Consider the following 68876-nt stretch of genomic DNA (forward strand, 5'->3'; position numbering starts at 1 on the left):
TCTCTCCGGGTGTAGCTGTGAACATCCCATTTTTGCAGATCCAGCCCAGCTGTTCATACAAGAATAAAAAACCTTAATGATCGGTTAAACGCTTCAGGTTATGGGATTGCCACACAGGTCCTGAGGCGGGGCAGGATCTCCTAATCCAAACTGCTGGTGTTTCTTAATCCCGAGACTAGGATTTTGGTTTTCTTGCCACATTCACTGTAAAACTAATTAACAAATTATAGCCTATCATGCTCGCCGAATGAGATCTCGCAAGACCTTGGGAGAAAGCGACACCACAATTCTGAGAACAAACTAAATCAGAGCAGGCTGCAAATTTGTCTGGAAAGCAGACTGGGCTCCTCAAAGCTGATAAGGAATAAGAGGCAGCCTTGCCTGGAAAGCAGTTTGCGTTGTTCTGAGAAGTGATTGTTGGAAGTTCAGCTAATGAATGTCAAGCAGTGATGCTGCCAGAGGACACGAACTCAACTGTCTACTTTTTCTGCTACCACAGAGACTGGAGACAATGCTCCCTACTGAGTGTACTTGAGAGGGCTGAGGTTTTTATTGCCTTGTAATGTTTAGTTTTAGGTGGGAAATGGTCCTTTGGAGGACAGTTTTCTGCTGTCGATGGGAAGAGGCTGTTACAGATGGGCCTAGTGGGCCCTCTATTCGCCTTCCAGGGCCGCCGCAAGATTTCTTAGTGCTGTCTTTAAACAGTGGCTCATACAAAGGGGAAATGACAGTGTTTGATTAAGAAGTGCGGGGTGCTAGTCCCACCTGCAGAAAAGCAAATCACTATGCACAAGGACCAATATGGAAATGTTCCCTTGCTCTCCCCTAAATTATGTATGCCTATTAAAATATTCCACTTCATTCCCATTTTCAAGTTTCAAACAAAAGACACAGTCCTCATTCCAAGTGATGGAATGTTTCCATGACTGACCTGGCTGGATTTTAACTTTCAGGAATTCTTTAGCATCTGGTGTGTGCTAACAGAACTGCTCTTGGAGTAACTGAAGACCCAGGACGGGACCTCAGCCTACTTCCAGGAACAAACGCACCACCATCCCTGACCCTGTCAGCTTTTTTTTGCATTCTTCTAGGGAAACACCGCTACTCAATGAGTCAGTAATTCAACAAGTACCAAGTATGAAAACCATGCTGTCTTCTGAAGGCTGGTTTTTCTTTAAAATAGCTTAGTTGCTCATAAAAACTTTGGAAACAGGCTGCGAGCTTACCAAAAGTAACTGAGCTGTGATGATGATGAAGGTATTAGAAGCATTCAGGAGCCTGTATGTGCATAAATCTACAAAAAGTATGAAAATGACATCAGAAGCACTGCAGAAAAGCATAGCAAGAGAAAGGAAAAAAAGCCATATGAGCATTTTTGCCAATTTAATTCTGAAGTCTTAAATGCACTAGTCATCTTAATTTTTTTCTTAAAATATTTAAAACCTTAAATACCTCGTTCCAGTGTGACATCCAGCTGTCTTAGCCTCAGCCTGAGGCAATTACTCTTTCTCCTGTTCTCTAGATGCATCCCTGGCTCACTGTAGCTCAAATTCTATTAGTTATGAACTGTAAACCTAAATATAAAACTGTTTATTGTAAGAGTATATATTTCAAATGCATATCCCAGCCCTGTTGGCCTTACAAACATCTTCCTACTACTAGTCAGCATAAACTTACTACATGCTAAAGTGGGACTGTAGCACCCATCAGGGGAAATACATACTATTTTGATTCTCGTGTGCTTTTTGGTGTGTGAAATCTGTCAGGAATTCCCATTTCCTTTGCAAGAGTGTGGAATCCTGCAGGATAAGCTCACATAACCACTGACTCTTAACTGAGTGGCACAGCATAAATCCTGGATGTGCCTGAAGAACCACCGTTAGGGTTGGGGTTTTTTAAAGTGGTGTCTTCAAGATTGGCAATTCATTGATTTCAAAGCAGTAACGATAACTTCGTTATCCCTTAAACTGTTGTCATTTGAGCACAAGTCTATTCTATCCTGTGACCATAAAATGATCAGTGTTACACAATTATATCCACCTCTACAAAATAAATACACAGTATCATATACCTTATTCTGTGTGCTCTCTAAACACTTGGGGTTTTTTTTAAACATCTACTGATGGAGTTGCAGGAGGAGCTCGTAAAAACAAGGAAGATGAAAGGAGAAAGGAGCACAGCTGCTAAGTTTTCCCCCCTGCGGATGCCATGTCTCAGCTACGAAATAAAACTTCACCTTTCTTAGCCGATACATCAACAATTTCCTCCTGGAGGGACAAGAGGCACAAACACCACAGCAATGTAATCTGCTGTTTATTCTCAGTACGTGCGTGACTCTTCTCATCTCCCTGGAACCACCAAGAACTGACAAGGTTCCTAGGAGAATTCTGGCAGAAATGTCTTCAAAAAACAGCGCCTGTGATGCCAGTGGCTGCTGCTGAGCAGGAAGCCAGCTGTTTGTGTTACGTGAGGACAAGAGGACATGCAGGTGTGCACATACTTATTTTTACTGATGCTAGTTGTAATGAAGGCCATTCTGCAGAAGAGGTGGTGATTGTCTTAAAGCTTTAACGACTTAGCTTCAATGTAGTCTCTGCCGATGGTCAAAAAGTATCAAGCAGGATAAAAACAGAGGGAAGATGACCTTGATTTCCACATTATGTTTTTACTGTAAGCACAAAGACTCCAGAAGTACAATGATATCGCTAATTAAAGAGGAACTGCTTTTTTTGTTGTTTTTCATGATTGAAATAAGAGTTCCCCCTGCTGGTAACTGGCCGAGTCATAGATGGACTCGGGGTTGGGACAATGGAGCCAACAAAAAGTAGAAGAGAGGAAGATGGAATCTCTTCCTAACTTCTCCATCTCACTTACATGTTTTGTACTTGCAGGGCTTTGTCTAAGGCACTTAATAAATTAATCTCCTACTCAACCGACTTCCCTTCCTCTTCTACTCAGAGAAAGACGAGTCACATCTGCTAAGGAAGGAGCAAACCACAAGCATTACCTTTAGTAATGCCTCAGCAAGTCAGCCCAGACTCAAAACCTCATGCAGTGGGTGTTCACCCACCATTTGGCTGCAAAGGGTGATGTTTTACACTTTACAAAAACTCTTCATTTTGGAAAACATGCCATTACACAAAACTATTGCTTGCTTACAGCTGGAGAAAGGCAGACAGATCAAGCACACAGGGCTAAAAAGAACAAGGTTGTCTTTTTTTTATTTAACTAGGTTTGCACCCGTTGAATAAACCCGAGAATGTCTAAAAAAAGCAGAGCGCCGAACTGAGTCATAGCAGAACTGGCGAAGCCCAGACTGTTGGTAGAGAACCTGGGCGCTGTGCTTTAATTCCTTGAAAGCTCTAAACTGCTTATAGGTGCACATGCTACCACAGAACGCTTCCTTCTTTGAATAAGGAAAATATAACTTGCCAGCAGTACTTAAAGATCCCTTTGCACAGCCATACCCGAGATGCAGTATCTAGATAAAGGAGAGCAAGTTCTGTCAACACTTTGTACATTACTCATCTCTGACTTGAAGAGAGAAAGCCTTTCCTGACACTTCACCAGAAATTCAAGCGTTGCCTCTGAAGACACTCGTGCTGTTTATAAAAAAACAAAGCCAAAAAACTATTAAACATAATTACCCCTCGGCAAAAGGTACCTCGAAGAGGAGCTACCATGTCTAATAGGAAAAAGCAGCTCAGAGAATGAAAACTTTATTGGATCCCAACCCAGTTCCTTTGGAGTTTACCTGTCTTTAAATATAGCGACAGCTGAACTCCAGCAGGAACATGCACCAACAGCCACCAGGCAGCTTCTCAAAATGCAGTAACCAGTCTGTCACTGGGGAGAGGTGTTACAGCAATCCTCCTGGCAGCTCAAAGCTGGGGACCTGTTTTGCAGCAGTGTTGTTAGAACTGTCCAAGAAGACAAGCCAGTGCCGATTTGAAAATAGCTTCTTGACTTGCTTTTGTAGCCTCCTCTGGGATCTTGCAGCACAGGAGGTCTGGAGAGGAGGCAGCAAGCTGCCCGAGGAAATCCAGAGGATTCAGACTCAAGGTAGGTACAAGAGCTGCCTTTGTTTTAGAGAATTATTCCTAAGAGTCAGAGGTGCAGCAAGAACCATGCTGGAGCAATACCAGGAATAGGCTTTAGAGCTAAAGTGGGTCAAGGGAGCCTGCAGCAATCAGGAGAGAAAATCTCCTTTATTTTCTTTCTTCTTGGCAGACTGATCTTTAAATCTGTGCTCTGAATACAGACAAGTTGAAGATATTGGTAAAGACAGATCTTGGCTTAGAAAATAGACCTTAGGAAGCTCCCAGCTTCATTCTTTCTGCTGGTTGTTGAGGCTGCTGCAGCGTGGGCAAGGGGAGACCTGTGGGTTTGAGCACAATTTCCCTTGAAACTATGGTGGCTTCTTTTCGATGGTTCAGGAAAAAATCAACAATGAAGTCTTTGTTTCGTTTTTAAGACACTATCTCTCCTAGATCTCTAGGCTCGGGGCAAAACGGGGAGAAGAGTTCAGGAAGAGCAGTCTTCCTAGCTTGTACACAGAAGAGGCAATTTGGCTTGAGATGCTGTAAATAAAGAGGAGATGGCTGATAACAGACTGACAGCGCAGCAGGGAAAGGCTGCTATCTCAGTCCCTCAATTTCTGATCACATACTTGCTCAAGAGCTTTAGTCAGTATAGCATTATCGCTAATAAGCAATTCTGCTTCTGTGGAATCAAAATAAGAGTGATTTCCCTTTGATTTGTAGCACACACTCTAGAATAGAGTAGTGGTTTGTAACAGCAATGACTCAGATATAACAGGCGACATGTTTGAACAGAAATTCCAAGATTATCACAAGGAAGTGGATGGTTGAGGGAATAAGTGATTTATAATGCATTTTGCAGGTGTGTGTGTTTGCACAGTGATGGGGGAGCTGGGTCTATTCCCACAGTAGAATGCTAACTTAACAGAAGGGAAAACAAGTCTGCAAAACTAACAGAACGGAGAGCTTGCCTGGAATCTTTTTGCTGCTTTTGGTTGCTGAGCTTGAGAATTGGTTAAAGTTAAGATAGATCTAAGAGACAGAGGAGCACAAGTCCTATAAACACAGAGGAAAGATAGTTTTATGATCAAGACACACAAAAGAGAATGAATTCTTACCTCTGCCACAGTGTGCATGAACAAGTCCTGCAATTTCTCTGCTCCCTTTTATAAAATGGAAATAGTATTCATGGCCGTAGAGATATGGGGAAGGGTAACCGTCTTCAGGGAAGCCAGAATCACGGCGCAGTAGCAGATGCCAGCACACGGTGCTCAGGCAGCGTTCATGGAGTCTCAGAAGTTTTTACTTTGGGATTCTCTACTACTGAGAACACGTTTGTTTGCTACTTACCACTTGACATTTAAGACAACATAAGTTAGCAAAGAGGTGAAGGTGACAGAAAAACCTTTTTAAAGCCTAGGGTTTAATTTTGCAAGAAGTGTGTTGAGTAGAACTATAGGATATTAAGACGGATTAACTGAAAACCAAATTTGAGGCCAAAAAAAGTTGTAAGAAACACTGGAGGGGTGGGGGAAGTAGGGGATGGAGAGAGAGAGACAACAGCCGCTCAGGAAAGAGATCAAGATCCCATCTGGAGGGGCAAAAGGCCAAAGCCACAGAACAGATGGAGACCAAGTGACAGCTGGTAGAAACATGCTTTCATGTGTAAAGTTTGCTCTTTGGAGAATTTTGCACTCCAACTCTGAAGGCATCATTATGATAATAACTCCTCCCCGCACAACACTGGGGAGCTAGGCTGTGCTCAGGAGCGGGTGTTCGAAAGCTCACTGTGATGGTGGTTAATTAACAAGGGCCCTTTCAACATTTAGAAGCCATTGTCACACAACCTTGGCATGGTTTTAGCAGCAGAGGGTCCTGTTCCTTCAGCAGCAGGAGGGATGAAAAGAATTAATTTGGGCCCCACTGGTTAAACAGGTTTCCTGTAAACTTTTACATATGCCAAGAGTTGCTTCTGTTTTAGAAGGGCTCGGATGAAGGATATAATGCCTCTCGCTGTTTACACGTATTACCTTAACGGAAGAGTGTCCGACTGGCTGCGCCACCAACTTGGTTGTGGAAAAACCATGAAGAAAAATCAATGAGAAGAGGGGGTTGTCTTCAACACAGGCCTTTAATCCAGGGATCTTTCCAGGCCACACCAAAGAACTAACATAATTCTAAGACTAGGCCTCTCCTTGGGGAGGTATGCTGCTCCTCCCCAGGATCAGCCGCCGATACTGAAATTAAAGTTCTGGAAAAGCGGCCATTGTTTCTTTTTCTTTAATAAAGATATGAAGTTTTTTTCCTGTTAAGGCAAGAAATTCAGCCTGCTGCCAGAATCTAGTAATGCAGCTTTGATTACAGAAAAAAAAAAAAAAGCTTTGTTACAGTTAAAACTAAAGTATTACACTTTTAAGACAATTTAGAATTAAAAAACTATAACAAAAAAATCCAAACACTCCCCTTCTGATTACCTATCCTGAGTCCAGTTTTATAACAGATTTTGAGGTACAAGACAATAAATTAAAAGTTCATTCCAACTGCAGAGATCAACCATTTCCTCAATGCGACGTCTTCTTTACTCCCTTTCCAAATTTGGCATCAAGTCCAAGGCCTGCAAAGAGAGAAGGTAATCCATGTGCACAGAAACGTGCTTCACGTTCTCCGAAGAAACATTAACACAAGGAACTTTGTGAAAAAGCAGCTTAACAGCACTAACTAACGGTCACTCGGAGGCAGTAACTTACCCGGTGCGGGGGAATTAAAAAAGACCAAATAGATCTGCTAGAAGTCACGTTCCTCTCTTCCTGCACTGGTGAGGCTACTAACACGCTGTTCCATCGAAAGCGTTGTGATATAATTAGGTTTTTTGGACCGTTTTTTCTTAGCTCTCCTCTCGCTATACATCATCTCTACGTTAACAGGGGAAAGAGCTCCGGCGTTTCCTTCCCAGACTTACCCAAGAACACCAGGACCGTCCCCACCCACTGCATTGTGCTGATGGGATTGGCAAATAGAATGACGGACGCTAAAATGGTGAAGAACTTGCGCGTTGTGGTGATGATGGAACAAGTCAGGGGTCCGAAGTACACCACAGTCATGAAAATAAAACTCTGTAAAAGACAAATAGACGCTTTTTGTCAACTCTGACTGGAAAAAGTACAACACAAATCATATTTTCAGATGAAAAGCCATCGAGCCAGAGCTGAAAAAAATCTTATTTCAAATCCCAATTATTTGCATACAAACTTAAAGCAGTTTTACGCTGAAGGTAGCCTGGACAGAAGGCACCACCCAAAGCGACGGCAAGCGAGGCAGCCTTACTTCGCCATCTCCCAGCTGGGCAAACGCACCCCCGTGAAGACAGAGAACAAGGGAGGTGCGTTTACCTGACCCAGCGCGCTCGTCAGGCCAAACAGCAGGATATTGTAAATGATGCTGGGGTAGCGTTCCGTAAAGCTCAGGAACTCCCAGAGCTCTCCAGTGAACAATATCCCTGGAAGAAAGATCAAGATGAAAAGCATGAATTACAAGCCCGGAGGCAGCCCAAGCAGCCACGGCCTACGCAGTATAACTTCAGTTTATGACCGTAACCCAACGGGAGCCACTAAAAAGCAAAGATTAAATTCCACACAGTGGAAAACAAAGAGAACAGGAGAAAAAGCAATCACCTTTCCAGTTAATTAATGGAAGAAGCAATCTTTAACTACAGATCCCATTCTGACAAAACAGTCCCCAGCAATTAATTAGAAGCGCTACTCCCTAATCGGAGCGGGAAGCTACACCGACAGGCTTTGCTTTTCTCTGCCGGCGCAAGAGAGCCCTCGGGCAGAAACCCGCGGTTGCGGCTGGAGCGCAGAGCCAGCCTGCGGCGAGGGCTCCCGGCAAGCCAGCGCGCTTCGTGAAGCGGTGTCCTCTAGCGGGCATGAGGAGAGCTACACTGAGCAACCCCGACTTTTTATACACAAAACAAAAAAAAAAAACCCAGCCCAAAACAAAGTGATTTGCAAAAAGTGCTCCAGGCTCTTGTTTTTGGAGCAGGACAGGATGCCTCTTTCCACGGGGCGTCCCAGGGTGGTCTCTGGGCGCGTTGGCTGTGGTTTTTGCGGGGTGTTTCTTACCAGCCCCCAGGAACAAGGTGGACCATAGATTAACATTGAGCATCATGTGATTGGAACCGGTCTGGTAGTGAGCTCTCATGTGGTCCTGAGATACGCCGGTCAGCCCATCCAAGGTCAGCGAGAGCAGCTAAGAAAAAGAGACAGAGAGAAGAGAAAGCAAAGAAAACCTTCATTTGTTATTTCTTCTGTGAGGAAAACCTCAAGCCTTCTCCCCCTTTTTTTACATCCCAGTCACCTATTGAATAGCAATTACACAGCCTCAAAACACATGCTAAGAGGGACGCACGTGTACTCATCCGCTGACCTCGTACCACAGCTCAAGAGAGCACCCCTCGAACCCAGGTGTGCTCCTGCGGAAGCGTTTCCACACCAGCTTTAGGGTACGCTTGAGGTACAAAGGACACGGCCTTATCTGTGCTGTAACCGCTCGCTCCTCCTCACCCCGCCGGGGTTATTTGTGCGCTGGCAGTACTCACCAGGAGGAGTTCGCCGTAGCCAAAGACGTGGTCATCGCTCCCAGCCCCTTTTTTAGGTTTGTACAGAAACAGGGCCACGCCTGCGACTATCAAGAGGACGCAGAGATACTTGGCCGGGGGATACTTCTTCCGCAGCAAAGTCACTCCTAAGAGCATGACTGTAAAAAGCAACATCACAAACCGCTCCCAAAACCCTCTCATGGGGTGTTAATTTGGCCCAACGGCACAACACACAGATAAAACACCGCCTGCGCTTCCCGTGGTGGGGCGGACGGAAGGGGGGAGGCATGACTTTGGCAGCCGAGGGCCCCAGAAACCCACACAAACATACAAAAAGAAAGAGGAAATTTGCATACCTGGGATGGGCTTACAAGATTTGCCCAGGACCTATAAAAGAAACTCCGTGTTAACTATCTGCGTACCATCACCTGCCTGCCGCGAGAGATCGTGGCAATACAAGGGCGATCGTGGGGGACCAGACCAATAAAACATACCAAATACTTCAAAAAACCCTGATAAAAAACTCCAAGACAGGGCAAGCTGCTAAACCAGCAGCGAAGGCTTCAGAAATTGCCTCAAGCCCTCCATTGCTAGCACCAACTCCCAATTATCGAACTCCCCTAATTTGTAGGGATTGCTATTCCCTTTCTGGAACAGCCTGAGCTCTCTCAACCCCTCCACACACCCAGCGCTGGCGGCAACGCAGCGATACAGCCCCGCAAAAAGCTGTTCCAGAAAAACATATCAAAATCACAATTTCCCTCCGTATCATTTCACCAGCTGCTTCTTCCACAGCATTTGCCTCCTCAGCCCAGCGCCCATTTTTGGGATCCCCCAAGCATTAGGGGCTCACAGAGCCTCAGGATGGATGGTATCGCCGCCCCCCTCGCCCCGCTCCACCTGAGTTGGGTAGCTGACGAACTGCAGAGCCGAGTTGCTGGAAACCATTGCGCCCAGGTAGGAGAGCGAGCAAGCGGCGTAGAGCCAGCTCCGAGTGCGATCCGCTTTGACGGCATCGAAAAAATGGATCACTGGAAGGGAAAGAAGAGGAAAGTCAGGAGAGCCGCCAACAGCCGCCACCACAAAGCGCTGTCAGAACATCACCAGAGAGGCGAGGGATGATTAACAATGATGCTCTGCCGTAAGAGCGGCGGCACCGTCCCCTGCGATGGGTACAAAATCCCCGACTGGTGGGTGCGCTCCCCGAGCGGCGGGAGCCCCCCGAGACCCGACTTACAGAGCTTGGCAAAGGCAGCGTTGATCACGCACTGGATGAACACCAGGGTCAGGGCGTACTTGAACTTCTCCTGCTTCGCACCTTCACCGTACCGGCCCCGTGTGCTGCAAAAGCGGGACAGGGTGAGACAGGGCGGGGCCCGGCTCGGACCAGCCTCCCGGGAGCACGGTAAGACAGCGGGCTCTCCCCAAACACCGGAGGGGAGCAAGGCTCTCCCCCAGAGTCCCGGCAACAGGCGGAGAGCAGCAAGTCTCTCCCCCAAAGCGCCGGCAACAGGCGGGGGGCAGCAAGTCTCTCCCCCAAAGCGCCGGCAACGGGCGGGGGGCAGCAAGTCTCTCCCCCGAAGCGCCGGCAACGGGCGGGGGGCAGCAAGGCTCTCCCCCAGAGCCCCGGCAACAGGCGGCGGGGGGCGGGCAAGGCTCTCCCCCAGAGCCCCGGCAACAGGCGGCGGGGGGCGGGCAAGGCTCTCCCCCAGAGCCCCGGCAACAGGCGGCGGGGGGCGGGCAAGGCTCTCCCCCAGAGCCCCGGCAACAGGCGGCGGGGGAGCGGGCAAAGCTCTCTCCCAAACCGCCAGAGCCAGGCTCCCCCACCCCGGTCCCCCGCCCCGCACGCACATGCTCTCCTGCAGGATGCCGTAGTAGAAGTAGCAGGCAAAGACGCCCAGGAAACAGACGGGCAGACGGAGGCGCTCGGGCAGCGCGGCGCCGTTCCCGCTCGCCCCCATGGCGGCGGCGCGGCCGTTCAGCGCCGGGCCCAGCTCCAGCGCCACATCCCGCAGCGCGGCCGGCGGCGGCGGAACGGGCTGCCTCATACGCCCGGCCTGCGCCCGCCCGCCAGGGCCCCCCGCCCGGCCGGTCCGCTGCCGCCCGCCGCGCTGCCGGACCCACCGCAAGGTGGGGGGCGGGCGGGCGGCACGGGGAAGCGGCCGGAGCCGGGAGGGACAGCCGCGACGAGACCCTCCGAGGCTTCCCCGGGGCTGCGTCAGCTGTGGCTCGGCGGCGCTGGAGGTAAGCCTGTGCCCCTTGGGACAGGCAGCGCCAGGGGCAGCCCCGGACTGAGGCCCTTCGCTGGCAGCGTCCCTCGCAGTGACGTAACCCTATGTGGAGCGCAGGGACTGGCTGCACGACCGGGGGCGGAGATAATGGGCGGTACCCGGTTGGCCTTCCAGCCGTCCCCTGAGCGACTGGGGCGGGCTGTACGCATGCGCAACGCGGCGGGGGGCAGCACAGCTGGCTGGGCATGAGCCACCAGCCCCCGGGCTTGTGTCAGCCCTGGTGTGGCCAGCAGGAGCCGGGCAGGGATGGGGCCCCTGTGCTCGGCCCTGGGGAGGCCCCACCTCGAATGCTGGGCTCAGGTTTGGGCCCCTCGGGACAAGAAGGGCCTTGAGGGGCTGGAGCGTGTCCAGAGAAGGGCAGCGGGGCTGGGGCAGGGTCTGGAGCACAAGTGTGCTGGGGGGCGGCTGAGGGGGCTGGGGGGGTTTAGCCTGGAGAAGGGGGGGCTGAGGGGAGCCCTTCTCGCTCTCTGCAGCTGCCTGAGAGGGGCTGGAGTGGGGGGGGGCTGGTCTCTGCTCCCAAGTCACCAGTGACAGGACAAGGGAAACAGCCCCACTCTGGGCCAGGGGAGGTGATGAGGGAAAATGCCTTCCCTGCCAGAGCGGTCAGGCCCTGGCAAAGGCTGCCCAGAGAGGTGGGGGAGTCACCGTCCCTGGGGGGGTTCAGAAAACCTGTAGATGTGGCACTTGGGGACATGGCTTAGGAGGCCTGGGGGGTTGAGTTGGCAGTTGGACTTGATGATCTTAGAGGCCTTTTCCAACCTTAACCATTCCATGATTCTATGAATATAGGCATTTTCCTTCAGCCAACAGCATTTCCTTTCCACAGCCTAATCTAGAAGCTGTACTCACATGGCTAAAAACAAGCACAACTTTTAACATCTTAAAACATCTCTCAACACTTGCTGCCACTCAGCCTTGCAAGCAGTCCCGGCTTCAGCTGAGGAGCAGCGAGTCCGGTGTGCTCTGCGGAGCCGTCTGAGACCCAGCACCCTCCCCGTGAGCCCCAGCCAGGCAGGGTGAAACCCCGGCAGAGCCAGCGCATAGCCAGGCCATGGAGGACTGCAGAGCATAGCCTTGAGCTGGTGATGCTACCTCAGCTCTGAGCCTGTTCACGGCTTCAACATCTCTCTGCTAAACCCTCCAGCTATGTGAGTTTAGACTCAATATATTAAAATCCCAAAGAAGTACTTTGGATGCCTGAAATATTTATTTTGTTTCCTTTTAACTGGCCATACCAGCATCTGCAAAAAAAAAAACCAACCCTCTAAACACAAGACAAGAGCTCCAAAGCTACCATTCCTCCTTTAAGCTTTGCAAGACATACATAAAATACAGACTTCAAACAGCTGCAAAAATAGTGTCTTTGGAAGAAAATAGAGTTTCTACATCAGATACAAGAAAATATGCTTCTTCAATACAACCCAGAGCCTTTGCAACAGACCACAAAATCAAATACTTTTGTTGTCAAGAGGCTTTTACAATCAATGTTCCCGTGTTATCGCTTCACTTTCTAAGGCATCACGTTGGGACAGCGCTGCTGGATGTGGAAGCGCCTCAGGCGGCCACGGCTCCGTGCACAGAGCTAAGCCCTCGGTGAGGCAGAGGAGCCCTGGATCCCCCCCTCCCTCCATCCAGCCCGCCCCAGGAGCCAGCCCCAGCCAGGTGCTCTGGGCTCACAGCTGGAAAGCAGCAGGTAGTTTCTCTACAGCAGCAAAACACCCCCCTCGAGCAGGGACCTTTGTGCACTGCCAGTTTTCGCTTCCATCCCCTCCTCCTGCAGCACGGCCAAGGCACCTGGAAGACCTTTGCCCACCCACAGGGAGACCAAGCCAGCAGCTCCCATCTCAGATGCTTCCTTCGCCCTCAGCCACGCAAGCTGCCAGAGCACACACCTGTGGAAGCCCGCATTTAGTCACCTGCACTCTCCCTGTTTAGCGCATGGCGTTGTTAAAGCTCCAGGCTTGTTTCGAGGGGTAAAGGTGTCCAGGGGAGGCACAGTCAGGGACCCGCTGCTCCCCAGCCCTCTCTGTGCTCCGAGGGAGATGAGCCGTCTTAGCAGTGCAGATGCACAACGTTTTCTGCTCCGATACATCCAAGGGAGGCCATCCTCAGGCTCCTTCTACCCCCTTCCCGCTCCCCAGGGTTCAGCAGTCCCAGAGAGCTGCAGGGGTGACGGGTGCTCGAAGCCACACCTGAAATCTCCCAGCTCAAACTTGCTCACAGAGCCACGGAGCACGAGTTTGCCTCCGCTCCCCACAGCGGTGCCCGGCTGCTCTTCACCAGCAGAACAATCACACAGGAAACAAAGACAATTCAACACAGGAAAGTGCTTTGAACAGGGGAGGCTCAGAGAAACCATCCTCTTCAGCAGTGAGGAGTCCCATGGCACTCTGTACTTCACAGTGTCTATCATCCTCAGAGGAAGCCTGCTGTGGTTCTCAATACCAGGGCTGCCTCTCGGCTGTCACGTCCCACCTTCAAGGCACTGGTCTCCACAGGCTGGCAGAGACACGCTGAGGAGCCAGAGCTGCTGTTGCTGGCTAGGCTTCCCAACGGCTTCACACCACGAGAGAGCTGTGGAAGACGACGCTCTCCTCCGGCTGGCCGCGCTTCCAGTGTTCGTAATTCAGTGAAGGAGACTTGGACACCTCGCCGAAGCTATCTACCGCAGCGTCCTTCCGCACCCCAAGGAACGGGGCGGGGGCTGTGGGCTGGCAGGATGTAAACGTGCCCGTGCCAGGGCTGGGAGAAGCTGGAAAGCCCCTGAAGAGGAAACCCACATTTGGGAAGAGAGGCTTCACCAGGCTGACAGGGCAGAAGGCAGAACCGGTGGGGTTGAAGTGCACTTTGTTCTTATCCGGGCAGGAAGGCCGAAAAGGCTGGTCAGGGCTGGGGGAGCTGAAGGAGAGACACAGAGTGGACACGATTAGGAACAGATAATCCCCAGGGCACGGAGCAGACGGTGCCTGCAGCCACAGGGAAAACACCTGGAGTTGTGCACTCTTCAAAGGACCCGACTAAAAGCTGAACTGGCTCTGTGCTGGGCCGTTCTCCAGGCACAGAGCGGCATGAAGGGCCTGTTTTGTTTTGAAAGCACACTTCTTAATAGGAGAACCACCTCTTCTCCTCAAGAGGCTCTGCCGGCTGAGAAACCCCCGCCGGCCTGGGAAGGGCAGGGAATCACAACATCCTTCCGAGTGTGTCTGAGGGTCAGCAAATTCAGCTTTCAGCTCTTCCCACCAGGACCCAGCAGCCACATATTTGTTGGGAGTGTTTTCCTACGCTCCCTACGCTCAAGAACAGGGCAGGGGTGGCAACTGCAGCAACAGAAGCCTCAGGTGCCCCCACCCCAGCATCCTCCCACGGGGACCAACCTCACAGGAGTTCTCTTCTGCCAATGACTCCTCATACTTACGAAGCTTCTTCAAAGGCCCGGACCTTCTCACATCCCTCAGGAGGTTCCCGTTTAAACATGTAGCTGTGGTTGGGCCGAGGAGAAGAAGCAAAGGCCAGGACTGGTGAAGGGCTGCCCTCCTCTGGCAGGGAAAGAGAGACAGATTTTGAGAAATTTTTAAAAGAATCCAACAGCGCTCTTTAACTCAACACCAGATGTGCTCTTCTAGACCCTGGGGCTGCAGGCTACAATAACCCCAAAGCTGCAGCGTTTATCTGTGTAGCTCCCAGCTCACATCCTCCATCTAGTACTGGGAACCACCCACCTGGAGGATAATTACTGGAGCTTTAAAAATCCACTACAGTTTAGCCAAGTTGGCCAAGACCCTCTCTCCCACCTCAGCTGCAGCTTCCAACCCACCACGCAGACAGGGAGGAGCCACCGCACCGAGGGTTTCACAGCACTGGCCCCTGTTGTCTCCCCTGACCTCCCAGCCCCTCTGCTTTCAGTATTTACCTTTCTCCTTTAGATCCGGCTGCACCTCATCTGCTGCAGAGGAGGGCTCTTCCGCTGCCAGCCTTGCCGGGCTGTGTGGGGAAAGGCGGAGAGGCACGGAAGGGGAAGGAGAAAGAGAGAGGCTGCTACAGCTGCCACTGCTGGGCTCCAGAGTCAGAGACGCATCTCCAGAGCCTCTCTGGGCCGGCGCTGGTGCCCTGTGGCCGTCTGGGACATCCAGTATCTAGGGAGGAAGCAAAGCCTTAGAGGAGCAATGAACCCCTGTCAGCAGTGAAGGGGTTTAACAGCAGTTGCACCTACAGACAGCAGCTACTTGGGGTGCTGGATCCAGACACAGGCAGAGCCTCCACACTTCAGGGAGCGAGGCAGCCTCCTGCAACCAGCAGGACATCAGCCCTTCGGCATCCTGAAGCGCACTTTGGTCTGTAAGCTATCTGGGGTCGCCGCTCCATCCGCACGGGGCGAAGCAGCCTTTGGATGCCAGTCTAAGACAGCATCTTACAGCTGTCAGTGAGGTGGCATCTGTCCCGAGGTTACTACTAGCTAGTCTCTCATAGCACCAGCAAGCTTTAAGATGGGAAGCCAGCAGCCACTTGACTCAATTTAGACAGTTACATGCCTAAACAAACTAAAACTAGACACAGAGACGGTCCCCATGGCCAAGAAACAGACCCAGGCAGTGTCTTTAGAGGAAAGGATTTCCAAGACCACCCAGAAGATCCAGGGCATCTTGTGACCTTCACTTACCCGCAAAAGCTCTTCATCTCCCTGTTCCTTCACAAACACTTCCTCCAATTCCTGGTTTAGCCCTTCGAGGCTCCTATGCAAGCAGGGGCTGAGCCTCAAAACAGGAGATGGAGAAAGGAAGCCTGAAGAAGAGTCCTGTAACAATCCAGAATCGAAGCAGTTAGTTACATCTGCCCAAACCCAGCGGTAACATCCTGTTCCCACAGCTCTCCAGGGCTCAGCCAAAGCCTTCCAGGAGGCTGACGACAGAAGACTGACAGCAGTCTCAGGTAAGCTCACTGACTGCAGATCGAAGCACAGGGTTGAAGAGGTGGGGGAAGAAGAGGAAAAACACATTCTCCCTTCTCAGATATGAGAGGAGTCTGAGAACAGCTTGGCCACCTGCCCAAAGACGCTTGTTCTCCACCTCACTAGGACACACGGTGAGAGCAGAGCAGGGGGAGACGTGAACGTACCCTGAGCGATCCAAGGACAGCATGGTCCCCCTGGAGCGGGGAGCTCTTCTCCTTTTCTTTGCCACTTCTGCCATTTAGCTTTGTTCGCTGGAGCTGTTGCTTCAGTTTGGCAATCTAGCAAACAAAGTTTCAGCTACAGAACCAGACAGGCCAACACACCTCCACCAAAAAGGATCATGCCTTGTCTCTCTCCTCCCCCGCTTCCAACCCACAAGGAAGTGCCAAAATAGAGACAGTTTCAGTCACACAAGCAGTGGGTCCGGCCACCTCTCCAAGGATGGACCAGACGTACTCGCAAGGCCTTGTCACAAACTGCAATGCGGCCAGTGCCCTTCCTCTAGCGGATCTGGGTTATCTTCCACCGACAGAGCATTAGGAACTAGCCCCCGCTGGGACCCACACACACCACGACACCGACGAGCAATGCACTGCGTTTCAGTGGAGCTACTTTACAATAGCTGCCTGCTAGAGGAAGCCAGCAAGATCAGTCTTTAGTTGAATCAGAGAGCGTTAGGGATGAGAACAAGGGCTAAGATCTCATCTTCAACAGTATCCTGTCCTCCCACTCCCCTCCCATGCAAGCAGGAGCCTCCTATACATTAGCAACTAACACAGATCTTGCTCAAGCATTGGGAGTGGTCTATTTTACCTCTCTGCGGTGATCTGTGCTACCCCAAGAAGCAGAACGCTTGTGAGCACTGGAGCTGGCTTTCCCCACTTCCACGTCATGCCAGGACACTGGAGTCTGAAGTGATGAGAAACACGGCTGAGAATAATCACAACATTTACTGGTTTAGAGACTGGTGGTAGAGTCCTAAAAATAAACGATCAACTACCGCCCATTCACAGTCCTGTTCCAGTCTCCCCCATGAACAGAGTACTCATAACGCGCATTAAGAGATAGCCGTCTATTTATATTTGCCAAAACAAAGCCACTTTTGCCAGATTTGCGCCTATTGAGAAACTGGACCTCACAGACCTACAGGGCGAGACACCTGCCAGGAGTCAGTGGCTTAATCACCGCAAGTACCTGGCGAGATAAAGGGCACCAAGCCATTACCCCAGAGAAACAACCACAACCGCCCCCCGCGCTGCTTGCGCAGGTTCCCGGCTGATGAACGCTGACGTTGGGTTTCAGGCACTCGTTGTACGAAGCATTACCGAGAGGAAAAGCCTCACCCAACTGTGAGAACACACAACTTGCTTCTGAGACCTCAGGCTCCCGTATCGGAGTTCAAAGGCGTAACCAAAACCAGAGCTTGGCCTGCAGACTGGCTGCTGCTCTTGACGGAGCCCTGGAAAAACCCGGCTGCCTCTCCAGCTCACGTCCCTCCATCTGCAGGGCTGGCAGTTCTCAGCTGACTCTCTTCATGCAGGAAAACAGCCTCAGCGCCACATTGCACAGCTGTTTTCCAAGCAACGGCTACATTTTGAATATCAATGGGAATCAGAAAGGGCTGTTAATCTGATCAGCAAAGGGTGTGAACTTCCTTCCACTGAACTCAGCCCTCTCAGCAGAGGCTCCAGGATCAGAACAGTCCCAAGGCACAACATTTTCAAGCCCAGCCATCATTTTTTCCCCAACATCACATTTCAGTGCCTCTCAAAACGCTCACCCTGTGTCACTGCTGCCTGCCATTTCTGTGGGAGGCTTTGGATGATGCTTCCCTCCTCCATCCTCAGCGACAGGCTGCCAGAAGGTGCAAGGGCCTGAGAACAGTTCCTCTCCAAGCAGCTTGACTGATCTCCCCAGAGGCTACTGCAAGAACAGCAGCTGTTTTAAACAACCCTGTTGAGTCATGAGGATGACAGGAGCCTCTTCTCTCAAAACAGGTTTTAAAATCTATTTAAACCAAAGGACCAAGGCAAGTTTCCTAGAGGGGTACCAGGTTTCCCTTCTGTAATGGGGTACAGGTGATTTCTAGGCCGAAATCCAACCCTCACCTACCTTCACAGGCTCTGAAGGCAACCCCTCCTCATACACACCACCAAGCAGAGCACGCTGCGTTCCCTACAGCTAAAACCATTTGCAGCCTAGGTCTCCGTTTTGCAATGCCTGTAAGCAGCAGTCGGCTCCGCACACAAGTTGTTCCACTCAATTTATGGTGTTCGGTTTGAGAGAAGAAACCCGTTCAGCCTGAGCCATCGCTCTGCGGCCCCGCGAAGCTCAGCGCAGTCGGTCGCGGCCATCCCCGCGCTACCCGGGCCGTGCCAGACAGAGCCGATAGGAAACCCCGCGGCAAGGGCCAGCCTCGCGCTTTCAGCACACGGCACATCTGATCTCATTTCCTACCTCAAACATTCTCTCCTAAACAACTCAAACATCATTATTTGGCCGTTATCCCGAAACATTGTGTCATTTTATATCCCAGTAGATCACGCACATAACGAAGCTAAGGAGATGAGGCCAAGGTCTACGAGACAAGACTGCAGCCCTGTCCCACGTTACTGCAAGAGGCAAGTCTGTGGGAAGCTGAACTCCAGCTGCTCAGAACAGCCCTGCTTTGCAGGACGTGACAGAAACTCTCAAGTCACTGGAAGCCTCCTGAGCCCTGTTTGAGAAGTCACTTATTGCAGCCTATTGCCGTGATACCCAGAGAACTGAGCACCACAGCGGTGCTCGCAAAAGCCCTAGGGCCTAAAAAGGAAGAAAAGACGCTGTTTGCAATAGGAAGGCCTGAAAATGAAGAGCGCGTCCGCGTCCCACCTCTCGCAGGCAGACTGTCAAGGCAGAAGGAAGTTACAGAACCTTTTGTACTAACTGTGGCAAAACCGCTTCCTCAGAAAAAGGAGAGAAAGAAATGCTTCGCACAGCAAGATAAAGCCACAAGCTCCAATCGTGTCTAGTGCTGCCATCCTCACCCCCGCACTGAGCACCTGCAGTTCTATCTCTCACTTAACCACCTTACGATAGCAAATCTACAGAGCTCTGCAAAACAGCTGATCAGTAGCTGAATAAGGAAGTAAACATGTACTGGCTAGCAGAGAAAGTCCCAGGTTTGATAACTAGTAAGCCTGAAAACATGGAAGGAGCGGCGAAGTCCTGGAGGTTACGATGAGGACGGTTTGGGGATGCGCAGGGCAGCCTAAACCCGGGACTTTATTCCCAGCTTTCAGCTGACAGACACCTTTGCGTGTGGAACAGGAGATCGCTGCTCGCTTCACAGGCGTGTTGCAAGGTGAAATTAGCACCTGCAGAACACTTGCAGATAACTGATGAAAGACTGCGGCACACCTGGCCTGTTCACTGCATAGAGGAACCATCAGCTCCCTGCTCAGCAGAGCCTCAATTAACACAGTGGCGTCTTCCGTTCCAGGAGGAAGGAGGCACCCCTCTTCTCCAAGCCTTCCCCCAAAAGGGCCACATACACATGAGACTAATTAGCCCCAAAACACTGGGGTTGGTTCAGCGTTCCCACCATTGCTGATGAAGACAGAAAGGAAGAGTGTGCTTCCCTGACTCAGAAATAAAGTTAGACAAATTCTTTCCCTTCCTTTCCAGCACGCCCTCTGCCCTCAGCAGCGCTCTTGGGCACTAGGACTGAAACAAAAGCAGGCAAGAGCACTTTGGAAAATGACAATGGAAGTTGGAATCCAATTAAGAATTTCCTGCAAACAGCCCTGTAATAAATTGTTGAATAGCGAAGATAAAACAGCAAGTTAACAGAGATTGAATGTGCTAAATAAACAACTTGTTAAGCAAGCAGATGCTCTTATCCTTCTAAAGTCTTTCACCTCCGCAGATAGGCAAGCACTATTTGCTGCCATACAGTAATATTTACAGGTTGCTAAGAGTTCCTCGAGGTCTGGAGCTTTTCCATTGTGCAGCGGAGCGCTGTGCGGTTCGTGCTAGCGAGCCCTTCTGTGGGAGCACCCTCGACTTCTCGCAGCCTGTGGCACGCAGCCCGCCAGCGTTATATAAGGACTTGGCCCAGAACTGCGAGCCAGAGGGGGAAAAAAAAGCAGCACTGAGCCAGTACTGGAGCAGAAAGCCAGAGGCCATCTGCCTCCAAACAAGGCCAAGGAAATTCTAACTCTGCACCAAAGCGGAATCAATTGAGGCTGAGAAGCAAAAAGGGAAAAGAAGCCTTCCTAGAAAGTTGCAGCTGGACGGATGGAAACTTAACGCCTTCCCTGTTCGCCCCCAGTTTACAGAGCTTGTTTCAGTTCTGCAACCCTCTCCTGGCCCAGAGACCTCAAGGGCAGCCTGCAGGTGTTTATACCTGGGTAGCTTTGTCATTCATGCACGAAGTGGAAGCTCCTTCAGCGTCCCGCGGCCACTGTCCCAACAGGTACGAGCCCACGATGGTGTCCAGCGAAGACGTGCGCCGCACACGGGGCTGCCGGGGACGGCAGGGCTTCTCAACAGCAGCAGCACACGGAACACTAGCTATACGAGGGGGGGAGAAAAGAAGAATTAGACCTCCAAAGCCAAGATTCAGCAAGAGCTATCACAGTTAACAAGCCCACGTCCCCTGCAAAGATCACAGGAAGGGAACTAGCACATACAGCCCAGAGAAGTCCGTTTACTTTTCGGAAACCAGAGTCCTATTGCTTCTAACGTGCCCAGTGAATGCCCAGTCTCACAACAGCTTTTCCCTGCCGAGGCCATGCTGCTGCCCAGCCTCAGTTTGGCTGCTCAAAGTCAGCTATTGAAAACAAGCAGCAATAGAAACACCACTTCAGTAGAGTGGGCCAGCAAGGGCTGGCCGATTGACTGCTCAATCTGCCCTCCTCCTCGCTCCTCCGCTCCAGGGAGCCGTACTCACGCTTATCACCAAGAGATTGCTTCTCTAGAAGCAAAGATTTTATTGCAGTCCTTAAGTGGCTGCTTGAAGCCATTGATTAGACATTCCAGTCCAAGTCAAGGAAGCTGCTCCACAACCGAGTGAAACACTCACCATGTCCACATTGCTTTTGCATGACCGCTGTATTAAAAAAAAACCCCACTCCGTACACGCTGTTGTAAGGCCGTATTTCTTTACTAGCCAGAGCACAATGCTTAGTCAGAGGACCCAGGCTCTTACCCATGGTCAGAACCAAGAGCAAAAGGGAGCCCGGGTGCCTCGGTTTCCCCCAAGGAAGCCTGCAATGACTCACTTCCAGTTTCAAGGAGGCCAAGAGAAAGCCTGCAAAGTCGTGGATCCTCCAGTGGGACTACACGAGTGCTGGGTGTCATTAGTAGGTGTGGGCATTCGTTCAGCAAAGGCTAGAAAGGGAGGTACGTGACCTGTTCACCATCATAACCCACCGACGGTGGGGCCCGTGCTGAAATGCAGGAGCTCTGGATCTGCCCAGCTTCCATGGAACGGGCACACTGCCTGTTCAGACACTACTTTCATAATGGTAGCTAGAAACACCATCAACAGAAAAGCTTTGAAAGTAAGACTAGTTTAAGTTTGCGTGTCAGCAGTGATGCATGCCAGTGCAATCCCATCGCAAGGACAGAGAGCCAGGTGTCTCTCCTGGCAGGCTCCAGCAAGGGGAGGCACAGAGCACATACTCCGCTTGCCTCCTGCCTCCTCCATCACATCCTGCCCAGCTCCAAACGCGGTGTGATCAACAGGCAGCCCGCAGGCAGGCAGCTCGGCTGCCCTCTTCTGCAGCCCTGCTGTCACCCCTGCAGCTCAAAAAAAGGTGTTATTGCCAAAACCAAAAACGTAGCAAGAAAGAGGCAAGTTCAAGCCAGCAGGAAAGGTCTGTTTGCATTTCATTTTGATTAGACGTGCAAATTACCACACACATTAGAACCAGCCCTGTGGCCTCCCAGCAAGATATTAAGGCCATGCACAGCTCTGCTCCAGCTGCTTTGTGTACAGACATTCCCTCCTTCCTCCCCAAAATGAGGGCATGGCAGGCAGGTAGCAAGTTAATCACTCAAACCGGCGTTAGCGCGTTAAGCACTGTGCTGTATTTGACAAACACCCCTGTGTACAAAGGTGCTGAGGCACCCCCCTGTAGGCTCATGGGCCCAGGCCTGTTAAATACACCTTTTTATCAACTAAAATACCAATTGAGCAGTGGAATTTGAGTTCTAGGTGAGAAAAGGTAGGAACAAAAAGGCACGTGGGAGGGCAAGAGAAGCATTAGTCCTTGCATGACAGCCACACCTCATAAGGTCCACACTGGATTAAAGGCTTATTGTGTTGGGTCCAGCTGGCATTTCAAGGCACACTCCTTGCTCCTAACAGTAAGACAGCTACCACTAACTCTAATTTAGAAACTCGTTAGTATTTGCAGCTTCCTCTTCAGCGCCTCATTGTCCCCACAGGCTATGATACTTGCATCTCCATTACGTATGACTTCAGCTGTCTCTTCCTCTCACGCTGCTCTCCCCAACCAGGCTGCTGACAGAAGAACCGAACGCCGCTGCACCAGGGCAGCCCCTCTCCTGCACTGCTTTGACAGCGCACGCCCCCCACAAAGCTCTCCGAGAGGCCCCCTTTGATACAACCGTCGCTGACGGGTCGCCTTTGTACGGCGAACCTTCAGCGGGGCAACACATCAAAACCAGCCCAAAAGGTCCTTGAGAGCAGACGTGACTGAGAGGCGACGTGGCCTGCTGCGGTGACCGCATCGCTCGTGTACGATGGCCGACAAAACACCTCAGGCTAACAACGTATCAACGGCAAGAACTGCCTTTTCACGAACTACAACCCCGCTGCCGAAGAATTCTGTCTGTTTTTAAGCGGCACCGAGAAGCCCGAATCGCCGGGGGCCGCTGGAAGCGGGCCTGCCCCTCCACGCGGCGCAGAGGCTGCGTGCACAGCGCAGTGTTCCGGGCACAAGGAGGAGGGCGCGTGAGAGGCGCCGAGGCAGGGTGGAGCGTCCTGTTTACAGCTCCGTGCTATTATCATCCCTCCGCACCGAGCCTGCACAGCTGCCACCTGGCCACAGGCTCTGGAGCGGGTCCAAGCCAGCTCCACAGCTGAGAAGCGTCAGGTTGTGGCACTTTTACTTTTCATGTGACAGTAAAGCTGGTGCAGATAACAGAACCGTCGCCGTATCTCCAGGAACCATTTGGCTGCCTCCAGTTGCTGCATGAGGCTTTTATGCAGCCACAAGCTGGAGACTGGTGCAATGCATGCGTTTAGAAGTGGAAAGTTTTCAGTGCTGGAGTCCTAGATTTGCAGCGCCCCTAGTCCTTCCCAACCACACGAACATCAGTGAGCTCAGCGCTTCCTAAGTGGTCTCTCTAGGCCAGCCAATCTCTGCATCTAAAGAGAGAAAATAAAAGCCTTCAGTAAACTTTTTAGAAATTTCTGGGGCCCCTCTTCACTAACAGTACTTACAGCTGAATCAAAAAACCACGGTAAGCAATAAAGCTCGCGTTACTACTTTCTATAGAGTTGTAGGATTTTCTTCCTTCCCTCTCCAGATTTCGTCCTGGGGAAACTGACCCTTTAGTATCAGAAGAATGTTTAGAAATTTAGGGATGTGCTGTTCAGACCCTGACATTTTTGGAATATGACCCTGCAAAAGGTCTGTCTGAAAGTGCTGAAGCATAAAATAACAGTCCATGTTTAAATATAATCAGCTTTCAAGTTAACCGTGGAATGACGGGCTGCCCGAGGCTTGGCTATACAGGGAAGCCTTCCCGGCGTTCCCCGGTATCGAGGCCCGACCTAATGGGTTCGGACGCCGCTTTCGATTTGTTAGCTCAAGCAGGAGTGGTAAGCTTTCAAAAGAGAATTCGTCAGGGAAAGTTTAGCTGAGATGGAACCTAAGCAACTCTGTCAATAACTAACTTATGCAAATATCTTCCGCCCCAGCGTAACAGAAATTACTGCTAATTATCTAAGTTCTCTATCAGCTTCCCCCATCTACACCTTTTAATGCCCTTTACAACACATCATCTTATTCAGATGATGCTCCTGATTTGGGGGATGGGGCAGTAGGATAACATAAATGCCTTAAGTTGAATTTCTCACGGGCCTGTCAAACCGCAGCAGGACCCTGTGATACAGAACTATCTCTTTTAGACAAAATATTCACACCAAGCCAGGCTGCTGGATGTGCATCAGTGTCCCCTAACTGCACCCTCAGCACCACTTCCTTGAGCTTTAACATCTTCCTAGACAATCTAGCTGGGAGATCTCCAGATGAAACATTTGGTTTTCGCACTACAGCTGCTCGGACACAGTTCAGGTGGCACAAGCAGAAGGGACCCAACTGTGGCATTGCTGTGGTGGCTACCAGGGCAGGAGCTCCTCCAGCGGAAAGGAAATAAGCTACCTGCTGTGCCACAGCACTAAGAGCACCTGTGCTCATCTTAAGGACTGTACTGCTTAAGGAGTTCCAGCTCTAACCAATACTTTTGCTGTAGTGCAGGTCTTGGCCATGGCATCGCCCCGAGCTCACTGGCTCCGATCCGGCAGAGCAGGAGGTGAGGCTGGTACAGAGCAAGAAACCCCATGCCTTCTCTTCTCCTCGTCTTGTTTTAAAATGTAACTGGACAAGAGACATGTGCAGGACTTCCAGAGGATGTTAAGGACTGTGATCCACAAACCACGTCAGGGAATCGCGCTTCATCTAACCCCACTCTGCAAGATGGTACTCGATCAGAAAAACCTATCTCCTCTGCAGACCGAAACTGCTTTAACTGGGCATTTCCAGTGCAGCGACAAGCAATGGAAGCGTTAGTGAAAGATTAAAACAGAAGCTTCATCATTACAACCTGCTTAAATCCCCCCTCTCTATTTCTCTGCAGTTTCGTCATGGCAAATCAAGTTACCTGACAGGTTGCTGCCAAATAGGACAAAAAATTCTCAGCAGTAAGCAAGCTGCAGAAATACAGCCTCGGTTTTTATTTAGGTTTTTTCCCCCCAGATGGAGCAGGTAAAGGAAATTGTGCGTCCTGACTGCTGCACTGAGGAAATGCAACGGAATCAGTTATTTTTGAACAGTCCAAATCTTTAACACAGCAATGACTAAAGGTCTTTACAGGGAAAGAATTGCCTTTTCCCAGCATTGAGCCTTTACTGCACTCTCATGCAGAAGAAATGGGAAGATGTAAGAAACCGTGCTTGCAGCCATCGCACTCAGCCCAGGCACTTCCACGTGGTGCACCAAAGCGCTGCTATTGCATGCTGCTTCTGCAAAAGCGCTCCTGGAGAGGACCTTAATCTACCACACAATCTGAAAGCAACGCAGGGTTATGCAAGGAACAAATGCTTTTGCCCCGGGAATCCCAGAAAGCCTAAAAGGAGATGAACAGGCAGTTTTGCTTGTTCTTAATGAAATTTAAAATCCCACGCTTAGCACACTGCAGAAATCTGCAAACATACTAGAAAATAGAAGCGTTTCACAAGAACTCTCGGCATGGTCAGGGCTAGCTACCAAGACAGGAACGAAGGCACGATCAAGAGGGTGCCAGAGCAGGGGCACAGGCTGCCCAGAGAGGCTGTGGGGTCCCTTCCCTGGAGCCATTCACACCCTGCGGGGACGCGGTCCTGTGCCCCTGCTCTGGGGTGCCTGCTCACGCAGGGGTGGGACGGGGTGAGCTCCAGAGGGCCCTTCCAACCCCCACCTTTCTGGAAGTCTGTGAAGAGCTAGATTGGTGCTGGGATGAAAGTTCACAGAAGCTGGAGAGAAAAAGAGTATCCTCTCCACAAAGACAGCTACGGACACGTCTGTGGAAGTGGAAGATCTCAAGCATTCACCAGAAATGGAGCAGGAGGTCCAGAGAAGCCTGCCACAACATGCTTACTCAAGGTACCAAGAGGCAAGCGAGGCTATAGATACACGCCATCTGAGGGCCTCCACAAAACCCCACCAGAAACCAAAGCCAAGCAGGGATGCAGAGATGATCTCCAGCAGAAGACAGGCAGCAGGATGACTAGAAGCAGCCTTTGAAGGCTGGACACAGTCTGTGTTTTCTGGGAAAAGAAAAATCTCACTTTATCCCAGGAGCAAGAAAGGAAAGTTGTGTTCAGTAGTAAGGCAAGGGGGAAGAAGAATGCAGCAAGACAACGAGCTGCAATCGGTACGTATGGGCAGAGGGAAAGAACAACTTGAATGTTACGGGCCTTCAAAGGGGAGAACGAACCCGGAATTTATAGGGGATTAAAAGGTAATGATATACACAACCCTCAGCCACTCCTGCAAAAAGAGTTACCAGAGCCACAGCAGTAACTTCTGGCACCAACTCTTTTCACCTCAAGCCTCTGCAAAGGAAGCATTCTACATCTCTCTCTCCATGTTTTAAAATGATAATCCCTCTGCCTTTAAAGATGATTTACAACTGAAGGGCAATTCATGCCCATGCCAGGATGGGATTTCATAGCTCTTTGCTCATCGCAGTAAACATTAATACAGAAATGCAAAACCCTCAGAGCGCTGAAATCCATTGCACCTTCCGGTGAAGAGGCAGAAGCTGTGGTTAAACCACACTGCCCCCCATGACTCTTGCTCAAACCGTACGCACACACCCCAAGTCACCCAAAAAAGTACCTGCTGTTCCCAAAGCACAGCCCTGAGAAACCCCGCAAGAACCGTTCCCTGCTTCAGCGCTCGACTGACACAGAAAGGAGCAACCCACCGAGGGGGGGGGTATCGCAAAAGCGGGAAAAAAAAAAACCCCAAGGGCAAAGAGGATCCTACACCAGGTTGAGGAGCTGGATTCTCATCTGATAGCACCCAGAGGACGACTTGCCCCGCAGGCTTCTGCTGAACCGGCCCCGAGGGCTTCACAACTGGCCCGGGAGCACAAGGGCAGAAATTCCAGGCTTTGTAATCACTCCCCTGGTTACAAGCAGAGTTAAGAGTACAGCTGGAGAGAGCTGCCCGAAGGACACCGCATCTGCAGATGTCATTGAAGGAAACTAATAGGGGACACCAGCAGTTCAAGCTGCCTTTTTTTTTTTTTTTGGATGCAGATATTGTTAAACAGCAACTCGCTCCAACACAGCTCAAGGCCTGAAGCTGAAGCTGAACACCCAGTTGATGGAGGAACAGAGCTGAACTCTTCACCTCTAACTTAATTCTTACAAAGTTTGTTTTTCAAATGATAAAACGATCTGAAGAATTTCAACGTCCTCAAAGTCTTGGTTGAAGTGCAAGTTTCCTAGATGTAGCCTGATGCAAGGCACCACTTGGGTGGGATCGTCAGGCAAGCCCATCTCTTACCCACTGATCCAGGCTGGGAGCGCTTCTGGACTGCCTTTAATCTCTGAAATTTAAGTAAGAACTAGGGAAAACACAGATGGGCAGGCAGCCTCTCATGAACAACAAGAGTAGTTTAGAAACAAGCAAAAACTTGTTCAAACATAAGACCTTTAGGATTTGTTCACTCTGATCCTGGAGAATACAGATGACTGAGGAGCTACCAGGGTCATCCATGCCACCCGTATCAGGAGAGTGAAACCCAAGCAACACAGACAGAGCTGCAGGTTTGGGGTTTTTTTTTCCCCCTTTTTTGTTAACCCTATGTAAATCAACTTCTGATAAGCATCTAGGAATCAAGATCACTGCAAAAGGCAGGGCTCTCACTCTCAAGATGAGAAACCTTTGATTCTCAAGCCCTTGGAAGTCTTCCAGTAGAGATAAAGTCAAACAAAACAGAGGAAGACATCCTTGACATTTCTACAGTTACAAACAAGGTGGAAAACAAGGAAAAAGAAGGTTTCCTGTCCTTTATATGCATATAACTACATAAATCACGGCAACGCTTTACGACAAGCCCTCCTCCACGCTCCCAGTCACCTTTATGGCTAGCTGCAGTTAAGCCATCTGCCTGGAGGGCCTAACATGAAGCCACCAAAACAACTTTTCAACAAAGAAGAAAAATCACAACATCTGATATACCTTCCCATCGCCTTCCCAGGGCTTTTTCTAACTGGGAACAGGATAGCAAAGCTAATATTAGCTCAGGATCACAGCTAGCCTGAGCAGTGTAAGCACAGCAGCCTTGCGCATACAGCACTTGCACACAGCAGCCTCAGGCTCAAGCATGCCAGGAACTGTACAAACTCTGTAATTCCTGTTCCTGAATGCTTCCAGCCTGAAAGGATGGCACACAAACGATGAGAAACTGAGGCACCGGGAGGAGAAGCAGCTTGCCCAGAGTCCTGCAGCGGGTTCCAGGCGAGCATGGAAACAATTATCTCCCGTTATTTTCAAAGAATGGGCTAACCATACAACCTTCTTTGATATTTTCCTCATTTCCTGTACACTCAACCCTGCATTATCAGGTGGTTTGAATGGCAGCACCACAAGCTTAATTTTTAATGCAACAAGGCCTGTTTAATATAAATTCCAAGAGGGAATATTTTTACAGGCTCACCACTAGTGGTCTTTCTTGGAGATGTTTCTTGTACAACTGTGAATCCCACTAAATCAGTATTGTCATCTAAAACTGCAGGAGCCACGAGGGAAGTGCCAAGATCAGCTCGGAGCAGTCAACGCTGCCCTTTACGCAGTATTTCAACATCCAAGCTTTGCATAAAGAGAACTCATTGCACTTCGGTGCTCACCATTATTTCTCTCACAGGGTTAGGCCAAGTCCTTGCTTTTCCTTTCACACCGTGCAGTCAGACAGTAAAGCGTTTACCGCACCTGGAACTGGACTGCTGCTTCTCTGCACAAAGAGGTGCTCGGATGCCTTCAGTTCTCTACTCACCCAACCAATGCTGAAAACTTTACTGTGGTCCATGCAATTGTGTTAGATAAGCCCCAGCTGAAAGAAAGATTCACCAATAAAAAAAAAAATCCATCCAGGGTAAATGACCTGAGAGCTTCCTAGTTCCTCTGGAGCCTTCCGCTCTCGAAGGGACAGATCACACTGACTGCACACTCCTTCCCCCCTGCAAATTTGTTTTTAAATGTCATCTCCAGCATTTAAAAGCAGGGAAAAACTTGTTTCGCCCACGGAATGTCAACACAAGTCAAGATTAGTTATAGCTGTGTCCTTTGTTTCCCCTTTCCCACACCCGTATCCAGAGGCTAACAAACTGGGAGCAGCAAGTTTAGAGTGAAGGTATGATCTGCATCAGCTGAGGGCTGCAATACCATGAATGGGCTCCAATTACTGTGCCAGAAACTCGTTCTACATTAAACAAAGCCACCTGCAATGCTTTGCCTCCAAACCTGAGCCACGTATTGTACTCGGCTGTGTTTTGCACAAAGACCAATTTGATGCCATTAGGACAGAGGCAGGATTCTTCCCGGCTAGTGCAACAGCAGGACATCTTCAAGGCTTTTCCCATCCCTCAACCAGTCCCTACATGACTGTTTTTCCCCATTACAGCTTCCTACCTGTGCTTAACCCTTTCATTCCATCGGCCTGCTTACCCACGGCAAAACCCTACAGGCAGAATTACTTAATGGTGAATCCCAAACTTTGGAAATGCAAAGCTTGTCGAGGCAGCTGCTTGCACAGTGCAGCAGCACAATCTCCCCATGGCAGTACTCTGCAGCCTCACCTGAGGGTTTCTGTTTCTCTTTTGGAGAGTTAAAACCAACCAAGCGGCTGCTTCTACTGAGATATCCCTTCTCCAAGATGGAATTTTTCATTTTCAAGCCAGGTACAGGATATAAACATTACAAACCTGCGTGACCCTTGGTCATTTGCTTACGCACCCACCGAAAAGCTACAGGTGTTAAACTGCATAAAAGAAAACTGAAGAACAGACACCACAAACATCTGGATCACCGTTTCTGTAACAAAAAGCCTTTATACCCATCCCTCAGGGACACAAAACCCCATCAGATACCAATTGCTAAAGCAAACACGGTAAGGCCTGAAGCACTTAAGATATTCAACTAATAAGACTGAGGGGGGAGGAGACCCCCATACTCTGCGTGATGCCTGCAGCAAAGGAAAGAAGCCGAGAAAGATACCATGAACAGCTCTGCTCCCACAGCACTTTCAAGTGGTAAACAGACAATTTTTATTCCTAAAGAAACATTTCCATTTTACTAAACATACACTCAGACAGTATTGCCTATGAATAGTGTCCCACTCGTCTGCCTCTATAACATACACCAGGCACGGGTTTAATTCAGATACCAAATAAAGATATTTGGCAGTCTGCTCACTTAGCCTCTCTAGCAGGATCCACACAGCAAAAACAACTGGGCATCTCAAAAACAGGCAAGTTCAGCAGGCAAGCAACAAAATCCCATCTAGATGAGTCAGCTCAGCCAACAGTAACTTCCTGAAAAGCTAAAAGGCACCACATAATTCCGGGGTTGTAGGGGTGGTGGTGGGAAAACCAGTGAATTGATCTGAATTCTGGTGAAGGGAGACTTATAGCAAAGCTTTGGTTTCACAGAGGGATAATGTGAAAAAGATGAAGCGCAAGAAATGGGTCTTGCCAAAGCCATCCGTGAAGCCTCCAAATCAACCGTTCAGGTATACAGGTGAGGACTCGCACCTCTGCGCCTCGCCGTTCTTGCCCCCGACGCCGCGCCATCACCGATGAGCGGGCGGCGTTTGGAAGGCCGACAGGCAGTTACCCTTCCTCCTCCCAGGAAATCTACTCCAATGCTCTTCAGCTAAGCAGTTGGTAGGTAACTCCTGGCGCAGCTCTGCATCCCATCTCACCCCCTGCACATCTAATGAGCGCCCTGAAGGAGGCTGCCCCACTGGGACCATCCGACATGGCTTTGCTTCTCCACCCTATTCCATCTTCTCCCCCCCGACCCGTGCATGAGCCAATCTGGATGGCTAAGACCATCTACCCACTTATGCTTGCCAACAGGTCTGCAAATTAAAATTTGAGTTGCAATTTAAATAATCCTCTTTTTTTTCTAGTGTCATACTGAAAAAGAGAGGCGCAAGGACTTCTCGTGCGTCTTGCTTGACAAAACCAGGTTTCAGACCTGCAATGCTTGGTGAGGACTGGGGTCACACCCAGCCAGTGGATTCAAGGGTGTCTCAGGGAGGCTGAAGTCTGGATGCAAGTACGGAAACTCTCTGACCAGCACAGGCTTGTGTGGGCTTTGGAGGAAACAACCGAGGCCACAAACAGCACAAGCATTGCCGTTAACCAATTTAAGCTTCAAAATCTCCGCAGAGCTCATCCCACCCCAGAGAAGGCGTAGCCTTGCCAGTGCTACAGCACCTGCAGAGCTCTGACTAGCCCAGCAGCCGCCTCCGAGCCACCTACCCTGGCATAAACAGATGCAGGAGGGACGGGTCTGGCCTGCACCTGAGAGGATCAAACACCAACACGTTACCTGCTTTGCCACCAAAAGCCACATCACTGAAGAGATAAGGCATTTAAACAACGCTGACCCCAGTGACACACATCAGATTCGTCACTAGAAGTCCTGACATCTTGGATTTCTAAACAGCAAGTCAAGTCCTTTTAAAACATTCTTAGTCCTCCTTCCCAGCATCCCCCAGCTCTAGCTCTTCCTTTTAACAGAAGCCCTTTGAGAAACTCAGCAGCTGCTCCTCATCTCAATGGGATCCTCTATTATCAGAGCAGCTGCAGGATCAGACCCCAGATCACCCCGCACTACTTCATCTAAAACCCCGAGCCAGAACCACCGAGATCCCCGGCAGCCAGCCGCCACGCAGCTCGAGAGCAATTCAGAAAGTCAGCAGAGTCAAACGAGGGAAGATGTGATAAAGCAACGGATTTCCATGCTGAGCTCCCAAAAGGTAGGAACAAAAGCATTAGATTATAAATCGCCAGGATACCGGTTTTCGGTTAAACCCTGCCAGTTTACTGCTACAGCTCCTACGCACGCAGGGAGCAAACTCAGGCTTACAAAGAGCGACGAAGCAGGGAGCAATGGAAATTTAAATGCTTCCAAAACTGTAGATGAAATGACTATGATCAAGAGGAAGAATTTGAGCTCCTAGAGCCCCAACAGTGAGGCACAGAGCCAGGAAGAAATGAAGACCAGCAATTCTGGTTCATGTCAGTGGAGCTCCAGTCATTTTGCCCTCGGAAAGCCGCATGGCATTCACCACGCTTTGGAGTAGGTACAGTACAGGGCTGTAACGTGACCAGGAGATCACAGGCAGCCTGGCTCTCCTTTCTCTGAGGTTTGCTTGATTTTCCTTGTACCATCTGAAGCTACTGAGTAATTGCCCTATTAACAGCAACTTCACCTCGATTTTGGCATACTGCTGAGAGGGAAGCAGAGACTGGCACTCAAAATAATTTATTTCATTAACTTGTTTCAAGTGCAAATTGAGCAAAAAGCTTTTTAATAGCTTCTCCGATCAATACCAACCCCGCCGGTGGCGGGAATGACTAAGTCTCAAGTAAACACACAACACCCCGGGAAGGGCCGTTAATTCTCATCCTAGGGCTGCAGCTCACTCCTTTGCAAAGCAGCCTAAGTAGCTGCTGCGTTAAACCAGAGACCGGCACACTGAACAGACGCCACCAAGATCGGCCGGCCCAAAGCTCGACAAATATTTCTCTCTGTTCCAGAAGTCTGTTTAGACTTACATTTAACCCAAAAAGTGTTTCATTGCTATTTTAATACTTCCTGAGATAACGAACAGCCAAGCAAGAACCCAACATCCAAAAGTGCCCCGCGAACAGCCAAAAGTAACAGGCACATCAAGAAAAGCCAAAGACTATTATTAGGCCACCGAAAAGTTGTATTCCTTAAGCGGTCAGACAAATCTCAGTAATGCAATTAGGGACAAACTGCCATCAGTGAAAATGAAATTATCGCTTCTTTATCGAGCCAGATCAGCTGCATGAAACACAGGGCGCAGGGTTTTGTGTTTTGTTTTTTTTTTTTGTGAAACCACCCGCAAAGAGGCAACTCGTTGTCACAGAAGACCAGCGACAGGTCCAGCCTGCAAGGAGACCAGGGCACCGGGGAGACCCACCGGCAGCGGGTTAAGGGGCTCTGACGGCTCGAGGGGGCCGCGTCCCGCCGGGTGAAGCTTCCCTCCGCTCACGGTCTCGCCCCCAGACACCCCTTCCTCTCCCAGGTTGTTTTCCCCCTGCTTCTCTCGTTTCTCTTTCACTACCACCCACGCACCGTCAATTAGGAGACGCCTCCCGCGCACACGCGAGTTTTTGCCGATCCCGGTACAGCCTCCGCGGCCCCGGGCGGGATGGGGGGTGCCGCCACGCACCGCACCGGGACTTCCTACACACACTGAAAGGGCCGAGCCCGGCTCCGCCCGGGACCCCCTCAACTCCCTCGCGGGTACACGGTGTAGCGGAGCCCTTCGCCCCCAGGAGGTGCCGCCGGTAACCGGTGCCGTTTCGGACCCCCGCCCCGGGCCCGCCCGCCCCCGCCGGTGCCCCACGGGGTGCGGACACCCGGGGTCCCGCCGCCCCCTCCCGCCGTTACCTGCCCAGCTCGGGTCCCCGCGGCGTTGCTGGAGCTGGAAGGGGACGGTGGCGCGCAGCGGCTGAAGCCCCCCCGCCCCGCCGCGGCAGCAGGAGGCGCCGCCAGCCCCCGCCATGCCTGTCCCGTCCCGCCCCGCCCGCCGCACTGACCCCCCACCGCCGCCGCCGCGGCTTATCAGCGCTCCGAGGGCGGGGCCCGCGGGAGGAGCCCGGCCGTTATTGGGTGTCGGCAGCCAACCTCCCCGCCCTCTCTCACGAAAGCCAATGAGCGCTCTCTGCAAACTCCTGCCCCGCACGCGGTCACCCGTAACAGCCGTCATCCCGCGCGCCAGAGCCAATCAAAAAGGGAAAGATGCTCAAACCCCGCCCCTTTCCCGTCCCCACAGCAGCAGCATAACTAATCGCAACACGGCACAGCTGCGTAAAGCCGCCCCCTCCCCACTGCGGGGACCAATCGGAGGCCTCCCGTAACGCCCCGCCCCTTCCCCGCCAAGACTAATCAGCGAGGCCCGGCAGTGTTTGTGTTCTGCGTCCGGCGGTGACGGCCGCGCGTCACGCGGGCGGGCGGGCGGGCGGTTTCTCTTTCACCTTGGGGGAGCCGGGGGCGGGCCCGCCCGCCCCGCAGTCAGTCCCGGTGCCGCCTCGTCCCCGGGGCACGGCGGCAGCGAGAAGCACAAGGCCCGGCCGTCCCGGGCCTTCGCGAGCCCCGGGAGGCGGCGAGCCCGGTTCCCCGCCCCGCGGCTGGCTGCAGAGCGGAAGGGGAAAGGCAGAAGGCAGCAAAAAAGCTTGAAAATAGGCAAGACGCTACCGCCGGTTTCCAGCACTAAGCCCTCGGCTGCCCTGATCTGCACCCACTCCCCCATCTGAAAGAAGCTGGGGCTTTTATATGTTTTTTTGGGGTGGGGGGTGTTTCCCCCCTTTACCAGAGCTCTGCTCTAAGCACAGCCATCACCACACTTGTCGTTTGCCCTTAAACTACAAAAACCTGTTGTGGAAAATTCCAATACAAGCTTTGCAAGTGAGCTCCCAGCTTTGCGCACCCCACCCCCCCCCCCCCGACACCTGAAACTCACCATACCTCACCACAACCCCTCCCAGGCTGAATTAAGAGTTAAGAAAATCATCACTGGAAAAAGGAGAACAGAAATCAAAATGTTGAAGCTTTGGGGTTGTTTTTTTTGCGCTGGTCAGGGCACGAATAGCTCTGCAGGACCAAGGTAGGGGCTGGCGGACCCGGGGCTGTGGGATTTTGCACCACGGACGCGGCTGCTGCTCGTGGGGTCCCACCCTCACAAACACCAGCTTCGACGGCCGCCAGATGAAGACCCTTTGGCTCCTCGTCCTTCCCACCACCACAAGCCCTTCGCTCCAGGGAGCTTTGCTGAGCTCTTGTTTCTAGAAAACTTCTGTTCCTTCCACTGTCGGCCATCTCCCCTCACCCGCAGGAATCAACTGCTGCTTAAAGGAGAGGGATGAAAGCCTGAGAACCTGTTTGCGGGCCTGGAAAGGAGGCTGCGGGGGAAAACGGCCTAGGAAGGGCCAAGTCAAAGCTCTGGCTAGGGCTACAGGGGAAAGGGAATGCTCAGGATTTGGGGTGCCAGGGGTTTGGGGGAGGCAAAGTTGAAGCAAAGGTACTAAAGATATAGGTTTTTTTCCCAGGACTACGCATTTGGGAATGTGGCCGCACAGCGTTTTCTAGGATCAGGCTCCTGCACGGCGCCTCGCCTCCGCTTGTCCCTGCAGCCTCAAACGCAGCAGGTGCGGAGGAAAAGGTCCTTCCACCAGCCCAGGGCTCCCAGCAGCCGGTCATTCACCATCCTCTGACCTTCTGTTCCTCAAGTATCATTTCTGGTCATGGCTTCCATTTAAACCTCATCATTATACCGTGTTGTCTGACTTCTTGAAAAGCCGTCACAACATGCAGGCTTTTATTCCTTGTTCTAGTCCCCCTAAAACCCATTTTTAGACTAACGAGTCCTCAAATAAAGGTCCTTACGTCTCACACTTTCCGCTCACCATGCCTCTACTAAACCTACAGTCAGCCTCTCTACCCGTTACGGGTCCAGGCCAATATTCTGCCTCCAGAGCAACGCAGTTATGTGGGTTTAGGGAACAGAAGCATCTCTCCGAGTGAGAAGGGTGGGGCTGATCTATCTAACCCAGGAGCCTGGGAAGCTGTGGCATGGCTAGATAAGAAGAGGGAGAAAGGCATGAGGTGGCAAAGCAGCCCGGGCTTCATGCCAGCCTCTCTGGAGAGGAGAGGTTATGACAGCAGCAGGCGGTTGGTCTCCCCCAGTGGCTATCGCAGCAGAGCAGCGCTCCCCAGCATCTTCCTGTATCTCTCCGCTCCCAAGGCCGGCTGTTTTTATTTGCATGTAATCAGGCGACTAGACGGTGCCATCTTCTTGCTTCAAGAAAAACCCCGCGGGGGGGAAGAGGGGGCGTGTTGCGGTGCCGCAGTTACCGAAGGAAAAGGCAGGGCACACCTCCCAATGGAAGCAAAGATGAGACGTGCCACAGCTTTGGTTATTAGATCTTAGTAAGCAAACAAAACGCCACCCAAACTCATCACCCCTATCTCAAGGACAAGCAAGGGGCCCTGCGAGATCGCGGATAAGGCGGAGACTCAAGAACCCCGGTCACAGACGGAGGCACAGTGATCTCTGCTCAGGACTGCCCGAAGGAGAGGGGAACATTCCAGAAGAGCAGTGTTAGGGGGCGTTTCCGAGTTAGCAACAGTCACCGGGAGACAGTGCAAGTATTTGTCTGTTCCCTTAATCTTTCAACCTAAAATCAAGTTTTAAACTAAATGGGTCCTCAGGTGTCTGCTCTTCCTAGCCCAGCTCCCACTGCCCAGACAAGGTACAACCGTACCCAGCTGATCTTTGAAACCTTGCTGCAACTCTGTGTACAGACCATTTCTTCAGGTCAAAGACACTCTTCCTAAAAATATTTCCTTCCCAAGGTCCACAGAAGCTATTAGCAAAGAAACAGGAAATTAAATGTAAGAAAGAGAAACAGAGAAGGAACTATCAAAGTACAGGTGTTCAAAAGAACATAAAACTGCAATGAAACAGTTATAAATGCCAAATAGAGGAGTTTTGACCATGCTCTTTTCTCACTGACGGACTGGCTTCTCTAGGAACCCTTCAGAGTCAGTCCTTCCGACCTAGAAATTCAAATGCACCTTTCGGTTTCTCTGCCACACTGTCTTTTTAAGGCACTGCAATTTGAACCCAATACCCACAGCTGGAACAAGCTAAAAATATTCACTCTGTGCTGTTTTGTTTTAGCATAAAGGAGGTCACACAGCTGTGCCTCTGATTGTTCTCACCATGTATCTCAGGCTATAAATACTGCAAGGAATACTGAAAAAAAAAAAGAGGAATGAATTCGGCACAGCTAAGCTAAGCACTGCTCCGTCTCAAGTCAAAGTTTTGCTTTCACCAAACGCTTCCCTCTCGGTTTAAACACCCACATTTTGCTTTAATACATAGGAAGAGGCAAGAAAGCACCGGCTGTTACCTATCAAATGGGCTACCGCCATTCTAGCTCAGATGAGCTGCACATTATCAACCGGCCAAGTTTGTTTCATCTGAAACAAGAACAGGCCTTTCTGTATCCTTCCCAACAGAGACACACACACCACAGAGCAAGCGTTATAAAATTAAAGTTCCTACATTCCTGCAGGCTACTCTCTAGCCTACGCAATGCCGTCATCTCCCCGTAATTAAGGTTCCTAATGGCGCACTGCATAGTAGCAGAAGTAACACAATCTTTTACAATTGCTCAAGGGCTGCAGGTCAAGGATCCAAGTTCCCATCACGCTCTGCCGGCTCGTTTCCACTGCTTCTGCTGCAGCGGTTTCTGCAGCCTTCTCTCCTTGCACAAGGAAAGCTGACCTACCACGCCACCAGTTAACTATTCTGAGTTTTCAGAGCCTCAGAAAGCCAGTCACTTCGTCACGATTAGCGCCACAAAGCTGCAGAACTACCAAATGCATCTCATGGCTACGGACAGACGTGTTCAGTGTGTTCCAGAGAGCCACCTTGTAACCCCACAGCACCCTCCCGTTACAGGCTCACAGGAGAATGTTTTTGAGTAACAGGCCTGGCCTTCCCTTCCCCATCGGAGCCCTCTGAGTACACCCTACTGCGTATCCCCAGACTGCCACCCCCATTCTTTAGCTCTATGTCAGCACCACTTGAGGAAGTGACAGGCAAATAGGAAACATGTAAGGCTGAACATTTGCTGATGAAGTCCTGTCATTCTGGTCCAGCGCTCAAGTCCTAAATGAGATTATATTTCTGGCTGTTTGCTACGGGTAGGAGGGAGACAGAGCTTAGATTTAAAGTCCTGATCAGCTGAGCATGAACGTGGAAGATCAAAGGGTCATTCAGCATACAAGCTAAGCTTTCCCTCATTGTCCTTGAACAAAATTCCTCTCGCTCTAAACTGTGGAGTAAAATGCCTGCCTGTCTGCCTCCCACTCTACCCCCAAGAGAGGTGGCTGCATTTCACTACTGGACAGTTTCTGCACTCAAATGTTTTGAGATGAAAAGCTCTAAAGAACAGCAAGATAAATAAAACAGCAGTTTATTAAAAAAGCCCCAGACCAGCCAAGCTATTTCACAGTCTGGTCATGCTTGCAGTGAAAACAGTGGGAGTTTTGGGAACAGAGGACAAGCCCTGCTAAGAGTAAGGAGACATTATGAAATAGATCATTTTCACTAAGTCATGGAAAGGCAGGAAGCCTCTCCTAATAGTATGAATCATCAATATACCAGAAAGAAAGAGTGCGCTTAAAAGTGATCACTGATGTCCAGAACTGCCAGCATCATAATAGAGCATGGAAATTAGTGCAGGGAGACCAAGGAGAGCAAGTCAGTCAAGCACCAAAAAAATCAGTTCAAAACAGGCAAGGGACTCAAAACTACACCAATAATAAAGTGTGTGTCGTACCTGCTGCTGCAACATCCCCCGCTGTTGCTTGGGTTCCTTCTGCCCACCACAGGAGCCATCTGATCATCCCCCTGCCATGAGTCTGCAGCTTCTCCTGCTGGAAAACAGACACAGCAGGGATCAGGGTTATTGTGTTCTTTGGGATCCTTTCATCATACACTTGCAGAAGTTTGGGTACATGATTTCCAATTTTCTTTGATGTCACTGTTAGTGCTGATGGCATTCAGAGCAATCCCCTGCTTTGTGCCGGGCCACGCATCTGTGCAGGAGCCGGCATCTGAAAGTTCAAAGTGACACAACAAAGGTTGTCTGCAGCGGGACACAGCACATCTAGGGGACACCAGCACTTGTCTTCTCTGCTGGTAGATCCCACTTATCCCAAGAGAGGATCTTGCCTCTCAAACTCCAGCTTGTTGTCATGTTTAGGGTAGGCAAACCCATGGCTTCTCAGTTTGCACAGAAGAGTGTCAGCAATTAGAGCTCTGGTCTACCCACCAGCTACTGTGCGGCAGAGCACGGCAGCTCAGTCACACAGCACTGCCTCTCAGTTTCCTGAAACCAAATTAGATTAGAAAGTGTTAGAAACAAGATATAGAAAAAAAAAGTTTACATAAAGGGCTGTATTTGGCACAAGAATATTATTCCCTCACAGATACACGGCAGTCCCAAGACAAGCTCCCCAAAAAGTGCTGCTGAACATTTCCACGACATGGAACTTAGGAGTTTGAAGTGCAGGTAAACACAACTGTGTGGTAACAACTGGCACAATGTAATTAGGAAAAAATGCAGACGCTGAAGAAAATAACCTACTTGGCTCACCTCGGAGCTCAGCAAGCCAGAAGTTCATATGGGAAGAAACTTCTTTTTTTTTCCCCATGAATAATTACAAAAACAGGAGTTTCAAAGGAAATCAGCAGTTCCAGCTGGCACATAAACCTTATCCTAGGAACAGCCATTTTGCAGCAGCGCACTTCTAATGGCACACAAGCCCCCAGAAAGCAATAACATTGCTCACCCCAATCCATTTATCTGACAAATTTGTCCAAGTAAAACAATATGTTTTTTTCTAATTAGAGGTATAAAGGACAGCGATCATATCGCATAATACAAACTGGTGTAAAAGCTACGGCTCCCATCTTGTGATGTGCTTCCTCCAGATACATCCTCCCATTCTCCATCCTTTCTGTATTGGCAATTATTTGCTGTTTCTTTGGCTCCTTCAGTTTTAAGGCACCGAGCTAATAAGTCTCCTAGGAAAGTCAGGGAAAGATAAACCTCCCTAAACAGAGGAGAAGCCAAACTGACACGTATTTGAGATCAGAGTAAACTAGACCATCCCAGCAACGGTGTTGCTCAATGTACTGAACTGGTAGTAGTCTGTTGATCTCAAAATCATTCTGCCTGGCTCTGGGTCTTACTTGTACCTTGCCTTACTCCAGTCCTCTCTTACTCCTCAAGGTTGCTTATTTTCTTGACCTTTGCCTGAGTCCAAGTATACTCCACCCCTTAGTTTGGAGTGACATTTGGTTTCTCTGTTACCTGCCTCCGATTTTCCCTCTGGATCTAACAGTAGGCACACCCTGAATTACCCCAGTGCCTCCACTACTGCAGGCAACTACCTGAGGCACAGAAAATGGTGATTAGGGGCCACTCTTTAATTAGCACAGCAAGCAAAGGCAAATTCTGTCCCTGGTATACTCACATATACCCTGTTAGTTCTTACTACAATCAAGATATTCATGTCAGCTGGAAACTGAGCTACAAAGTCTGTGGCTGCTTGCCCACAGTACCACAGCCAGTTCTGTGAACAAGAACTGCCCACAGGATGGGCTCAGAAATGCCAAACAGGATAAAGTTTCATCTGTACTTCCCACATCAGTGTCAGTTTTGGTGACAAACGTTTCTTACACCTGTGAAAGTTTGTGTCATTGGGCTGAACAACATGAGCAGAGTTTTCCTTTAAGGAAGCATGCAGTGGACTTGATTGATTAGGAAGCAAGGCATTAACATCAGTGCCAGGCAGTTGGAGAGCACTGCCTAGACTGGAAGGAATGTATTAAAGGAGCAGATCACAAATCCAAAAGCAGACAAGAGAATCCAAAAAAATAACCCATTTTGGCAGGAACAGGACGAGGATGGCATAAAAATATCTGGCCTATCAATAGAGTTTAGTCCTGCCAGGGCAAAATGTACTTTTATTGCAACTATTTAATAATTAGATCATACTATGAGACCCAGGGGAGGAAGGGAACCAGGAAGTGTGGCTATATTCAGCTGTAACTAAGTGAAAAACTTCTGGCTTTCAGCAAAACTCAGACTGGATCTTTTTTCCATTACAATTAAAGAAAAAAAAAAAGATGTAGGCCAAACTGGATTGACCTTGCTCCTGATGCCAGAAAACACAGGCTCCACTCAGATGTCTGCATGCCAGAGCCCGAGGGAAAGAGCGAGTGCATGGATTTGTTCAAGTTTACTGAAACACCCCCATCCATCTACAGCTAGTTGTGTTCTGCAAGACCTTCAGCTCAGTGCACGGTACACGGACACAATTCTCAATACAAGGGGTTTTGTGACTATTTATGCTACAAGTCAGTATCCATTCAATCTAAACCCACTTCAGGCTTCAAAAAATAAACACTCATCCCCCCAGCTGTTTGTTGAGCTGTCTGCAAACACATCCTCTCAAAACTGGAGTCCTCCTGATGCGCAACAGCTAGTGAATATTTTTTTTTAAATGTGAAAGTAAAAAAATACTATGCCAATCTGCAAATAAATGCTACAGGCTAGGCTAGCTTCAGCACTACAATTGTCTGAATCGCTGTGGGGTTTGCTTCTGACGTGTACCAAGGCCCACTGGAGAGCTGGCCTCTCCAGCTGTAAGCAGAAGTTAAGACTCAAAAATACACAGGGCCAAGCTCGTTGCTAGCCCAGGTTCCACATTTTTCTTGCAGGTTTTCTACCACATTAGATTCCGTGCCTTGTACCTTCTACCATTTGGATACATATATCTGTATTTACCTGTTTGCACATCACTGACTATCCTTTGTCAAGAACCAAGTTCAAGCTTCTCAGCTGGTGTCAGTCAAAATAATTTAGGCTCCAAGCCCCGAGCCAGGACAAGGTAGATCAGGTTGCTCAGGCCCTGTCCAAAAATACAGCCAGCAAACAGCAGCTAGCTTTCAGTTATTCTACAGTGAAAGTGCCCTTGTGAGAGACACTGACCCACTCCCATACAGGTCTTTAAGACACGTTAAGTGGGATCAGTTGCTCTTCAAGCTTTACATGCTCACGTCAAGAGGTTCTCTGATGCTGCTCTTATTGCCCAGACCTACCACACCTAAAAACCAAACGTTTAAAAATATTAAGCTGGAACCCAAACCAGAGGGAAGCCACCTCTACTCACCTTCTGAAGATGTGAGAGTAAAAGAAGCAGCCATCCTGGATCTTCATATCTGTGTCACAGCGCTCTGGATTTTTGCAGCGCTTCACCATGATCCTAGACTTTCTGTAACTCTACGCCCCAGAGCTGGACTGAGATGATATCTAAAAGCAAGTAAGATTTACTCAAGTATAGCACTTCAGATATTTTTATAGTGTATTTTCATTATATAGCATTTCTCTCACTTGCCTTAAAACATGCTTAAGTAGGTAAAGTAGCCCTGCAGGGATGCATCGTAGCAAACAACACACAAAGCAATTAAAGGGCATGCTTTAAGATTTATAAAGCACTTAGCAACTGAAAAACCTGAAGTACTTCACAAGCATTTACTCTGCTTCATAAAAATTCCTACATAAACAAGCCTACTTTATATTATCACTCATGAGTGATGGCTATATTAAGATCCCACAGGCAGCTCACTCTGCCGCGTCTACAGAACAAGTTGGAATGAAGGCAAGAGATTAGGTTTAAACCTAATTTCAACCTATTGATGCCCGTATCTGTTTATAGCGATTGGTTTTGGTGAAAATTCCCTTCATCACCTATATTTTCTAAGATTCAGCACGAGATTCTTTTTTTAATACCTAAGTGTCAAAGAGTTTTAGTGAGGCTAAAGGCCTAGAGGGATTTCAACAGATTTAGTGAGATCTTCAGAACCAAGAGATTTCAGGTAGCTACTCTGCTGACACCAGTGGCAATCTGCCACCTACATATATTCAATAACTGAGGATTAAAAAAAAGCAAAAATCACTTTTGTGTGATTTAAAATGAAATTTCAAGTCATCAAGCACTTGCTAAACTTTATTCTGGTGTATCACCAGGAAATTCCTAATTTCCTACTTGGAAAATTCTGACAGAGTTAAGAGAGTGCAAGCCTGCCTTAAGAACCTTATTAAAGGCAGCTTAACCCCAGTGGAGATCCTTGTAAGCGGAAGCTGCACCGGTTTTGTACCCTGAGGAAATCGCTCCCTCTCTTCCCAGGCCGATTCCCAATCTCGTTAGCTTGCTCAGGGCAAAGAAGTGGTTTCATGCACTGACATCTAGTGGTGGTGCCAATGTGGAAGGCACCTGTTGGCACACGCAGCCTCTCAAGTTTCACATCCCTTTGTGTTTTTCCCCAGAACAGACCTGCAGCTTCAGCTCCTCCAGCAAAAGCCAGGGCTGGAGATTCTTCCCATACACATTAATGAAAACGAAATAGACTTTTATTTCTGCCATAAGCCTAAGTTTGCGCTGGATTTTGAACTGGAGTGTAGTAGCAGTAAGTTAAATCCTTGCAGCCTGTTCTACTGGTAGATATGCACATACAGAAGAGTCCTTGCAAGCTCTGCTGAGGTCATAACATGATCCAAGCGTTGCTCTTCTGAGAGCATGAGACAGCTTAGCAAACGTAAGGCCATCTTCCCTTCTCATTGCCCCCTTCCTCTACCCACAGTGGATACTCTAGAGTTACGCCAATTCCGTGTTCAAACTGCACAAAGGACTTAGTTTGCGTTGCCATTTTAATTACCAGGAGATAAGAGAGCACGGGGAACTGGATTCCTGGCTTCTATTCAAGTACTGCCACCTCTAGGAAAGTTATTAACCACCACCCACTTCTGTTTGCTTTGTTTTTCCAATAACATCCTGTTGGCGGTATTAAGTCCTACTAATATTCATTAACATAAACAGCTTATTTCAGACAAACTTCACTAACACCTAGAAGCTCTAATTAGTATTTTATTTTGTTATCTGATACAATTAACCACTATAGCTCTCATATAATGCAGTTTTTGAAAGAGGAATCATTTAGTTGTCATCAACAGGCAACTATTTCAGAGGGATGTAATAACGTGCAACTTTTCATATGTTCATCATATTCTTTGGTCTTTTTATTCAAGCAAATCTGCAGGTGAATTTGGATATTTGCATGGCCCAAATATGTTACGTTAGAACCAGTCTTTGAGCTAATTGTAATTTTCCTACTACAGGCAGATTCCATTTAACGCAATAAGAGATAAAAAATTAAGGAGTTGCAATCTACAAGCTCTCTGAAATCTTTTTTTATTGCTCCTAACTGCCCCGCATTTCTATTAGACCCTTCATCAGTTTGCAACATTAGACACATTCACTCTTGTGAGGCCTGAGCTTTGTCTCATAGAAGATACGTGGGAGATGAGCAACTACAAACTGTTCGGACTAAGTCCTCCCTTTTCTTTCCATTAAGGAATAGTGCACTGCTCGTCTCGTTCCCATTCCTTGAGCTTTGAGGAGATGCTTTAGTTCATCCCAAACTTATCTTAAACATTTCAAGTCCGTCTAGTAACTTGAGAGCATAGCGTTCATTAGCCTAGCACTAGATTTTGGCTCAACTGCAATCTGAAATTCTACTGAATTCCAGGCAGTCTTTTATTTTTCTTATAAAGTAGGAAGAATTAACACATTTCTGCAGCAGTGTTTTTTCCTGTAGCCACCTTTCAGTAGATTTGCAAATTGGTTCACTGAAATAACCAGACTTACTAATGAGTTGTTCACACACCCAGTTTCCCTGGGGCTAATACGTACAATTTTTAGATCAAATGTATGCTTATTTGCAAGCAATACGTACGCTCCCACTTCACATACCAGACATACTGCTCCCCATTCCTCTCTGCTTGGGCAGAAGCAGAGGTATTTCATCTTGATTTCTTCTTCAGGTTTGCCTTTCAACATTTTGCAGATTGGATACACCTAGGAGCAGTAACAAGCTGGAATGAGAGAAACGGTATTACTTGCACGATTAAGGATGACATGCACTCACAAGGATTATAGGATTAGGCCTCGAGATTTTCATAATCCCTGAAAATAACTGCAGTTAGAAAGAAATTATGTGTTCGCCTAAATACCCTTATTTTTCCCCAGGTCTTTACATAACACAAAAAGTTGCTCACACAGCATTATCACACTGATGGTGTCGACATATTACATTTAACGAGCTATCAGCCTAACCGCCACCGGGGAAGCGGCTCTCACGGAGCGCTTGGCCTGTGTGGGGATCCACAGAGGGGTGACCCTGCTGCCCCTCTGCTCCAGGCTAACGGGAGGCCCGAGCTAGCGAGAGCCGCCTGCGGGGAACTGCGCGGCGCCTCGCCGGCTCAGGGCAGGGCCGCGACCGGCTCACATCCACCCGTGAGAGCCACACAGGCAAAGCTTCACCAAAAAAAGAACACCCCGCCCCAGAGAATATTTTGAGAGCGGAAAGATTAATTAACGACAACAGCCCCCGAGAGCCCAAAGCAGCACAGCCCTGCGAGGCCCGCCCAGGCCCGCTAGGCCCCGGCGACGGCCCGCCCCGGGAACCAGGCCCAGGAGGACAGGCCTCTCCCTCCCGCAGGCCACGGGCAGGGCAGGCGGCGGCCCCCCCTCAGCAGGAGAGGGGCCGGCAGCCGGGGGCGCGGCGCTCCCCGCCTCCGCCTCAACAGCAACGGGGACTCACCGCCTTCCGCCGCCACCCATGGACCCGGCGACGCGCCTCCGCCCGGCCCCAGCAGGAGGGCTCAGGATGCCCAAACCCAACATGGCTCCCTTGGGAAAACACCCGCCTCCGGTCCCCGGGAGCCCGCTGACTTCACACCCGGACCCAAGATGGCCGCCGCCCCAACCGCCACTAAAAGCCCGGCAGCCCGAACCCAAGATGGCTGCCGGTGGCTTCATTGTCAGCGGCGCCGCCGGGATACCTGTCCAAATCAAAGATGGCAGCCCCCGCTGGAGTGAGGCTGTGTGAGGGTCACGTGACAGGGGGGTGTGGACCGTGTCCCGGCGGAAGCGTGAGGGACTGAGCAGGGAACAGGGACTGGCGGCGGTGGGAGCGGGCTGGCGCCGCCGGAGCAGACGTGCCGCAGGACGGGAGACACGGCTGTCACCACGGAGCCCGCTACCGCTAACACGGCGGCGACCGCCGCTTCGCGGGCTGGGGGCGCCGGGGACCAGCCAACCTCGCTGCCCCCGCCCCCGCCAAGGATGCCGCGCAGGAAGGTGAGCGCGGCCGGGGAACCGGGGAGGCGCCCGGCGGGGGAACCGGCGAGCTCGGGTCGCACCTTTCCCCCCTTCCCCACTCCCTCTGCTACATCTCACGGGCACAAAACCGAGGGAAAAATAGCGGCCTTCAGCCCCCAGTACCCGCCCTCCTCGCTCCCTGAGTGGCTCCCGCACGGACACGGTCGCTGCTGATTGGCCGTCGTGCTTGTCAATCATCGCCCCCAACGGTTACCGTTTCCCCTCCCCCGCGCCTACAGCGCGGGCCGCCTCTTGGCTTTTCTGATTGGGCAGGCGGTTGGAGAGCTGGACGCTTATTGGTCGAACTGCCTTGCCGGGCTGGCCGCTGATTGGCTTGCGCGGCTGCTCATCTACGCCCCCAACGGTCTCCTCCCCGCGCGTGCCTTGTTTCTCCCTCTCTCCCTTCCCCCATTCCACTCCGCCCCGCCCCAGGTTGATGTTTCTGTGGGAGCAAGGCCTGCACTGATAGGCTGGCGCATGCCGTCAGTCACGCCCGGCGGCCGCGCCTTCTTGCTCTCCGAGCTGCCATTGGCGGGCTCTCCCTTTCGGCCACACCCGCCCGCGTTGTGATTGGCCGGGACCGGCGAGTCGCCACTGGGCGCAAAACAAAGCGGCGCGGGGGCTGCGCTCCCGCCACCGTGCGCGCGGGGCCTGGGCTGCAGCCCCCGCCCTTCTCCTCAGGCGGGACCCGGGCCTGGCCCCGGCCCCTGAGGGGAGTCCCCGCCTCAGCTTCGCGAGTCCCGCCGCTCTGACCGCCTTATCGACACCCTCACACGCTGGCTGTGCAGTCAGGGCTGCCCGGAAGGGAATCTTCGGAGGCCTGGTGGCTTCCCACCAACTCCCTAGGCCTCCTTCCCTCAGGGCCGCCCAGCCCGCTGCGTGGTGCAGGCGGCCGCGCTCGTGGTCCGGGGCGAGGTGAATCCAGCTGTATTCAGAGGCTCTTTTGGCCCAGCCTCCTCGCCGAACGCCTTCATTTTCTTTGCCGTGCTTCCACCGGGGAGCCCTGCCGCTGCCCGGAATTGCTGAGCGGTGAAGAGTCAGTCTGGCCCTTGCTGGAGCCCATCTGTTCTCTGCCACCTGCTCCCGTGGTGCCTTGTGCTGCCGCTGCTGTTTCGAACAGGCAGATGGTGCGGGAGTGCTGTCGGTTTGGCAGGGTGAACCGAGAACGGTCAGCCTGTCCAGCCTTTTGAAACTTCATTTACCTTTGCTTTACATAAAATTGGGTGCTCCTGTGATCTTTCTTAGTGGATCAGTTTGCAGAAGTTTTTTTATTATTGAAGGCACTGTCTGCCACTACATATTTATTAAGCTGAAGTATTTTCTCCAGACTAATACACCTGACACTTATTAGTTTGCCTATGCCATTGTGTCAGCTTGAATTTGATCTAGCATCAAATATATTACCTTTTTTTTTAATAGTATAAATAAAATATGCAAGTTTAAGTGCTTGTGTGCTAATGTATGGGTCTGTGGTGTTGCAGAGGAATGCGGGCAGTAGCTCAGATGGAACAGAAGACTCTGATTTCTCTACTGATCCTGAGCACACAGACAGCTCTGAAAGCGATGGCACATCACGACGATCCGCCCGTGTGACCCGCTCCTCGGCTAGACTCAGTCAAAGCTCTCAAGGTAAATGCTTTGTTTTCTTACACAGGGAAAAGAAAATCAGCCTCTTAAGCAAAAAGAGGCTCAATGTACTCCATACTCTTGACCTTTACAACTTAAATGTGTGGAGTTTATACCTAAATAAAGATATTTAACTTTTTTCATCCGCTACTAACGAGCCACAGCAAAAGCAGTCTTTGTATGTGCATATTGCACAAATGAGGTAATATAATCTAAAGATTACACTGGTGGTGGAAGTCAAAACTCAAGTATCCTCTGTTCAAAAGGTAAAGCTGCCAAGTTGTTAAAGGAAGTAGGAGTCAAACTCTGTGATTCTGCTGCCAGCTTTGCCTAATTTTTCTGAGCGCTCTAAAAATTTGTTTTCCATCTAGACAGTTGTATTGGTACTGGAGCCAAGCTAGAGAGAGGGTGTTTAGAGGCAAAAGTTGGTTTTGTTTTCTTTCTTTCTTTGTTTGGGGTTTTCTGTACTGTATTTTCATGACTTGCTGACGCTGACCTTACTCTGCAATAAATGTAATCAGCATATTGTGGGTTATTTTGTTATTTGCTTCTACTTCGGGGTCCAGATTGTAAGAGGAAACACTGAATGTGTCCACCTCCTCATTTTTAGTGTTAGTGTAGTCATTTCTTGGCTGTTAGTTAATAAGCTGCCATCTGGCATCAAGGGGAGGGAACAACAGGAGATAATAACTTACTTCTGTTGCTCCATGGATACACTTTGATAAAGAATCTGTTCTGTGACACATCTTATTGCAGGTAAGAAATACACATGAAAGATCATCTGGTAATTCGGTTTTACAAAAAAGAGGAAAGGTGGTTGGGATGTGTATGGGATGCCTGTGAGATTCCTAGGTTATGAAAGCATTATTTTAATGCGAAATAATTGTTTTATAGTCTTATGAGCAGTACAGGATCACAAAACCACCCCCAGGGTCCCAAATATAGCTCCGCGCCAGAAGCAGTCTTGCTATTCCCAAGGGCTGTCTAAACACTGATAGTTCTTATCTAAAGTAACGGTTCTTTAGCTTTCCAAATGGGAGCTGGTTTGTAATTACTAGCTAATTAAGTAATTAAGTCCAGAGAAAGCTGATCTATTTCCAGATATCTCAGTGTTGGTAAAAGTCAAAAGATTAAGCTTAGAAGAACAGAGCCTATCTTTGTGATGATGTGCAGCAGTGAGTGGTAGGACAGAACGCTGTGTCGATACCCAGCTATCATCAGATGTTGGTATTACAGACTTCAGAGCACGTGTGAGGCAAATCTCTGACTTACAGTTGTTATTGTGGGTGTAATTATGGTGTTTCTATGGAATTAGATTCCAGCCCAGTTCGTAATCCACCATCGTTTGGAGCAGAAGAGCCTGTCTATTCTACGAGGAGGGTAACCCGCAGCCAGCAGCAGCCTGCTCCTGTGACCCCAAAGAAATACCCGCTCCGGCAGACTCGCTCATCGGGGTCGGAGACTGAGCAAGTGGTTGACTTTTCTGATAGAGGTACGTGAGGTGCGGTGAGGTGTTGAAAATTTGCAAAATGCTGTTTGGAAAGAGTATGTGACTCCGTTCTCGGAGGGCACAGTATAATATCCTGAGGATAGAGGGTTTGAGACAGCTGTCAAGAGCTGCTTTACATATGTTTTTTGAAAGCTATCTTTCAGGCAAATTTGTAACATTTTGATCCTTATTCAGACACTAAAAATGCAGCGGATCACGATGAGTCTCCACCTCGTACCCCCACCGGGAATGCCCCTTCCTCAGAGTCTGATATTGATATCTCAAGTCCAAACGTATCCCATGATGAGAGCATTGCCAAGGACATGTCCATGAAGGATTCTGGAAGTGACCTGTCTCACCGCCCCAAGCGCCGCCGCTTCCATGAGAGCTACAATTTCAACATGAAATGTCCCACTCCGGGTTGTAACTCTTTAGGTAACTTCAGCTTCGGGATTAATCCGTTGGGTTTTGCCTTTCTGCTCAGTTGAGTTCTACGTCCTAACAATATGCACTTAATTAGGATCAGAAGTGTTATGGAGAAGTGGGTATAGAGAAGGGGTATGAAGCGTATCTGCAGGTATATTCTTCCTGGCGGTGTTTTCTGGCTAGGAGTGTTTGGGGGATGATTGGATGGTTAAAGAACAAGTTAGGACTATAAGCACAGGTGTGGGAGAAAAATGCCGAGTCTTGCAGGTAGGGCGCTGGTCCCTGCCAGAAGCAGGTTTTCAGAAATAAATTATTGCAGACCTCTGATATACCTGGCTGCTTGCAGCGAGTGCAGCTTTTGAGTTAGCGTGAAAAAGATTTTCCTTCTTTGTTCTTAAAGCTTGTGCCATGACCCATGCAGTGTGCTCCCTCTGTCACACGGGTAATAAACTGAGCACGCTCCTTGAGGAGCGTATGTGAGGTATCTGCCCATTTGGGTACTTTTTAAACCTCTTCATGATCATATGTTAAAGGTGCTTTTTTTTTCCTCATCCTTTGCAGGGCACCTAACTGGAAAGCATGAGCGACACTTCTCCATATCAGGATGTCCACTATATCATAATCTCTCAGCAGATGAGTGCAAGGTAAATGAGTCTTCAGTTCTGTCTCCCTGTTTTTCTGGAACAAAATGCCAAGACCTGTCACTTTGAATAGAAAATAAAGTTAACATGTTTCACCTGATGTCTTCACCTTTAAAACAGCAGCATTTGTGTGTCAAATCATCTGTGAATTACAGTTCAGAAAATTCACGCAGAGGAGAAATGGAAAAGGCTTTGAGAGTAGTTTGCTGTAGCATTGACAGATGAGTTTTGGCTTCCAGGTGCGAGCACAGAGCCGGGATAAGCAGATTGAGGAGAGAATGCTGGCGCATCGGCAGGATGACAACAACAGGCACGCCACCAGACACCAGGTAGGCAATGTGCACGTGGTGGAGCGGCTGCTCAGTTAAAAGTGGAAAAACCTCAGCTGGTGGTTTCCAGTGACAATGATTTTAACTTGATCTCCCTTCTTTACTTCTCGGATCAGCCATCGTGCTGAGACCATTTGCCATCTCCAGTTTGTTCCAGCAAGGGCAATTCATTGTATCCTTTAAATGAGAAGCTGGAGCAGCTAGTGAGAGCAGAGAGGTGGCGTTGGCCGGTAATACTACAAAGGAGGCTAGAGCTGTTCTCGGGATGATCTTTTCTGCATGCTTTGTGTAGGACAAGAGAATTCCTGCAGAACTGTAAACTACAATTTTACTCTGACTAAATAGAAAAGAATAAAACCAGGGGAATTACGTTTTTCCATTCATGAGTCTTGGACTTGAGTCAAGATGACTTAATGAGTCAGCTCTGAGCTTTTCCCCATGATTAAGCAGTGCATAAGGAGCGCACCCTGTCTTGTGGGACTGAGCTACATTGGCAAAGGGAAGCTGTGGTAGGAAGGAAAACTTCTGATTTTACATACCTGTGTGGTACCTGCAGTGCCCTCTTATTAGCACAGGATTTGGTTCAGAGGCAACAAATGTCGCAAAATGAGAGCCAGGACAGAGGCCCTTTAGAGTGGGAAGGTGAAGAAGAATGAAGTGGATGAAGCCTAGTAGTGAAGGTTTCTGCTCTGGTTTTTTTCAGGCACCGACAGAGAGACAGCTGCGATACAAAGAGAAAGTCGCTGAGCTCAGGAAGAAGAGGAACTCAGGACTAAGCAAGGAGCAAAAAGAAAAATATATGGTAAAAGCAGTAATTTTATTCTTTCATTCCCTCCTGTCGGGAATGAGACCATTAAGCAGGAGTTTGGGTTTCCCAGTGATCCTGCAACATTCTCAGCTTAAAAAGCTGCAAGATCGAACAGCTTAGTAGCAGCAAGGCAGCAAAACCCATTATTTTATTGTTCTAGGAGCACAGACAAACCTATGGCAATACTAGGGAACCTCTACTTGAAAACCTGACGAGTGAGTATGACCTCGAGCTTTTCCGAAGAGCGCAAGCACGGGCATCTGAGGACCTGGTGAGACTTCTAACTCATATTATATCTCATAGCAAATGTCTTTGCTAGAAACGTGAATGCTTTCTGGGCTTTCTTGTGCTTGTGCAGGTAGAGAGTTTGTAAGAAGAGCCGCTACGGCCCAGCCAAGCCAGCAAAGTTACACTAGGGGTGATATTTAAGTGCCAGTTATTCAGAGGGTTTGCTGGAAGTACAGCTGGAGCTAAGCACTGCAGCCATGAATGCTGCAGTGCCTGCAAGAGGAATAATTAGTAACAGTCCCATTTAATGACTGTTTGTTTTCAGTAAAAGAATGGACAGCTTCACCTGCTGAAAGAAGGGCTCGGGAGTGATGATAGCAAAAGGCAAAAGTCACCTTCACTGGTGACTGTGGAATGGAGTTCAAAACCTGGCATTGCTGAGGCTCCTGTAGGTGCTTTCCAAAGCTACTTCCCATCTCCAGAGATGAACCAAAAGATACTTTGATGCTTACCAGTGACAGCTGCGCCTGGGGTATCCGAGGCAGAGCATTAGACTGTGTTCTCCCCCTACGGATAAGGAAAGGAGCATGAAGTAGCAAGGATGTTATGTTGCTTTGATGACAGAAAGAGCAGGATCCTAGTGTTAGCGTGCTGCTAAGTGCCGATTCACAAGACATTCCCTGATCAGAGGAATGGTCAGTAACTGTCCTGCTTGTGGGCAGGGCTCAGGCTGAGTTTGACTGAGGAGAGGTCTGTGGGAGGGGTTGTTAGACGTGGTCACCCTGGAAATATTAATTTAGAGGACTTGAAGCAGATTATTTCCTTGAGGGAAATAAATAGGGCCCCCTTCCTCTCTACCTACATTTTTTTTTTTTAAATAATAATGCATTTTTTTTAATGCATAGGAAAAGTTGCGGCTCCAGGGCCAGATTACGGAAGGCAGCAATATGATTAAAACAATTGCATTTGGCCGTTACGAGCTGGATACCTGGTATCATTCTCCCTACCCAGAGGAGTATGCTCGTCTGGGACGTCTCTACATGTGCGAATTCTGTCTCAAATACATGAAGAGCCAGACAATACTGCGCAGACACATGGTAAGGGCTAGGGCGGAGCTGATTCCTGAGCTTTAAATCTGATGTCAGCATGTAAACGTTTTAAAACATTACTGTTGTTAGTTTGGTTGCTCTCTTTAGGAGGTGAGAAGACTGCACGTTTCCTGGTATATCCAGTAACTGTTGTAACCTTTTTCGCCCTTAAAATGGTAGCGTCACCCTAGTGTTTTAAAACCCTTTGTTTTCCTGCCATAGGCAAAATGTGTTTGGAAACACCCACCGGGTGATGAAATCTATCGGAAAGGCTCCATTTCGGTGTTTGAAGTGGATGGGAAAAAGAACAAGGTAACTTAACGGTGATCATTAGCCCAGTCTTGAGTGTGGAGTCTTTCAAATGTGCCAGACGCTGCTTTTCCTGCAGAGAAGCTGGATGCAAATGGCCTTTCCTCCTTCTAACTGTAGAAAGGCTACTAGAGTCTGATCTGTCCATTCTGGCAGTAGCTTTGTCTGCATTTTCTTTGTGGTTATTCCTCAGCCCTGTTGTGCTCCAGCAGTTCCATCTGTTGTCTCATACTGTGCTGAATCAGTAGCTTCTGGAGATGTGTGTCAAGATCCCTTTCTGAAAGTTAGTGGGGAGATTCTGTGCTTGGCCTCAGTAGATTGCCACTGCCCATCCCCATTCGCTGCGAATACTCAGTCAAATTTGTGTTAGAGTGGGAAGCAGCCTAATAACAATAAAAATTGAGGGTGACTTCCTTAACCCTGAACTGAAGGGTAGAACATAAACCTGCACCATGCCTGTGCCCTGTCTGCTTGTGTCTGGTCTTGAAGGCTTCAGAGGAAAGAACAAAGAAACACATTCAAAAGCGAAATTTTGCACTGCCGGAAGTTGGGAGGAGTCTTTTCTAGTTACCAGAGATAACCTTGAAGCACAGGATTAATACAGTACTGTGCAAGCAAGCAGAGATCCAACCTTCTGCTCCCTTTCACTGAGGATGTGATATTTTGGGCATTCAGAGATTAATGTCACGAATGTCAGTTCCCACCCTTAGGAAGCTAGGCTTATCAGGTTTCATTGCAAATGGAATTGTTTCCTGGCCCAGCTGCTCTGTTTGAAAGACTGTACATCATTTCTCAGATGATTCAGAATTTTCTTGTCGTTTCCCATGTATGCCTGTCTTTGTCTGCTTTTGGGATGTTCCACTGTAATAAACAGGCGTATCCTATTCTTTTGCTTCTAGATCTACTGTCAAAACCTGTGTCTGCTGGCAAAACTTTTCTTGGACCATAAAACACTGTATTATGATGTTGAACCCTTCCTCTTCTATGTCATGACAGAAGCTGACAACACTGGCTGTCACCTGATAGGATATTTCTCCAAGGTTAGTTGAAAATACCTACATACGCATTACTGCCTCGCTAGAATGAGGTTTAGGATGCCAGTTATCAGTACTGAATCTCCCCTCTGAGTTTTTGCAGTCTCAGGATTTGTTGCCTTTAGGAATAGATAAAGTTTCAAACCTGATCTGCATGAATTGTTCTTACTGTTTGCTGCAGGGGTTGCAGGTGCTTTGTTGTAACATCCTTCCTCGTTACTAGCAAAAACCAAATCAGCTCAAATGATCTGTTGTAGCTAGGAAGCATGGCGGGGTCTTAAATGTAGGCAAGATTAATGACAAAGAAAATAAAGAAGTGTAGAGAAAAATACATTAAAATAAGTATTAGTCACCATGGTTTTTTGTTTTGTTTTTTTTTTTAATGAAGAACTTGAAGGAATAAAAATTTTCGGGTGGAGAAGCTGAGCCATAACTCAAGTAACTTACGCAGATCCCATGAGTAAGTCACTGGCAAGCTTAGAGTAGGAGACAGTTCTCTCAACTATTTGCTCACACATGTTGCCTACCTAAAAAATAGCCAATCTGGTTGTTTAATCTCTGCTGCACCTTGGTGAGATACATTTCCCGGTTGTTCTTACTTCAGTACAGAAAAAAGTCATTACCCTTCCGGACGTGGTGATATCATGCAAAGCAGTTATCAGCTCAGACATTTCAGTCAGTAAAATTCTATAGGTCGGAAGAGTACTCTCCCAAATGAAGTGCAGGAAGCAATATTCCTTAAACCACCTGAGTCAAAACTGAATAAATATCTAAAAGAAAAAAAAAATGCTCTGAAGAAAAAATCTGCATTGATCTGAGGATAAGTGTGTCTGAGTCTCTTCTTCGTCTGAACGTTTCATTATACACCACGTGCTTGTAACGCTGCCGTTACGTCGCTTTCTTGTTGCATGTAAACCCGGTAGGTGACAGAGGTGGTAGTGAGAGCGTTACTCGCTCCTTCTCAGGTGCAGCTCCATGGCCAGCCATCCTAGGCTTACAATTGTGCACCAAACACCCAATTTAATGGCTAATAAAGACAGACACTAAGCCAGGTTGGTAGTTGAAGGATGATCGTGTTACTTGTTGTTAGGCAGGTTTTTCTGCTGTTGCTCCTTTCACCTTGTATTGTATCAGTTGCACGGGCTTGTTCAGTCTGTTGGGATTATGATATACCCTTGTTTGTACAGATCTAGACCTGTTAATCTGTCCTCTCTGTTCTTGTTTTTAGGAGAAGAATTCTTTTCTCAACTACAATGTTTCTTGTATCCTGACAATGCCTCAATATATGAGGCAAGGTTATGGCAAAATGCTCATTGACTTCAGTAAGTAGAGAGAGAAATTCTGGAAACATATTCTGTCCAACGTGACAATTTCACCAAGAAATCTAATGTGTCTATGGTGGTGGTTGAGCGGTTTTCATGATAGCCGATTTCTGCATGTGCTAAAGAGGGCAACAGTCAGGAGAGAGTAGTGTAGGAAGGATAAATAGGTTTTCTTTCCTTTACAGGCTATTTGCTTTCTAAAGTAGAAGAAAAAGTTGGCTCTCCGGAACGCCCTCTGTCTGATTTAGGTCTCATCAGCTACCGTAGTTACTGGAAGGAAGTTCTGCTTCGTTACCTGCATAATTTCCAAGGAAAAGAGATCTCTATAAAAGGTATATTTTCAAGCTAAATAAGCTCATAGTGAATTGTTCTGGGAACATACCTATGCATCTCACTCACTCATTTCCCTCAAATATGAGGCAGGTCATGCTTGACTCATATAGGTGTTTGTGCAGCAGCACAGTTAGTGGAATATTCCTATAGTTGTGTATGGCTCCTTTCCCGTCCTGCCAGCATTAAAGATAAGCCAGCTTGCAGAGTTTTGAAAGTGTGTACTGGCTTCTTTTTTAAAAAAATACATTTTTAAAAAAGATTCAGTGAAGAACTTTATCTATCTGTAGATTGGAATATTAATTTTAAAAAGAAAAATGGCTCCACTGAGAGGCTTTCCAAACGCTTTGGGGAAATACTGAGACTGTTTGAACTTCTAATAGCATTTTTATGTTTGTGGCACCTAGGATCATGCAGCATTTCATACAGATCTCAAGGTAGTTCTGCGTCTTCTTTCAGAGGATTACACCTTATTAACTTGGATCCTAAAATTAGTATCACAAAATCATTGTGATGTCTAGGCTGGCTTTCGGTTTGTGGCTGAGCTGGGCTGTTTCTGTACAGCTCTGCGTGCCTTGCGTCCGCAGCCTGTGGCTCTTCAAGCTATTGGCAATCAGTCAGCCCTCGAGAGCGAAATGAGCAAAGGCAAGTTGTATAGGCGTTTTGTGTGTATCACTTCACAAGGAGCTGCATAAAAGTTGTAGCTGAAAGTTAGCAATTACAGGCTACTGAGGAGGAATTTGTTTCTATTCTAACATAAATGGGTACTGGTTTGCAGAAATCAGCCAGGAGACTGCAGTAAACCCTGTCGACATCGTTAGCACGTTACAGGCGCTTCAGATGCTCAAATACTGGAAGGGAAAACACCTGGTCCTAAAAAGACAGGTAAGATTTGCCATGGCTATTTCTGCATTTTTGTTCCCTTACATTTAGCTGTTAGATTCACGTGAACTTGCTGAAATCTGTATTTCCTTTGCATTGTGCTGGGGTTTTCAGCCTTTTCCCTCTAGTGGGGGAGCACTGCAACTTTCAAATGCAGTAACTGGTAAGATACGACATGGGCATCCAACCCGATTCTTCAGCAGTGTAGAAATACGCTGTGCTGACCTTCCTTTTCTGATGTGTTGCTCCTTGTAAGTGGCTTTTTAGGGGAGCAATGCATCAACGTTCCCATCGTGCTCCTCATCACGTCTGCCCTTTATGGGCAAATGGATGACATAGAAGTGAACTGAGTTAATGGAATCCTGAATAAGTCTTGTTTGTACCCTCATTAGGTAGAAGACAAGTGGTTTATAAACCCCCAAATGTGACAGCTTCTCTATTTTCCCCTCCCTGAGACTTCACTTTGTAGCTAAAGGTAGCCCTATCAGTGTGATTGGAAGCCTTATCAGTGTGAGTGGAAGGCTTCTAGAAAGCACTGTGGAGGAGATGTTATTTTTGTCATGCGAAGCGGTTAGCAGGCTAGTCGTCTTCAGATTCACGGACTTAGATGTGCGGTGTTGTACCATGGATAATTCTCTGTTGCGGATCGTTTGTTTTAACCTGCCCTTTCGTGCTCTTTTCCTTAGGATCTGATTGATGAATGGATAGCCAAAGAGGCAAAAAGATCCAACAGCAATAAGATAATGGATCCCAGCTGTTTGAAATGGACCCCTCCTAAGGGAACTTAACTGTCTTATCACTCCTGAAGCCAGTGAACCCCAGCAGTAGGAAGTACCCTAGGGATCTCTGTTGTATCTGTTGCTGTTGTGATTGGCTGGTACAGTACCCTCCCGAAAAGATCAGTTCCCCTTGGTACTGTTCTGGCCCAGATCTTTTGTGCTCACCACAGACGCTAGTTCTGAGGAACTTTATGTTTCGGCCTCAATGAGGTTGCAAGGATTGGATCTGTATAGGACCCAAATGAAGCTCCTAGCAGCACTGGCCCAAGGAGTTCTGATATCTGGTACTGTACCTGTCCAGTCACTGGTCTTATCCTCATGTTCTTATTCCGATGAGGTTGTGTTGTGTCCAATAATCTGGTTGTTTCTTCCTTCAGGTTCCTTGCGTTCTAAGTAACGGAGATAACTTCTGTGGCTTTTGAACAAGGTCTAATAACGCTTGTTTGGGGAAAGTCTGGTTTTCCAACAAGCCGCAGTTACACTGACTTCAGCATTTTGATAGTCCTGTCCGATGGACTGTTTCATTCCATGCACCAAATAGTTTTAGTAAGATAACATGCCACCTCTTTCAGCAGTGTTTTCCATATAGTATAGCCGGACTTCACATAGTTAATATTGTACAGTCAGAAGCTTGCATATCTTGTAACTGAGTGGTGTGATTGTTAGTGTTACCCTGGAGGAGTTAAGGCTAAGCGTGTGAGAACATCGTGGTCTGAGATGTTTCAGGGAGTTGCTCTTGGTGTGCGCTCCTGGAGCTACTACAGTACCACGTCTGTTGGAGAGACCTCTTTGATTATAAGTTACTGGGTTTTCCTGTTTATCTCTTGGAGTTAGTGGGTTCCTTTACACAGAAACAGCCTGTTCAGTATATTTCACTTTTTTGAGATATTTTTCCTGGAGCAGTCTTCCTTGAATTGTAGGTGTCTTTGTATTGGAGAGGACTTCTTTTCCTCCAGACTGAAGAAATAAAAACTTCAGACAGATTTTTGCTAGCCTTGTCCAAACAGCCACAGAAACTCTACAATGCAAATATTGTCAGTTGTTGGATCGCCTACAGTGTGTACGTTCTGTGCATCAGCGGCAGCTCCAGTTAGCTGTGTGGATGGTTTGCTTCTCTGACAGTGCATTCTTGTTTGTCTTTGTAAAACAAAAAAGCTTGTACTTCCTCTCTCCCATCAGCACCACCGGAAGAAACTATTGTACAATGGCTTTCAAGTATAACCACTGTCCTTGTGCCACAAGTTTCCTGTATGGCTCCAGTGTGATTAAAAGGGGGGACAATCTTGGGGTAGACGATGGCAGCATCATATAGTGCGGATTTCATTTAAACCTTCCAGTGCTTCCATATTGAATGGTGTCTGAAATGAAGCACTTGCAACGCACCAGTAGGTAGGAGCCGTTTCCTGTTAACCACTGACCCATCCTAACGTGGAAAAGTTCTCTGTTGCTCTTCTGATGGTTGTCTGCCTTTGCCTCCTTAAAAAGAGAAAAAAAGATCATCAGTACATGGTGTATACCTTGTGGGCATTACTGAATTTTGCTGTCTCATGCCCTTTGCTCCTGTATTGTAACTAACTACAGATACTCATGAAGCTATCCAACAAAGTAGATCTCTTGTGGAGTAGGGAAGAAGGCCATTCTTGTGCAGAAGCTAAACCCTGTTCCCATGATGTGGTAGAATGTGCTATTCCTGTATCTACTTCTCAATAAAGCATGTTCTCTGCTCAAGCTTATGCCTTCTTTTTATTTTTTTTTTTTTTCCAGTCAGATGCTATTCTGCATCTCCAGCTAAGTGAAGCTGCTGCTTTATGGTGCAGGGGACTAATTCTGAACCTGTCTTTGTGCCTGGTGTATTAAGGCTGCTCCAGTCACAGTCCTTTAGGTTGAACCTTTTGGGGATAGCCTGTGTTGTGTGTTCACCCTAGAGCTTGCTCTGCACAGGAGGCTACCACGAGGAACATACAGGTGCTGCCAGATACTGGCAACTTAAGTACGTCGTGGAAAACTGGGATAGCCTCTGCCAACTTGAAGTTCACTGAAGAAAGGAGGAGTTATCCTGCAAGTGATGGCCCTAGATTTCTAGGCTTTCCTTCTGTGCTTGCAGACCAGACCTTGCTTCTTGTACTGTGGGAAGACTTGGGGCGGTGAAGTCTGATCTTCAAAAAACAGTGTTTGAAGTACAGCACATCTCAAAAATTTTGAGTCTTTGCTATAATCTCTGATTTAAAATGGTTAATTACAAATATCTGCTCCAGCTCCCTCGAGAGATTCTGCTTTTCTCTGTAACTCAGTGGGAGTTAAAAAAAAGCAGGGAATGTTTTTGGACCCTGGGCTCCAAGCTGCAGAGAGGCCAGGGTGCCGTTAAGGGTAAGGCTGACACGTCAGTGATCGTGACCTGGGACTTGAGGCACTCAGCATACGAAGAAAGAGAGCAAGCTAATTGAGATGGAATGCCTTGGTAGTCCTGTTCTGATCAAGACCAAAATCAAGGGCAGTTCCTTGAACAATGATGTTTTGGTTACCCATGTCACATCAAGGCTCTTCCTAATTCTGTCTTCTTTTCCTTAAGACAATTTTTTTTAAAGCATTTGATTTGGGAGCATTGCTTTTAGTTATTTGAGCACAGTTTTGTACAATACCAGCTGCCTCTTTTTGGCCTTCTTTTTTGTTTTTGTTTTTTTTTTTTTTTTTTCCTTGCAAGTACGGAGAGATGCATTGTGATTTGGTTTGCAGATAACTGGACAGAGAGACAAGAGGATACGGGGTTTATTCCCCACGCTGCTCTGCTGTGTGACAGCCACCCCCTCTCTGAGCTTTTGTTTCCCTCCGGTCCTTACTCTGTGAAGTCTGTTGGTGTGACTTCTCTGAGGCAGCGGCCATCTCTGTATGTGTACAGTTCTTAACACAATGGGGTCCCACGCTTGACGGAAACCTCTGGGTGCTTTGTAATGCAAACACTAATTAAGTAGTGAGTCATACCGATAGCCATAAACATCTCTGGGTAACCAAAGGATGAGACATGCTCACAGTTTCATCCACAGTTTATTCATAGCAACTGCAAACTGGCAGATGTTACATTCTGTACAGGCAGTTTGAAGCCCACCTAAAAATTGCAATGCTACCAAAAAGCAGCCGGTGCTTTCAGTAATTTTTCCTAGATTGATGCTTTCTTGCCCACTTTTTTTTCTCATTTATAAAAAACCCACTTGTATTTAGCCTTGACACAAGATAGGAATAGATAATATATGTAATTTTAAACACACTGGTAACCCTACAGAGTTCTTTGCTGTGATAGACCCAAAGAAACCCTAGCACAAACACAAATTCTATGCAAGACTGAACGAGACCACCTCACCTCTACATTCCAGAAACAAGAACTGACTGAAAGTCATATAAATCGAGATTTTGAATGCCACTGAAGTTGAACAGCTGGAGCAGATACAACTTCGTAAAGAATCTGCTGGTTCTGGGAGCCTCAGGTTACGTGCCCAAAACCAGCGAGGTACCCTACCAAAGAGTGAGACAGAAACCCAGGTCTTGCAATGCTTGGTCCTGAGGCCTTAACATCAAACTCATCCTTATTTTCCATGGGCCAGCAATGAAGTTTGTTTGGTTTGGATGTCATCTAATGCACTTCTCATGTATTTTCCAAAAAGATTGTTTTTCAGCAGAGACCTTTATGTCTCTCTGTCAGTGAATGAGAAATAGCCCTTTGAAAGCTTTATGGGCGCAGTAGTAGCCAGTGTGTGTACTTCTAGAACAGTATTGTTTCCTGTTGAGTTTGTTTCCCAGAGAACTTTCCATGACTTCTGGCCCTTTGCTTAAACTCCAACTGCCCTGTAGCCGTTTTACTGACAGTCCCTCTAGTCTGCAGCTTCTTCCCCTGTTTATTTTGCTGTTTCTGGCTTTCCAGATGTCATAGTTAAAACAACTTCACCTTCTGTTTTAGTTGCCATATTAAAGTACAGGTGTGATAGCACAAACTGCAGACAAGTATAACACGGGCACGTGCTTTCCAGAGGATTTCACCCGTGCTGCTCTGCTTTGGATCATGCTCTGCTATTCCAGGGTTAATGCTTTACCACACGCAGTTACTGTATTTTAGGCTGGATGTGGACAAACAGCGTGGACATATCCTCTGCTGTTGAGCTGGGCTCACAGTTGTTTCAGCTTTAGGAAGCTGAACTGTAGAGAAGTTAATTGATCTAGTTAGTGCACAACTTGTGTATTTAAGAATGCCCCCAAACCACTCCAAGTTTCTCCATGTAGTTTAAGATTTCATAGCAGGAGGGATTCTTAGCTCTTGTGCCAGCTCGTCTAGGAACTGCTTGTCTGGAGCAAACCTAAGATCAGTTGAACCCAATAATGTGTCTGACAGGAGTCAGAGGTTAGTGTGAAGGTTAATGACTGCCTCAGCAATGTATGTCATCATTAATTATATCTATATACCTCCTTAAAGAAATACATGTCTCTAAATTATGTGTCCTCCTCAGGTGTTCAATTATGGTTTACTGGTGCATTCTGAAGCCATCCAGGGCCCTGTTTTATCCTCTGCTCATCCCAGTGTATATCAGAGCAGCCTCAGGGCTGTTTTAGTAGCACACCATCCCAGAACTTCCATCAGCCTTGGGAAACAGGGAATAGTCAAAACATACAATACTTCAGCCTCTCCCCAACCTCGTCCTCGAATCCAGACTCTGGAAGCACAATGGCTACGAAGACCTCAGATGTGCTGACCCTAACGAAGAACAAGCCCTGCAAAGGGCTTTCTCAGGAGCAGTCACGCCCATGAACTGTTGCTCCGGCCTAGCGTGAGCGAGGCCAGGGCTTTCTCAGAATCTGCCACTGGAAAATGCTCTTTTGACCTTGGGACATAGCTAAATTATTTTTTCCTCTGATTTTCTTCAAAAGACAAGGAAAGTAAAGCTGTTCCAGCATTGAAGCTTTCCAGATTGAACTTCTGCCCAGGGCAAGGCAAGTTTTCACAGTTAAAACCCCAAAAATGAGAATTTAGAACAGGTATGATGACAGACCGTGAGCTACGGCTTTATGTGGGGAATGGTCTCATTTGCACATCGCACTCTGTGCTTTGGAGATCCGGTTTTTGGTAACGAGCAGGCGAGCTCTCCGAGTCCTTCGGGGCCTGCCGTTGCATGAACTTTTATTCTGCAGTGTGGAAAACTGAGACAAAGGCAGCAGGCGTAGGGATCCCGCTGCCGCTGTTCTCTCACCACCAGCTGCTTAGTCTTGACCCCGGACTTCATTGTGCTGCCCTCAGCTGTACCAGCACAGTGTTTATAGGCACCGCGCTGAACCAGATCTCTGACGTGATCCAAACCTCTCCACCTTTCACTCCTCCTGTCCCAGGACCATTTCATTTGGCAGATCACAAGCACCCTCCTCCTCACAGTTTTTTTCCAGACTCCCACAATATTGGTACAATAAGAGTTTTCACCGCAATGAGGCAAACTGGTGTTTCTTCTTCTTCTGCACTGGTTCTTTGACAGCAATGAGGCAAACTAGTTCTTCTTTTCTACTGAGAAGATCTGCGTGCATCTCCAGGAATCGGTCCATTGCTGCTGTTCCCTCTCTCCGGCTGAGCACTGGTAGTTCTGCTGGCTTTTCCTTTTTGATGTCATTGTTCAGGGCAGGATGTGGTCATGTTGTGGCCACACTGAGGATCTGCAGGGAAGGAATAGGTGGTTGATATTCCTATAAAGAACACTAGAGGAAGAGAGACAGCAGGGAAGCAGGAAGGAAAGGAAGCTAAATATGTAAAATTACTTCAGTTGTTTCTATTGTGATGGCTGTGTAACCCTGAGCTTAGTTTAAACCCATGTAAAACAGTCCACCTGCCAGTAACTCCGCCCTCCTGTTGTTCCAAAACTATGGAAAGAACTAGAACACCTACTTCTCACACCAGCTCACAGAGAAGGGGAAAAGCAACTCTATTTTTGAGAGCATCCCCTGTAATTAGGTCTGCTTTTTCCCCCCTCCCCTGGGCTCCTGCCCACACACCACAAGAAAACACCCAGACCCGAGTCTGGGATGACAGTAGAGGTGTAGCAAAAAGGGAGAAAACAAAAGGAAAAGAAAACATCCCCAGGAGGCGAATGGATCTCAAAGGCTCTTGCGAGTTTTCTACAGTAAAAGGTTTCAAATTCAAAGAGTGCTGTTAAACTGGCCTTGACACCCTTCTCCAGTCTCGCAATTACCTCATGTCCTGAACAGTGGTAAAATACTTCTTAATTTGTGCCTACGTTGTCCACATATCCACAAGAGCCACAAATTCCAATAATCCTACATCATATATTAGTAGGAGGAAGTGATAAAAAGATAGGCTTCTGGAGCTAGATTACATATTCTGTTATTTCTAGAAATTTATCAGTAAAAGCATGAACATGCAGAGCTACATAAGGCACTAGACAACCAACAATTTTTCGAAGCAAATATGCTGTAGCACTACTCCGTTCAGTCAGGGTGGTTAAAAGGCAGCTGGCTGAACAGAGGGTAATGCCGATGGCTTTCATTTTCTTTGTATTCCATTCCCCTGGTGCTCGGGTAGGTGGTCGTACAGCAGGCTCTTCCATAGCCAGTGTTTTTAGGTGGAGATTAATGAGGAGGCTGAGTTAGGGCTTATAACTGAGATCAATCTTTACCACAATACGCTAACGTGTAGGAAGAGATGGTGTGGGAGGTCGAGGGATCTGTACGCTTGTCAGCCGCTCTCACCCACTCTTACCCATCAGCTGGTCTGAACAAGGAAGTTCAGTGGTTTTACATTTCAGCCGAAGCGTTGGCTGAAAGGATGTTACCTGGACAGCTCTTGGTTTTCACATCCAGCACAAAAAGGAGATCAGTAGGTTTCAGCTCTGCTGGGTGTTATTTAACAAAAATAACAGAAACGCACCACTGTGAATTCTTTTGAGAGATTATGAGACCATTTCTATTCATATGAAGAACCCCCCTAAGGAGCTCTTCACTGCTTCTCCTGAGACAAACTTTACCAGAACCGCAGCTCAGGGCAAAACAAGTGGCAAAGGCAGCTTTAGATCCCATTTTTGTACGAGCTGGGCAAAACGATTCTAACTTAATATCGTTTTCTGCAGACTACTGAGGAAATCGCTGGCACAATCCAGCCTCCTGTGACTTCTCATCTCTCCTCCGCTGTAAAAGAACAGTCTGATTCTTCCTTTGTATCAAGAGCACTGGGGTTGATTTTGTTTCCAGAGCTCTCCTGTGTTGTCAGTGCTCAGTCCTTGATCCCTTCTCAGTGAATTAAACCCAGCTGCATGTCCCTCCTGGCCTCTTAACATCTGGTTAGAGACTAATACTGCACTGGGAAGTCTTTGCTACCCAGTATAGTGGGCTGTGTCAGGCTAACGTTTAGAAACTAACTACCAGTCACTTGGTCTTGGGATGACTCAGAGAAAGAAAGGGAACCTCCTCCCAGATCTCAGGTTAAAATGGAGAAACTATGCCCTGTGATGTGAGACATTTGGGGGGTGTCACACATCTCGGTGTGATGTAGCACCCTTGCTGGGAGCTCCTGGTTAGCAGTTACAAATCCCAGTTTCTAGAGTGGGGCACCAGCTACTTTCCACTGGAAAAGCAAAAATTCAAACCCACTTCCATTTTGAACTGGGTTCCCCTCCTAGCTCAGCCATTGATTGATTATCTAATTCTGGCAACTGCTGAGTCTTCTGTAGAGGAAACAATGTAGTGGGGACTCATCTGTAGAGGGGTGTATGTCAGCAGAAGTGTTTGAGATCTAAATGAAGTTAATCACAGCCTTGCTTTGACCAGGGATCAGTTGCACAGCCGTGCAACTGCAGCTGCGTAGTCCAGTGTAGAACATGTCACACTAGCCAGGGCTAAAGAAGACGTAGAGGTACCGTCTGCTCTTCCCAGGGTTTCCCCAGTTAATGCACACCTGGGGCACCTTCATCTGGCCGGGCATCCTTTCACCATTCGGACCCGAGGACAGCGTCTTAGGCAGAGAGGTGGAAACTGGAAGCTTCAATCATGTTTCTCCTGCGTCTGGAGATGCAGGCAGACCCCCTGGAGCAGCCGGAAAGTAACAGGATGTCAGTAAACCGTGTTTGTTGGCAGCTTCAGGGTGTTCCTGATGAGCCAATACACTGGATCAAGACACTTGTTTGCTTTACATCCCACAAGGGAGTTTTCCAGCTCCCAATTGCACACAGTTCCTCTCCTTCCAGTGAGATAAATCACTTGCTCCTTGAGCCATTCCGTGTATTCCTTAATGCTGTCACTGGAAACGGGCAATCAGAAGTCTATAAGCAATCTTTCTTTGATAGACTAGTCCTCGTGTGAGAAAAACAGAAATCAGATGCGGAACAACAACAAAATTCAGTGACTAAGTTTAATGTTGGCCAAGCCTACTCCTCTTATGACTGATTTTAACGTCTTGGGAGCTGCTGTTTTAGAGAATGGCTTTGCTATGTTTTGCTACACTTTGCTTCCAGAGACATGATATGGCAGCGATATGGCTCGTAGCCAGTAGGCAATACATTTCTCTCTAGCTTACTACTTTCCTGTAGTTAGGTTTTCAGCGGTCCTTTTGCAGGCAGGTATTAGTGTTTTCTCTAGAGCAGGAAAAGAACCAAACTGAAATTGTCTTATCTGATCCTGTGTCCAATTTCCAAGGACAAACCTTAGACACACAAGGACACTTTCAGCACTGTCCTGGAGCACATCTAGTAATTTACAGTAATGGTAGCAGAATGCCTGCTCGTTTAGGAGGAGCCTGGTATTCACACTGCCCTGTTGCATAAAGACACCGTGTATTAAAATCACTGGAAATCAGAAGAGATATGTCTGTTAGGAAACAAGACACAGGTGAAGCTGGGTTTATTTGTGTGTGTTTGTTAACCTTTAGCAAGCTCTTTTTGGATCAGATAATGCTGTTGTCTAACAACAAGAAGATGTTATACACCGGTCCTAAATACTTCTTTCTTCTTCATTTTTTCGTGTTTTGTTACTTTGGCTAATTCAACCACATATGAATAAGAAATTCTACAATCCCAAGAAAGTCTGTAGAGCTGGAAGCAGGAAGGTTTGGCTGTTTTGTGAAAATTTTGCAATTTAAGATCACCTGTTTAAGCTCACCCTGACAGTTAATTCTTCTCAAGTTTTCCATTAAACAGCAGACACTTGCTTGTTGAGGCTGTGAGAAATCCATTTCCCAGATGAGTTTCTTTCAGATCACATTTAAGAATCCTAAAATCTGTTTCCCACCCACCAGATGAAGGATATATTTATGAGAGTATTACATCGCCAGTCCAGGAGTTCCGCTCTGATCACACACTGCCTTGTTTTCTAGAATCACAGGCACTTGATCAAAAGGGTTTTAAAAGTTACTGGGTATTTTTTCCTCAGTGAAATGTGATATTTCATTATGCTTAGCTAGTAGAAGAGGCATTGCATACATGTCTGGATCCAAGCAACCACAAAACTCCCTGGAAATCCCCACCAAAATGTCAGCAAAGTCCAGGAGGTTTTACAGCAAGGTCTGGTTTGCTCGGAGAGGGCAGCAGAGGGTGCTGCCTTCCCAGGGCAGGGAAGGTCGCTGTGCAAAGGCACTGTCAAACCAGCAAGGAAGCCCATCTGCGCTTCTCCTGGCAGCTCAGTTTTACTTCTCTTTTCTCTATCCATTTATCTGTATTTTCTGGGCAAAAATAACCATTCACATTCAGGGATATTTGCTTTGCAGGATGGGCGTGGTGAAAGTAATCACTTCTGCACTGCCCACTGCATGTTTTTAACTGCCGCCAGCTGTAGAGGACACCAGGGTAGGATCACGCTTTAGGAAAGGTGCAGACTTACTCTTAAGAGCGTTGACTGGTGCTTGGGAGAAAACCCTGGGGTTTCTTCCCAGGTTTGGCACAGGCAGATGGCTGAATGTGACAGATGGCTTCACCACTGTGTGCCTTAGTTGCTCTGTTTTCACGACAGACACCGCTCTCCTTGTCCTCTGCTATAGCTTGGGGGTGCCTGCTGCCCCCATAACTCTCAGGGACGGGCCATCTATTTTTCTCCCATCGAGGAGGTTTCCACATCATCCTAGACACTTCAGCTGGAAGCCAGTCTGCCAGATGGGAACCCAGGCGGGTGCCTCTGCTGCAAGGGGACGTGACCCCTCTCTTTTCCCATCACCACAAGCGACCGCTTCTCTGCTAGCACGGTCTGAAAGGCGCTGGGCACTCTGTCTTTGCATGCAACTGTTTCCCCCCTTCTCAGGTGACTGATGGCAGCTCGGAGCAGCAGCACTTTGAGCCAGACCTGTCTTCACTCCTGTCCCTTGTCCCAGACCAGCAGGGAGAGCAGCCGAGGCAGGATACGGCCCATAGATGGCACTGGCCTTCCACCGTCAGTGTCCCTGGGCAGTGCATCTGCCCCTGGCCCTGCCCGACGTGACTAACCCAGCTTAACCCTTGGACTGCCAGCAACGCCTACGGCCCCGCAGCTCTTATGTCACCGTTTGGCAGTGGAAGTGGGTGGCTATAGATGTCACCAGTAGGCTGCACATTTTTATTTATTTATTTTGATATTGTGCTGTGCACTTAATGAGGGAGCGCTTTAATAATCTGCTGCCTGCAATATATGCATCCAGCTACAGGAGGCTCTGCCTCCTACACCAAAAGGGACTTTAAGGTTGATCAGTTCAAGTCAAGCTCCTCTGGTTTTGCAGTTTTCTCTAAAAGCAACCAGATCTGCCCCAGAGCTCTGCAAGTGTGTGAAAACAATGCTCAGGATTTTCCCTTTCTGGAGAAGGACTCTCAGCCTGAACGTAGGATCTGCTACAGCTCAAGAAGTCATGGTTTTCTTTTCTTTATTTCCATTATGTTAGCACCGCGGTGCCCTAATTAAGATATAGACTTCATTGTACCGCTATATGAACAAGCCATGGAACATGTTGTGGGATGTGATGGTGCCTGTGCATTGGTGTCGGGAGGTGGGAGACGGTGTATTTTCCGAAGGACCTACGTCTTATCTCCTCCCTGAAGGAATAGATGGCTTTTTTGTTGTGACCAGCTCCAAGCTGATGTGCTGCATGTTGTTGAAAATCTGGTTCTGACTGTGGGCAGTAAACCCTGTGGAAAATTTTAGCCTTCCGGCCGGAAGATGACCACTGACAGAGTTCAGAGGACAGTAGTAAACTGGTCTGGAGCTTGAGGGACTGGTTTGTGACAAACGGCTGAATCAGATGGTGGGGAGGGGCTGATACACATTCTTTGAAGATGCCCGAGGAGGGAGAAGGATTTTTTAGGGGACACAGAGAGGTAAATAACTGGAACTAAAGGGATGAAAGAGAGAGGAAATACAGGATGACTGTCACAAAAATCACGAGCCCTCTGAGCCTTTGGTGTGTTCCCGTAGCCCTGAGAGAAATCCCATCACCAGGGTCACTAGGAAGAGACCTGAGGAGACTGTCTTCTGTTGACTCTAGAGAGACGAGCTGGATAGGAGTCCAACAGTCTTCTCTTTCACTGCCTTTCCTGTGATTATTTCTGTCATCTGGGGGACAGAGCAGGGTCTGCTTTAGAGTAACAATGCTAACATGCTGCTTTAGAAAAACAAGTGCTGAGGCTGCACTGGTGAGAGTGGGAACTACAAGCAGTCAGGCTTTGGTCTCATCACTTGCATCAAGCACAACCTGCCAGAGTCAGTGGGCTCTGCCTGAGGTGGCTGAGACCCCTGGGGTTGAGGCAGATGGACTGCAGCCATTGTAGCCTAAGAGCAATAACTCCTCAGCAGTGGTCTGCAGATCAGTGGCGAGCCCAGCATTTTCAGTCCACAAGTTTCAGTTTACACATTAATGGGAAAGGTG

At 48.5% G+C, this 68876-nt stretch overlaps 3 protein-coding genes and 2 long non-coding RNA genes across 18 annotated transcripts; 2 read left to right on the forward strand and 3 right to left on the reverse strand.

The window, feature by feature from the left end:
• Positions 1-6304: 6304 nt before the first annotated feature.
• Positions 6305-10715, reverse strand: SLC35B1 (solute carrier family 35 member B1). The gene is made up of 9 exons (XM_064473113.1): positions 10489-10715; positions 9875-9978; positions 9538-9668; positions 8994-9024; positions 8638-8795; positions 8162-8288; positions 7430-7536; positions 7000-7153; positions 6305-6654 (listed from the first exon to the last, which is right to left on the reverse strand). Exons 1-9 carry the CDS (start codon positions 10683-10685, stop codon positions 6602-6604), a joined length of 1062 nt encoding a protein of 353 aa, XP_064329183.1. The 5' UTR covers positions 10686-10715; the 3' UTR covers positions 6305-6601.
• A 408-nt stretch (positions 10716-11123) lies between these two features.
• Positions 11124-20435, forward strand: LOC135317221 (uncharacterized). Its single transcript, XR_010376279.1, has 2 exons — positions 11124-11228; positions 11842-20435. It is a non-coding gene; the product is annotated as an uncharacterized LOC135317221 (long non-coding RNA).
• FAM117A (family with sequence similarity 117 member A) lies at positions 12114-45363 on the reverse strand. 12 transcript variants are annotated; one of them, XM_064473106.1, is made up of 11 exons: positions 45172-45363; positions 44322-44443; positions 41682-41821; positions 38279-38372; positions 20264-20426; positions 16690-16806; positions 16041-16154; positions 15586-15720; positions 14839-15061; positions 14344-14464; positions 12114-13826 (listed from the first exon to the last, which is right to left on the reverse strand). In XM_064473106.1, exons 3-11 carry the CDS (start codon positions 41713-41715, stop codon positions 13487-13489), a joined length of 1341 nt encoding a protein of 446 aa, XP_064329176.1. In that variant the 5' UTR covers positions 41716-41821; positions 44322-44443; positions 45172-45363; the 3' UTR covers positions 12114-13486. The 12 variants fall into 12 exon arrangements, with proteins under 12 accessions (XP_064329176.1, XP_064329175.1, XP_064329173.1 ...); XM_064473105.1 differs by having other exon boundaries at positions 38279-38375; positions 44322-44426; positions 45172-45362; XM_064473103.1 differs by having other exon boundaries at positions 38279-38375; positions 45172-45362.
• On the reverse strand, positions 34440-38266 carry LOC135317222 (uncharacterized). Its single transcript, XR_010376280.1, has 2 exons — positions 35368-38266; positions 34440-34771 (listed from the first exon to the last, which is right to left on the reverse strand). It is a non-coding gene; the product is annotated as an uncharacterized LOC135317222 (long non-coding RNA).
• Positions 45364-45469: 106 nt separating the features above from the next.
• On the forward strand, positions 45470-58750 carry KAT7 (lysine acetyltransferase 7). Of its 3 annotated transcripts, none has more exons than XM_064473097.1 (15): positions 45470-45710; positions 47213-47360; positions 48673-48849; positions 49042-49281; positions 49834-49916; positions 50153-50242; positions 50946-51044; positions 51211-51321; positions 52184-52375; positions 52589-52678; positions 53575-53715; positions 54938-55031; positions 55217-55363; positions 56140-56246; positions 56930-58750. In XM_064473097.1, the coding sequence occupies exons 1-15, from the start codon at positions 45696-45698 to the stop codon at positions 57029-57031; spliced, it is 1836 nt and encodes a 611-aa protein (XP_064329167.1). In that variant the 5' UTR covers positions 45470-45695; the 3' UTR covers positions 57032-58750. The 3 variants fall into 3 exon arrangements, with proteins under 3 accessions (XP_064329167.1, XP_064329168.1, XP_009499166.1); XM_064473098.1 differs by lacking the exon at positions 45470-45710 and adding an exon at positions 46653-46858; XM_009500871.2 differs by lacking the exon at positions 45470-45710 and having other exon boundaries at positions 47174-47360.
• The last annotated feature ends 10126 nt before the right edge of the window (positions 58751-68876 follow it).

This window comes from Phalacrocorax carbo, chromosome 25 (assembly GCF_963921805.1).
Source record: "Phalacrocorax carbo chromosome 25, bPhaCar2.1, whole genome shotgun sequence".
Lineage (NCBI taxonomy): Eukaryota > Metazoa > Chordata > Aves > Suliformes > Phalacrocoracidae > Phalacrocorax > Phalacrocorax carbo.

What these genes read in the sequence shown, in the direction of transcription:
- SLC35B1 (XM_064473113.1), bottom strand. Translation starts at nt 10,685, where the DNA reads ATGAGGCAGCCCGTTCCGCCGCCGCCGGCCGCGCTGCGGGATGTGGCG. An exon ending in TCGTCAGCTACCCAACTCAG is followed by an intron (nt 9,025 to 9,537) that starts GTGGAGCGGGGC and finishes TTTCTTTTATAG; the next exon opens with GTCCTGGGCAAATCTTGTAA. An exon ending in GCTACGGCGAACTCCTCCTG is followed by an intron (nt 8,289 to 8,637) that starts GTGAGTACTGCC and finishes TCTTTTTCTTAG; the next exon opens with CTGCTCTCGCTGACCTTGGA.
- FAM117A (XM_064473099.1), bottom strand. Translation starts at nt 33,636, where the DNA reads ATGACGGCTGTTACGGGTGACCGCGTGCGGGGCAGGAGTTTGCAGAGA. An exon ending in GCCGGATCTAAAGGAGAAAG is followed by an intron (nt 14,465 to 14,838) that starts GTAAATACTGAA and finishes TTTCCCTGCCAG; the next exon opens with AGGAGGGCAGCCCTTCACCA. An exon ending in CGGGCCTTTGAAGAAGCTTC is followed by an intron (nt 13,827 to 14,343) that starts GTAAGTATGAGG and finishes TCTCTCCTTCAG; the next exon opens with CTCCCCCAGCCCTGACCAGC.
- KAT7 (XM_009500871.2), top strand. Translation starts at nt 47,189, where the DNA reads ATGTATGGGTCTGTGGTGTTGCAGAGGAATGCGGGCAGTAGCTCAGAT. An exon ending in TCTCAGCAGATGAGTGCAAG is followed by an intron (nt 49,917 to 50,152) that starts GTAAATGAGTCT and finishes TTTGGCTTCCAG; the next exon opens with GTGCGAGCACAGAGCCGGGA. An exon ending in ACCTGGTCCTAAAAAGACAG is followed by an intron (nt 56,247 to 56,929) that starts GTAAGATTTGCC and finishes TCTTTTCCTTAG; the next exon opens with GATCTGATTGATGAATGGAT.